The 72,089-nt window shown below is 40.2% G+C and overlaps 1 protein-coding gene and 1 long non-coding RNA gene across 2 annotated transcripts; one reads left to right on the top strand and one right to left on the bottom strand.

Moving 5' to 3' along the window:
• Positions 1–27,199: 27,199 nt before the first annotated feature.
• LOC105946836 lies at positions 27,200–68,185 on the bottom strand. The gene is made up of 2 exons (XR_001170321.3): positions 67,960–68,185; positions 27,200–27,486 (listed from the first exon to the last, which is right to left on the bottom strand). It is a non-coding gene; the product is annotated as an uncharacterized LOC105946836 (long non-coding RNA).
• LOC100489151 (G-protein coupled receptor 61) lies at positions 60,520–64,958 on the top strand. Its single transcript, XM_031898952.1, has 3 exons — positions 60,520–60,670; positions 62,733–62,806; positions 63,136–64,958. Exon 3 carries the CDS (start codon positions 63,262–63,264, stop codon positions 64,585–64,587), a length of 1,326 nt encoding a protein of 441 aa, XP_031754812.1. The 5' UTR covers positions 60,520–60,670; positions 62,733–62,806; positions 63,136–63,261; the 3' UTR covers positions 64,588–64,958.
• Positions 68,186–72,089: the final 3,904 nt, after the last annotated feature.

The following is a 72,089-nucleotide window of genomic DNA, read 5'->3' as shown; positions in this document are numbered from 1 at the left end:
GCCAAGGCCCACATACATGCTAGGCCCCATCAGCCAATTAATGTACAGAGTTCTGCCTTTTGCTTCCACACTACTTCCTGTTACAGTTAGAGCTGCATTATTTCTGGTCATGTGATCTCTTAAGTAAGTGCACAGCCCATCACTAAATGGTGGATAAAGGGAAAAGATGTAAAAGGGCAATATTTACTGATATATATTCCAGTTTGGCAAGATTCTTTAATAGGTCTCTTAACATAATATAAACTATCTGTTGGTTAGGTATTCATTCATTCATTTTTTAACAAAACGTTATCTTAAAAATATGATAGAAAGATATAAAATAAATCATCTCTTTACTGAATTGAATAAAGCTAATAGCCAGAGAAAGCCTGCACCATTTTCTTTCATCGGCTAGTTTAAATACATTACAAATTATTTGTGGAAGAACTCCAGACAAACTGTGCAAAGAGATAACATGGTTTTCTGGACAAAAGTACCTATAATACCTCTGGAGACCTGCAAGAAAGGCAATTCCAAATCTATTCAACAGAGTAAATTATACATGGCAGATATAAACTTACATTAGGAGCATTGTCTAATAAAACCAATGTTCTAGCTGTCTGTCTTGGTTTGCAATTTAGATTTTGCCATTACTTCCCAGCCTCCAGACGCAAAAGCACAGAAGACATTGTAAATTACTATCAACAGAACTAAATCTATATTATGTTACATTTTCCATTAGGGTTTAAATCAGCGTGGGTGGTCTTAAGTGCTATACAGGAAGGGCTATATCACTTTTTATTTATTTTGTCTGTTTTTATTTTCTTGTTGGGTGTATACTGTATTTTAACAACAGGGATATTTCACAACAATTTTTTTCCACTTCCTATTTCAGGGAGGTGAATGCTTTCTTGCTCACTGAGGCAAAAGCCAACAGGATGTGAGTGGCACTGTTCAGCACACAATGAGGCTCAATTATCAACACTGGGCAAATTTGCCCATGGGCATTAACCTATACCAACCAGTGTTGATAAATGACCCTCAATGTCTCCACTGCTCAAACAGGATATTATTGAATTAGAGAGGGTCCAGAGAATGGCAACTAAGCTGGTAAGGGGTATGGAAAGTCTCAGTTATGAAGAAAGACTGTCCAAGTTAGGGTTATTTACACTGGAGAAGAGGCGCTTAAGGGGTGATATGATAACTATGTTTAAATATATAAGGGGATCATATAATAACCTCTCTAATGCTTATTTACCACTAGGTCCTTCCTTGTTGTGGAATTCCCTCCCTGAATCAGTCGTACTAGCTGATACATTAGATAGCTTCAAGAAGGGGTTGAATGGCTTTTTAGGGAATACAGGGTTATGGGAGATAGCTCTCAGTACAAGTGAGGGAATACAGGGTTATGGGAAATAGCTCTTAGTACAAGTTGATCCAGGGACTGGTCTGATTGCCATCTTGAAGTCAGGAAATCATTTTTTCCCCTCTGCGGCAAATTAGAAAGGCTTCAGGTGTGGTTTTTTTTGCCTTCCTCTGGATCAACTAGAAGTTAGGCAGGTTATATATAGGCATAACAGATTGAACTTGATGGACATACAGTATGTCTTTTTTCAACTTCCTATGCTACTATGTTGTGCTTGCTGCATCACCATCTAATACCCATTTTTGTTAACTTTAAATGGAACAGAGGAATAGGAGATAAAATGGGCTTCTGATAGAGGCACTGATTGTGCAGAAGAATATTACAGATTATGGTGTGCAAGCTATTTTTCTGATTGAATTACCTTTAGTGGGCACAATCTTCTTGCCTCCTGTAAGCAATGATTCCTTCTCACACCAAATTGTGCTGTAGCTTGCCTGTGAACAAATACATTTGTGGCAGAGGGCAGACATACAAGATAAGAGACCAATGTGGGATATTACCATGAAACAGGACCATTATTCATTACTACACATATCTACATAGCCCTATTTCTCTCTCTTGCCACAAACATTGTAAAACAAAGGGTGGTTTGTTCCTTTTTTATTATGCAGGGGTGAACTAATGTGGTTGGGTACTAAACAATGAAGATGCATTGATCTTCAGCATGATGGGGATTACTTGTACATTTATTCCAGTACTGTCAAGGGTCACACATATTGGGTGACAATCGCTATTTCTAAGTTAAATCCAGGTCTCCTGCTTAGAGAGCAGAATGACACACAATCAAACAGCATGGCACCACTTTAATAGATCTGGAGTGAGGAGCCCACATCACTAGTCACAGTAGGGACAATAGTGAAGAGAGAGCAGGGTGGACATCAAAAGCAGCAGCCAGTTACAGAAGTGTCTCAAGGTCCAGGTTTGTTTGTGGCATACCTTGACTCTGGTAGTAGCACCCCTGCAGTAACCATAGACTTGAGTGTAAGGTATTGATTTATATATGGGACTGTAATGTAATAAACAACCCAAACTCCACTTTTTTCTAAATGTGTAGTTTTATAATAGACATTACTGACTATACCCTGTATGTAGGAATTAAGACTGCTGTCCAACCCATTATGCTTTACAAAGTCTGGCTTACCTTAACTTTGTAGCTATTTTTCTGATTTAATTATCTTTAGTGAGCAAAATCTACTTGCCTCCCATAAGTAATGATTCCTACTCACACCAAATGTGATGCTAACCTTTCAGGCAGAGTTGCATTGCAGATTGCTTTGACAGCATTGTTATTTCTGTAATAGCCCATACACAAAATTAAAAAACAATATTAACTCAGTCCCTGCAGCCCAAGTCAGCAACTTATTAGTCGGTGTATGCAACACACCAGCAAGCCTACCTGGCCAGGGTCTGGATCCGCATGTTTGGCAAATTTATCAAATGAGTGGTTTTGGATATATATGGTCAACTTAATTTCTGCTTTATGTATTATTATTGTGATTATTACTTTATTTTGCAGGCGCAACCAATATCTGGCCAGAAATGATCTGGATATAAATTGGGCAGGTTTGAAAATCCCATTGGACAAGGAGTGCATTGGTGCTTTGATATGGTCCTTGCCTCTGTAGGTTCCACGGGATGATCCAATCATTGGCTGTATAATAGAGAGATGCTTAGTTGGGCTTCACATGCAACATATATATTAGGGTTAGTTTCATTAGTAGCCAAGTAACCTTGCTGCATATTTTTGGAATCTGGGTGTACCTGAAGGAAATGCAAGGCTGCTCATTTTCAACTCCACTATCATCTCCTTAAGCACATTAAAGCGGTTGTTCACCAAGATGTAGCAACTTATACAGCTAAGGTATGTATTATCTGGAAAGCTCGAGACCTGGGATATTCCAGATTAAAGAATTTTCCATAATATGCAGCATTATGTCTTCAGGTTACAAAAACACTTTTACAAATCAAACACACAAATAGAAAAGATATGCCATTGACATGGATTTATGTTAGTTTACTTATCATCAAGGACAAGTTACAGTCTAAATCAGGGGTCACCAACCTTTTATATGCATGAGCCACATTCAAATGGAAAAAGTTTTGGGGAGCAACACAAGCATCACAATAGATCAGGGGGTTGTCAAATAAGAGCTATGATTGGCTATTTGGTAGCCTCCATGTGGACTGGCAGCCTACAGAAAGCTATTTACATTACTAATACACTAGGTTTTTATACAACCAAAACTTGCCTCCAAGCTAGGATTTAGAGCTTTAGATGCAAGTACCTAAAGAATGCCGTTTATTTTGGTCAATGACTGCAGACATTTTGCATGACCACAACTGCACATAGTAGTCATACATGAATCCTCTTGTTTAGATCTATTCAATAAGGGTCTGCAAACATGATGAAATTATTTGCAAATATGTGTCCCCAGGGATAAAGTTGATTGAAATTCATTGTTTTGATTGATAGTGATTAAAGTCAAACTTTGCTTATGCCATGCAGTACATAAAGATAAAGGGCAATGTGTTTTCCTGGCTTTTCTACTTAGTACGAATACATTTTGCCCTTTTCCTAGTGTTTTTAGTTACCTGGCAACCAGTACATTTGTTTCTCAGCAGGGTTTCTTTTGGGAATAGTTGCCATATTAGACATCATAGGAGAATACCATGTCGTTATGTACAAGTTAACCCACTGTATTATTCTTTCTGTGAATTGTATGACAATTGTGTATGAAGCATGTTTCTGTATTTTAACTTCTATCTAACTTAAAAAAATAATCTATTTTTTTATGCACAAATGGACGCAGTACAATATATTTGATATTAGACTATGTAATGCTATATAAAATGAACAAAAAAAATTTAGTCATGAAAAAAAAGCAAAAACTGTGATTTATCACAAGAAAAATACAACTTTTTAGACTGCATGTAAACTGCAACTTTTTTGTATTACTGCACAAAAGCCAGCATAAAGAAACTGAAAGTCTCTAAAACCATGAAGGTTTTAGCTGGTGTTTTTTTGTATTCTGAAGTCATGATTTTGTTGCATAAACACAACAAATTTGCATTGGTTTCAAGAAGCCAAAATGAAAAATCAAGCAATAGTAAATGCCCCCTTAATTGAACTTGGTGACGAGGTTTTGTTAGCATAGGAGACAGAGAGAAAGATCATTTAGTAAGGTAAGAAGAGAGCCTGGTTGCAGCCTGATTACAAATACCAAGTGCATGCAGAATTTGATTTAGAAGGAAGTAGTCAAAAGTATCAACAAAGATGACTGGTCTGAAGTAATTTAAAATACACAAAACAAAAATAGACAAAAAAAGTTGAGTTCACCCACAAGCAGATCTTCTAGACCAGCTCTTCTAACACAGTCCAAGGGTCCTTACACCTAGGTATAAAGTTATACATACATACATACATACATATTAATGCTTTTGATGCAGGTTTCACCGCACCTAAACACATCAGTTAATTGATTCCATTGTTTTCTGCCGTGGTTGTACTCATGAGTGTTCAAAGCTTTGTTTTATGGCATTCGTGTTTCATCAAATTTTTTTAGATGCCACATGTTGAATTTTGTTGCACTAGACGAGATAGAGGGTTGCCTTTGGAACAGACAAAAATGTATATATTGTGCGCTCAGCTCATAAAAAAAAGATGTTTCTGAATATCAAAGTTAACAGTCTTTTTTGTTCAAATGTCATGTAGGAAATTAAAAGTTATCAGCAAGAATGTATATGAAGTTTGCATAGGTGGTAATGAGATCTCATGATATACATGTACCTCTATGAAGTATAAATTCTGGACACACTTCTAGTCTGTTCATGATAAGTTATGAGAAGTGATATAAATCAGCTAGTCATACTAAATGAACTGCTTACAGCCAGACAAATAACTCTGTCATCAAGGCCAAGGTAGTAGTAACCAAGACTAGCTTAAGAACAGAATCCATCTGTGGGGGCAGTGAGTAAATCTGCACACACAAAATGTATTTCTTATCATTTGCTTCCCTGTACCCTGTTTATCCAATGCTGGCTTCCCTGCAGGTTGTTGATCCTGTGATGGTTTCCTTCTAGCTGCAGTCTAACCCTGCAACTCGTTCTGTCTCCCAGCTTATTAAGGTGGACCTGGGCCCGCCTAGGCAGGGGGTACTGTAAAGATGATAAAGCTCTGATGAAATCACTGAGTGAAGTGGCTTGGTGAAATCAGGAACATCATGCCAAAGACTTCTGTAGGCTAGGGCTCTGCAGGGGATTCCTGGCCTGACCCTGCTTGTATGCAGTCTGCCCAGACTCAATGGGGCTCATTTGCCAACGCATCGTAGCGCTATAATAGTCGCAGAGGCAAAACTTTTGCCCTGCGCATAAGCATATTTAACAGTATAGCGCGAGCACGGACGCTTAAAGTTTCATGCGCTAGTGTTGATGCAAACTGCTGCGCCATACAAACATGCACATATGATGTCGCAAAACTGCACATATGACAACGCAAAACTTGTCATAAATTATGTGCATAGATGGCGCAAGCTAATGCTCTAATAAACCCATACCAATTACATGCTTCCTAACTTAAAGGAACAGTAACGCCAAAAATGAAAGTGTATTAAAGTATTTAAAATATAATGTACTGTTGCCCTGCACAGGTAAAGTTGTGTATTTGCTAAAGTAACAGTACTATAGCTTATATAAATAAGCTGCTGTGTGGCCATGGGGGCAGCCATTCAACCTGGAAAAAAGGAGAAAAGGCACAGGTTACATAGCAGATAACAGATAAGCTCTGTAGAATATAATGGGGCTTTGTCTGTTCTCTGATATATGCCTGTGCCTTTTCTCCTTTGAATGGCTGCCCCCATGGCTACACAGCAGCTTTGCTTATATAAACTACAGTAGTCTTTCTGAGGCAAACACACCAGCTGTACCAGCACAGGGCAACAGTACATAATATCGTAATTATTTTTATACACTTTCATTTTTTGGTGTTACTGTTCCTTTAACAACCTAGTCAGTTGGTGTTTAAATGGAAAAAAAGATATGAAAGGCTCCATCACATTAACAAGGGAAACTGCTTTTATAGATAAGAACAAAGTTAAAAAAAAGGGTAAATGTTATTAAAACATTGTAAACAAATTAACAATTATATTTGTATAATAATGCTAATCAACATATCATAAATTAACATTAATATGGTTTTATTAATGACATACCTAAATTAGTTTATTGTAGCGCAAATCTGCGAATATACTAGCACAAATGTTGAAGAACGCGCAGTCAGAAATACACCACAAATGAACAGGCGTAAAGATTTCAATGCAGCCGTGCCTGTGCAAATCTGCCCCTATATACGCGCAAATAGCACATATATAGGCGCAAAGGGTGCACTAACGCCCCTAGCCACACCCCCAAAAAACATGTAGTTGTTTGCGACATTATTGCCCAGTATTTGCAACATGGGCATAAAAAGAAATGGCGGAAAAATAAATGAACCAACGCAATGTAACGCATTGTAATGCAATGGCGTGTGCCCACAAAATGGTGCATAATCATAATTGCATCGGTTTGTGTGCTGCGATGCATTGATAAATGAGCCCCAATGTCTGATTCTGAACTTTAAGACTGTTTGCCTGCCTGTTTACCCTCATCCTTACTCCTCAGTAAAGTCTCAGGTCCTTGGCTTGCTGGCCTACCTCTATCTATCCCCACCTACAGTAAGTAACCCAGAATCTGGCAAACCACTAGCTACACTCTTTGTATGTAGGGCTAATAACAGGCTCACCTTAGGAGCTTCTCTAAGGTAGCTTACTTTAGGACTTTACTTTATAACACTATTATAATTATTAGTTAAAGGAGACTGGGGCACAATACTGACTGACTTAAAGGGACCACCTCTTTCCAGAACCTTCTAATGGAGGTTTTCTGTCCCAAACTGCTCTCTAGTAACTGCAATAACAACCAATTAGTCATTGTAATAGCAAACAAATAGTAAAATAATATTTTACCCTCCTGCTTGTTTTCCAGTACAGCATTCTGCTTGGCCCTCACTCCAGACTATTAAAGGAGCAAGTGACCACTGGTGGTCTGTAATGAACCCAGTTCCCTGACAGGCACAAAAGTCCCTTTCTGTGCCACAGTGTTCAAGATAAAGAGGTAAACCTAAAATTTATACTTAACACTGTAGTTGAACCTTTTCCCTGCTGAAAATCTAACGGATTTATTCCTGCATAATTCACTATATCATGGTTTTTTCAAACATGTCCTCAGGTCTTGCCTGCAGCACGTTTTCTGATTATTCATTCAACAACAAGTGTGAAATATACTTTGTACAAATACAACCCAACTATGAATTTCTGTTTAAAGCTACCCTGACTGTCTCTGGTCTTAACTTGAAAAATTTGTGTGCTCCTAGATATCTGCCCTACTTGTGAGTAAAAAAGAAGCACCTTCCTGCAGGATGTATGCTTTCATACTGTAAAACTGATGAGGATATTTACAGTAGCTAGCCAGGCTAAATTATGTATATTTAGTCTGGAAGTGTCAAGTTTCCCATAGGAAAAGCAGCAGCATTTGACCCCCCTCAAGGCTATAGAAGACAGGGAAGAAATGGTGATTGTACATGTTTAGAACCTCAAGTAGCTTAAAACAAAGAAAGAAATTAACCAGTACCACTACAGGGCTAAATGTACTCCTCTGTCATAAAAATGTAATCTTAGGAACAAATACAAGGCTCATATAAAGCACCAGTGGCAAAGCTTTATTCAGCCAGGTCCCCACTAATAAAAAATAAATTCCGAGCCCCCACTCCGTACCTCCCACAACAAGGACAGCAAGGAGCAGGGAATGTTAATTCATGAAGCAGACCCCACAGCCTCTGAAGCCCCTGTCTCCCCTAAGCCCCCATGGCAGTGAGGTCTGCTGTATGGCAGTTACGTTACTGATAAACACCCTCTAATATGTGTATATAAGGGTGATGTCTTTATTAATCTGTAACAAACCGGACACTTGAGATAAATCATCCAGACGGAACTGATCATTGCACTTTAATATGCCACTTTCTCTCTTCCTCATTTGACAACTTTTGCTATAAATGTCACCAAGATGAGCTTCATTATGAATCTCCTCACCAGTAACATCATACTCCCTGTCATGTCTTTTCAACCACGACAAACATATGAAGCCTATTTTTAGATAACATGACATTCATGCAGGTTCAAAGGATCATTGGCAACATTTAAGAGTATTTTAAGTGGGCTTTTATTAGTGATTATCTTCATCTTTAATGAAAAACTGTATTTTGCAATATTCTCCTTCATGCCATCAAAGTGCATTCAGTATCAGCATAAACTTGCAAGCAGAGAATAATCAGCCAGCCACTATTTAAAGTTATTTTTTCGATTTTCCTTTTGATGTGCTATCTGCCACTGTTAAAATAAACCTACCATTGAAATGATACTGTTCTGAGACTTTTCATTTCTTTGTCATTGGACAAACTTACAAAATCAGTGAGGGGTCAAATAATTATTTCCTCCACTGTATATATCTTTTATGGTTTTTTCTCTTTATTTCAATAATCTTTTTTTTATATAGCGCCAGTCCCTAAAGTCAGTGGGTGGGGCATTATATTAATAGATAATATCCAAGAGCTTGGCAACAGCAAGATCAAAAGTTTGATTCTGTATTTGAATGTGCTAAATTTACATTTGGCAAGAAGATAATATGCTGGAATACATAGAAGAGAAATTCATTTAGACTACAGATCTGAATTGGTTGGATAGAGTCCCGCATCATTAAAATCAGGTTTATCCAAATTACAAAATTTTGCATAACTGAGTAGAATGACATTTTCATGGCAAAATGTAAATTAAAAAAATAGTGGACAACATGTAAATCACATCCTACTGACTGTAACTGGATGCATATCTGATATCCAGCCACCTCTATCAAGACACCTGTGGCTAAAATATTCAGTCTCTGATCAGACCAAGGTTTCAATAGCAGCAAATCCTTCCAGCACTCTCAATCTCATCATATAAAATTGCATGGTGCTATAATTTCACAAGTTGAAGTGATCCATTAAAAATGGAGCAAGAGCAAACAACCCCAGACAGCCTGCTCATCGCTGTGATATATCTGCTGTAGCTTTGGGCTATACTGTATGACCTATGTATTTAGTTAACCTTTAAACTGTTCTGATGCAATTTTAAATCCAGATAAGTGCACACATTTATTTCAATTTATAGGTTCATGATTCTATGAGAAGAAAAAGAACATAGTTATAGGTAAAATCTTATATACTGTTTACATAAGGAATCTATTTTTTTTTTTACAAAGAAAAAAAAGTGCTAAATAACGACTTTCATTATAATACCTCAATTTCAAAGAGAACAAAAGAAAGTGAAGGAGAAGCTATACTGAAAGGCAAAGATAAAAAAAACTAACCCAGCTGTAAAGCCAGCAAATGGCTAAAATTAATGGAGTGGAGAGAAAGGCAATATTCAGAGATACAGCCTCTACCAACACAAAGCAATACTGAGATAAATGCTGATATGTTCAGGCTGTCAAGCTGTGACACATTAAAGTCAACAAGACCAAAGGCGAAATTTCTCTGAACATGATTTTTGTAAAATCTGTTGATGGCTACATTTTTGCTATCTGGCTCCTAATATTTCTATCCCAGCAGTTACTGAATCTGCCTTTATGAAACAGTATAAATTGTTATAGAGCTACCCCCTAACTGCTTACTTGTGTATGAATATGTTTCAGTTTTTCCAGTCATTAATGTATGATTATAATGCCATCTAATACAATAATGTATTAGGAAACAAAAGGGCATAACAATAAAAAACTGCAGTCCTACTGCTATACATAAAGAGATGGCCCCTGCTTGTGCACACATACTAGTGCCTTGCATCAGTTTGCTCATTAGGCCCACCTTGGTGCTTAAAGTCACAAAGTACCTTACTTGACCAGTTGGTATGTACAGTACTCCTATATTAGCTATGGTACCTATAGTACTTTTGTAGTAGCTATGGTATGCACAGTATTCCTATAGTAGCTTTGAAATGTACAGTACTCTTATAGTGCTATGTCAGTTGAACTACATGAAATTGAATGCAGTGCACTTTAATATGTTTCCTACATTTGGCCACTTTACTCACAGGTGCAAGCAGCACACATATGTGTGCAATTTACTAACCAGCATATAGCATGTTACATGAAATTTGGAACATTATTATAAGAGATGCAATTAAACTTGAATTCTGGAAAATAATGTTGCATTGTGGGTAAACCACCTGGATAATTGCATGCATAGATGATTTCATGACCCTAAATAGGTAATTTAATGCCATCTGGGTCAATATCTACTGGTTTTTCATATCATTATCTCTTGAAAAATTGTATAAAAACCACCATTCTCACCTTTGGAGATATATAGTCGTAATCAATAAAATAGACCAATACCTTAGCCATAAAGAAACCTCTAGCTACCTTTTACAAACCGTGCTCTACTTACCCAAAGTAATAAAAAAACAAAGATAACCACCTACCAATTCATGTATATTGAACATATCAAAACATCAGATCTAATTTTAACATATCCTCTTAATATTTGATTTATTTACCATGGACAGGCAATAAAAGGATTCAGAAACTTGAATAAACTACCACAACATACAACTGAAAAACATATGGACTTGACAAACACCAAAAAAAATCAGACATTGGTTAAAAATTTCTTTCCACAACTACAAATCAAAACATTACCCATACATCCAAGGTCTAACAAATGCATTACACACAGACAAAGTTAAATAAAGGATAACAGTATATAATTTACCCTGTGTAGTGGTTTTTATACTCCTTTATAAAGATGTGCTCTTGTTTTATATGTGTTTGAACCACTTTTATTATCACAATTCAGGAAAGTACTAGCATCTTCCAATAATGAAGGCTGGCATTTTAAAGTGTGAGAATCACACACAGAAGAAAAATGAAGGAAACTGAACTGGCACTAACTCAGCATGAAGTCATTAATAAAACCCTGCATGTTGTAATGCTCTGGGATTCATTTCATTTCCACAAATAAAATACAAATGCAATGATAAAACAACTCATTTATCTGAAAGACATATATTCAGCTCTTGTGGCATTCATTTTTGCACGCATTCATAAAAAACAGATTAAGAGTAGATGCTCTATGGGGGGAAATTGCTGTTGCTTTGAGAGTTGTCAGAATGTTTTATGTCTTGTTAAAAGGTAAAATAATACCAAGATGCAAATAAATAAATAGGCTCATAGTTTTGCAAATCATTAACTCATAGAAAGGACATCTTTCTACTGGTTAAAATAATAAATGTTTTTTACATTCAGGATGCAATAGATGAGTACTTTTAAGTTTGTGTTAATGTATTAATAACCTAAATACTGTAACTTGTTGTTTTTGAGTTCTATCCTAAAATGCTGTCCCTAAATCCATTTCCTCTATCGTGCTGGTTCCCTGTCTAGTATTCTAATATAATTTGACCAAAAGGTATTGTAGGGGATCAGAGAACTCTTTCCCCTGTTTCTCAGTCTGTGACATCATCCAGCCCAGCTACAGACTGGGGCGATTGGCTGGATGTCCCAGTGCACTGCTGGGAGAGAGAAGGTGTGCCTAGGTTAGGAACCAAAAATCAGGGGCAGGCCCAGCAGTCTATAAAGGGAGCCCCTGTTGTTTTGCCAGAGTTGAGACAGAGAGACCATCCAGTAAGTAGTGACTGTGAAAGGCTGAGGAGAGCTCCAGTTCACAGTTGGAGTGCCAGCCTGTAGAGAGAGATCTGCTACACTGTGGTTAGTGGCCTTTACCCCCTGCGGATCCCCAGTGAGTGATCCATCTGAGGAAAAGGTATAGAGTCTCCATGTGTGTCCCCTGTATGAGGACAGGTGTTTCTCGTTGCCTGCTACGTGGGAGAAACTGCCTATTCCAAAGGGAGAGGTACTTTGGGAAAGGTAGCGCTATCTGGGGAAACTGAAAGAGCTCTGGGGAAGGGACTTTGCCACAACTGAACTGGGAAAGGGTATTTCCTCCAGGAATGGAGTGTAGAACTGTGTCCTCAGAGAGACTGAGGCAGTAGTGGCTAAAACCAAAGCAGGGTGTTTGCTTTCTTCATGTGTTTTTTCTTAAAAGATAAGATACTCCTACAGGGAGTTTGCCATTATAGAACTCATTAATTAAACAGCAACAAAATTGTGAAAATTACAATGTGAAGTTATTACGAAGAATGCAAAAAAATTCAAGTGTAAATTGTCACACAGTAGCCCTGGTCACTGACCCCTGCCAACCAGACACACTGGCAGAAACAGCAAAATAACAAGGACACAAACAAGAAATATTATAAATAAGCTTTTTTTTTTTGAATGCCATAAATAAACATTTTTCATGAAGCTGAAATGCTGCTTGGAAAAATAAATGTTACATGAAACAGCCTAAAAAAATGCTTTTATTATATGCATGTTATGTTAGCATGCTTCTGTTCAGGCATTAAAGGACTTTGGGTGCATTTATTCAGTAAAGTTTCACTACAGCACTTGCAGTATCAGCTACATTTGTCATTGTAGTCTGCATTGGGAACAGGTGATTAATCTGTTGAAGCAGAATGAAATACTGACCAAGTCTATAATAATACAGATTACAACAAAGATAAATGGGATGAATAGAGGTGTGGAAATGTTACTCATCTTTCATTTAGAAAGGAGAAAGTGTTGCTGGAAAATGGCTTTAGAAGCACTGAAGCCAAAAGGCACAGATGCAGCTAGTGGAACAAATGGTAACATAACATTTTCTTGTCATTCCAGGTAATTTCCCTGCTCCATACCACATGGTTTACAAGGACTTGCTGTAAAGATCAGATGGTTTGTAAAAACAATCTTTCAACTTTGATCTATTGCAACAATATTGTACACAGACATTTCCTCTCTTCCCATTAACAGTAAGAAACGGACACTAGGCTGGTTGTGTTAAAAAGGAGATTAAATAAAGAGAAATCCACTGTAGGAACACTACCACATTACATGTAAGAAATGCAATTATAATAATAATAACTATAATAATAATAATAATGATGTTGATTTCATGTGTTATAGTAACACTGCATTGTAACACTGTATTCTGCTTTCTCTTCCATGCCAAAAGGATTGCTCTCCCCACTTCTATGGAAGTGTTAATGACTCAGCTTATATTTTGTAGCCCTTTCAAGATGCCATTCTCGCTAAAGATGGCTAAGCACTAGCCTCTTTTTTGTCCAGAAAGGTTATGTTATGTTAAATAAGTGAGTGTGGGGCCAACCAAACAGATTATAGCAATCTATATATCACTACCAAAAAACTACAAGTACAAAGCATGATTTAGCAGGAAAATGTTAGGGTATACCAGCCCTTTAACATCATGTAACACCATATATACTTGAAAATAAATGGATGGTGACTGTGCATGAGCATGTATTCAGCCTAACTGACATCCCTATATAGACATATAGATAGAGCTGTATTCACCAGGTGATCATTATTTGAAGGAATGCATTTTATAGCTCATAACAGGACTATGGCCTTTGAGAACAAACCTTTTCTAAGGCTACAGTGACATGTAGTCATTTCTCAGCCTTTCTTTCATGTGTCTGCCTTAACAGCCACTGCATCGGCCTCTGTGCAAACTCATGGAGCAGAAAATGTGTATCCGTGTTGAAATTTGCTCTATGTGTCCGCACTTAGGCACTAAGCTGTGTGCACTTCTTACCTAGTGTGCAGGTTAGACTAAGCACAAAATTATGGGACCTATTTATTGTTTTTGGTTTTGCTCATTTTAGTGAAAGTTTTTTTGTTTGTAAAACCACAAAAATTAGAATGTTGATAAATAGGCCTCCCCATGTGTTCATACAAATTTTTTTGTGTGTACCACAATTTTATGTGTGCATTAGCCTTAAAATGTGTGTGCAATTGCATGAGTGCACTGCTTAGAGGGAACAGTGACCATGCCTGTTAATGCATGCAGAGGAGCGAGCGGTTCGGGACTGTTAAACACAGGCGGAGAAACAGCTACGTGTAACCAAAGCCATAACCTATTGAGAAAGAGACTATTTTGAATGTTGCATAGTGTGTAAAGTGTTGTAGAATATGTCACTTGTTTATAAATAAATAGATAAGAGAGGAAAATGGGTTCTAGAGTCTGGAACCCTTGGGACCTGGGGTTTTCTGGATAAGGATTTTTTTAGACCCCATTTGTTCAGGCTACTAAAAAACATTGAATAAACCAAACAAAATAGTTTTGCCACCAATATGGATTCATGCAGCTTAGTTAGGATCAAGTAAAAGGTACTGTTTTATTATTGCACAGGCAAAAGAAATACATTTCACAAATTTGAATTGTTTTCTTGATGATGGAGTCATACTAGTATATGCATGAGTAAAATACACTGGTTATTTCTGTATTTAAGCTTAGTAAAAGTACGAGATGATCACTTTTAAAAAAAACAAAATGAAAAAAACACAAGATGTCATTTTAATGTATTTTTTGCTGTTCCCTGTTCACTCAAGTGCAATTAGTGAACAGGGAAATGCAGTCATTTTTCTTAATTTTCCCATGAAACTTTTTGCAGTGTTAGAAACCAATCTGAACTGAATCATACCCCCATAATCAATTAAGTGCAGCTGCTTAGAGACGTTTTTGATGTACAACGTATGCCAGTTTTAGCCTGGAGTTGTTATTTCAGGCCACAAATGCCAAAATGGTATATCTAAGTTGGTACAGCCTTTTTACTTGCTATTTACTTATGTTTATTATTTTCTTACTCATCATACATCCCCTGGCCTTCTTACTGCAGTCTTGTTTGAAGAGATGCATTTCCTGATCTTCTATATAACATAAGCTATTGTTTGCTTTCCCTCCTCAAGCCTGCTCATATTTTTTTGAAGATTATTGCTTTTGAGGCAATGGCTAGTTTCCAATAATATTATATTAAATTATCCAGCACCATCCAAGAGAGATTAAATGAAATATTTGTACTGATAAATAGAAATATCATAAAAGAAATACACTTACAAAGGTAGATGCTTTTTCAGAGAGTACAAAATGGAAGCAATGAATTACTCTAAAGCTGCAACTGAAAGCAAAAAGAAATAGGTACGGTGCTGCCACCTACTGTTACAGAAGATTCACATTCAAAATATATTTTCAGACTTGTTTCAACGCAAAGAAAATACTCTCATTTTAGAACTTGGACTAATTATTTCACACACAAAATATTTATTGGGAGACCTAGTTTGTATAGCTACAGGAGTCACATGCTACCTTTAAAGGAACAGTAACACCAAAAAATGAAAGTGTATAAAAGTAACTAAAATATAATGTGCTGCTGCCCTGCACTGGTAAAAGTTGTGTGTTTACTTCAGAAAGTCTACTATAATTTATATAAATAAGCTGCTATGTAGCCATGGAGGCAGCCATTCAAAGGAGAAAAGGCACGGGCACATAGCAGATAACAGATAAAACACTATTGTATTCTACAGAACTTGTCTGTTATCTGCTATGTAACCTGTGCCTTTTCTCCTTTTTTCCAGCTTGAATGGCTGCCCCCGTGGCTACATAGCAGCTTATTATATAAATTATAGTAGTGTTACTGTAGCAAACACACCAGTTTTACCAGTGCAGGGCAACAGTGCATTATATTTTTATTACTTTAAAGCTCTTTCATTTTTTAGTGTTACTGTTCCTTTAAGGTATCCTTTAAGGTTATGGCTTAATAACACCTGAACAATAATTGGTGTGTGCAGCCTCTATTTTTATTAATCATGGTGGCTGAGACATGGGGGCAGATTTATCAAAAACGAATTTGAATCCCGAATGGGAAAAATTTGGATTGGAAACGAAAATTTCTGAAGATCGCAAATATCACGAAAATGCTTCCGAAAAAATCGTATTAGTCACGATAATATTGTATTGGCGATCCGAAAGTCACAAAATTTTCGTACCGAACAATTGTAAACAGCGGCTAAACCCATCTGATTTTTTCGCACTAAAAATACGAAAAAGTCGCGCAAGCATCGAAAAAGTCACGCAACGGACGAAAAAGTCGCAGAATATACGATTGGACCGATCGAGCGAACAGTCGGAACGTTCGTGGATAAGTAAATGTGCCTCATGAGGTGTCCAGGGAGCAGCACAAGCTAATGTGGAAAGTATGAAGCAGCCATATGCTATAGCAGTCAGTTTTTTTAGGGCATTTTTTGATCTTTGCTTTTGATGTAACAGACTCCCCCTTGGGTTATTTTTTGATAACTACAGTGTACTGTTGCCATTGTCTAACACCATAACACTTGTTGGGAGCCTCCTTGCTGCCTACATAGAGATGACCAGTTCCACCAATTCGCCCCATAGCTGAATGCTGTAAAGCCTTGGCTAAACAGATGAACCCACTAATGAGATTCACAAAACAGTGTGCAATTTTTTTCTGTCACACATCATTTTTTTTGTTGCATGGCAAATTTTTCCACAACCAATTTTTGCGCCTGTTTTGCAAAAAAAATCCACCAATTGAGAAAATTGCCGCAAATCCTTGTCTGGTGAAAAATTTCGCTCATCACTAGTGGCAAAGTTTCATGCAGATCCTTCTAAGACTCTTCATGTATTGGATTTCTTATGTTTAGAGAGCAGGTTCTTGCTGTAGATCATCCCAATAGACCACTGGTGGTAAACAGGATTCACTGAGCCCAAGTGAGAAACAAGTCTTTTGATTTCTTCCATCTGGATAATGGATTGGTGCTGTACCATCAAGCACCATGAGTAAAACAGATCAGGACACTGGAAGTTTCTATGGATGGAATTCAAAGTTTTATTGTGCTATTCTGTCAGTAAATTTGAACTAAACCAGACAAGAGCTGGAAGAGAAGGCAATGGGCTTATTCCGTAAGTTTATTTAAATTTTTGCTTTCTGTATTTCTCATTTCTTTTCTTTAAATTCACCTACAAACATCCAATTTCAGAGCTGCAAATTAAACATACTGAAGACATTTGTATTCTGCTTTCAGCTAACTACTCCTGGCTGGTTCCGCATTCATAAATAAAAACTTTAAATTCTGCAGCTGTCAAAAGCTAAATTGACATTACACACAATGGCATTTGACAGCTTTTTTCCATTTTACTTTATGCAAACTAGAATAATAATTTATTTCTCAATTTCCTAGTGCCTAGCATTTACTCGCTATAGATTTTTCTCAAAAATTGATAACGCGCTGTCACCTATGCATATTTAATTTGCCATTTCATGCTTTTTTCAGTCATCTGTTCTGTCTTTTATCCATTTTTTACACTAAACCAAAAGGATTATTTTTAAAAACCCGCACTGCCATATATACATTTTAACATTTTAACTTTTAAAGTTCATTCTCTGTCTTCTTACAAACAACTTTAAGGGTCATTTTTTACAACATATTTTGCATAGAAAACATTTTAAAAGAAAAAAAAACAAAAGGAAAACTCTAATAGAGAAATGTATCAAAAGTTGTAAAGGGAAAATCATTTCCACAAATTAGAAACTGAATTTTGCAAGGTAATATTCTTGACAGCTATCATAGCAAATGTTCTGGAGTACTAATCAAGTAATTTACATTAAAGGGAAAATAATGAAATGAATAATAAACAAGCGCTATGTAGTATGACCACATTATCTATGTAAAAGCTAAGGGTAGGGGCACACGGGGTATTTGATCTACTCATATCCACAGCTCCATGAAATTCTACAGACAGGCACTGGGTAAGCATATATGTTCTGATTGCCTGGATCATTTCCTTGGCAACTTGGCAATTGTTACATACAGATCATAGCTGTTTTCTATTTTTCAGTACTTTTTGTTCTTCTCCCCAACCCACACCTTAGATAAAATTTACAATGTACTTCAAGCTGCTTGATTGGATTTCACCCTTTACAGACTCCTGTGTGCTGGGGCTGATAAACAGTATCCTGCCTCTAATCATAGGTTTTTAGCACACAGGATTCTGTACCAGTAGCTGTCCTGCAAGAAGTCATCCAAGCACAAGGCCTGGTCAGGATTCCCCTAGAATATATCAGTTGTGGGTAGGTCCTGAGGCCAGGACAAAGATATAGATGGAAGTATCAGGATAGAAACATGGTAGCTAGGTTATGGGTGGGTTGGAGTTGAGAGATTTTAAAGGGAAAAATGTAGTGGAAAGGGGAGCTGGAATAGAGACAGAGGACAGATAGAGGGACACATGAACCATTTAAACATTGTGTTACGCACTCCAGGAGACTGACACATGTCCTTAAGTTGACGCACCTGGGATGTAAAAAATATGCAGGCACTTATACCCTTAATGGGACTGCACTAGGCAAATCCATAATGGAGAAGGACCTTGAAGTCCTTGTAGATAATAAACTTGGCTGTAGCAAGCAATGCCAGGCAGCAGCTGCAAGGGCAAACAAGGTTTCTAGTTGTACTAAAAGGGGTATAGATTCACGGGAGGAGGGGGTTATTCTTCCCCTTTACAGAGTGCTGGTAAGGCCCCATCTACAGTTCCTGCCTGAGCATTTCTTCTGGTCTGGATTTTCTGGATACTGACTGATTGTATGCCGCTTGCCCTGCGACTCTTTTTAACCCTTGTCTGTACAATATTTTGAATCACAGGATCTCCTTGTCAGTCCACAGCATAAACCTCCAGGTCCCCAAAAGGCTGGTGAAGGATGTTGAGCTCTCCTACTCACTAACGAGTCTGATCTTTAAAGCTGTCCACAGCGTTCCTGCTACTGAGATCATGACACATTGTCTTGAATAGTATTTTTAGTTACCCTTGGTGGTTTAGACCGCATGGTGGTTTAGAGGTGAAACAATCACTGGTAGTCTACATCACAGTTAATTTTTTAAACCAATATTTTTCCCTTTTGAGTTTTGGTATAGTTAGGATGATACTGAAGAAGACACCATGCCCCCCAAAGACCTAGATCCTTGGCTTCTGACAGAAAACCCACGGTTACATCCAAGGGGACATGTGATGAAACCAGGGATTGCAGTCTTCCAATGAAGCAATGACTCTTCAGTCTCAAGGTGAAAGCCAATATTGCATAATCACTGTAAACATTTAAAGGAGTTTTGCAAAATGGGACAGATTTGTTCATTGGTAGTATCTGCACAACGTTGGCTGACTCGTGACTGACTTGCCACTTGCATGTAAAAGATAATGCATTTGAGTGTATTTTTGTAAGCTCCACTTCCTGCTCAAGCATATAAAAGAGTTTCTGTATGGTGTCACAATGCAGATGGCATATCCTTACAATCTTTTTATTAGGCAGCTAGTTCATGTTGGGCATGTGTCTCCTAAACTGATGACCTGCCCTGATCCCAACAGGACCAAATACTTACTGTAAAAAGCCTGATGCATCTGTCTTTCCATCTTACTACTACACTTTTTCCTGTCGCCTTCTATAGAATAACACTTAGGGGCCCATTTACTTACTCACGAACGGGCCGAATGCGTCCGATTGCGTTTTTTTTCGTAATGATCGGTATTTTGCGATTTTTTCGGAAAATATCGCGACTTTTTCGTTACCAATACGATTTTTGCGGAAAAACGCGAGTTTTTCGTAGCCATTCCGAAAGTTGCGATTTTTTCGTAGCGTTAAAACTTGTGTGAAAAGTTGCGATTTTTTCGTAGCGTTAAAACTTAAAAGGCGCAACGTTTTGCGCCAGTTTTAACACTACGAAAAAATCGCAACTTTTCACACAAGTTTTAACGCTACGAAAAAATCGCAACTTTCGGAATGGCTACGAAAAACTCGCGTTTTTTCGCGCAAATCGTATTGGTAACGAAAAAGTCGCGATAATTTCCGAAAAGTCGTAAAGGCGCCGAAAAAATCGCAAAAAATACGAAAAAGTCGCAAAATGTTCGTTTTCCAATCGGAATTTTTCCAATTCGGATTCGAATTCGTGGGTTAGTAAATCAGCCCCTTAGTAATCTGTGGTGCTCTGCAAACAAATTATGTATACAAAACCAAAAAAGTCTGGTTTCAAATTAAGAAAAAAAAAAAAACCACCTAAAACTGAAATTTGATCAGTTAGTTTAAATCTATACAGTGACAGCCCCGTTTCCAGACACCTTTTCTGCTGCTTGAATTTTTCACATTGATGAAAAAGGAATGCCGTCAAATAATAGCATTAAATACAAGCTATCAGACAATGTAAAGTAAAATACACACCTATATAAATTCAACATTTATTTCACACTGCTTTTTAAGCTGTTTTTCAGTCATATATACTTGTACACGGCATGATAAATAGGCTAAATGTGCAGTCAGTAGGATCAGCTGGTCAATATAGATCACAACATAGTACAGCCTTGTCACTAACGCACTAACTTCAATAGAAATCCATGGCAGTAATGCACTGTACTTCTGAGCATTCAATTTACACTTCAGATAACTGTTTTGATTTTCTATTCCTGATTAATATGCAAAGGGAATATCAATACCAAGACCAGAACAAGTGCTGTACCATGGCACGGATGCATGGCACCTGAGTTTCACAAATTTGGAACTGTTTTGCAAATTTTTCCATAGTCTTGCAAATTTTACGGCGAAGCGAAACAGGACAGATTCACTCATCCCTAGTTTTCTGCCTTTTTTCACTGTGGCTTTAAATGCTTCATATAAGTCAGGACTCAATCTGAAACATTACTACCAAAATAACAGATTTACTGGTGTCTATAAACAATATTAAAAACATTTGTTTGTATATTTAATGTCTTAAAGCAGTGCTGTCCAACTGCCTGCCCTATGCTGCCAGTGTGTGCCATACGCTGCCTGTGTGTGCCATACTCTGCCTGCCCCATGCCGCCTGTGTGTGCCATACTCTGCCTGCCCTATGCTGCCTGTATGTGCCTTACTCTGCCTGCCCTACCCTGCCTGTGGGAGATGAACCTGAGTGCGTAATTATGTGCTGGGGCTTGCTGTGCTATCAATATTTCGAAATAGCAGCACTCCCATTTTGATATATTGAATTTTGAAGGTATGTGGAGGTGAACATATGATGCTGCCTGCACCCCGCTGATAAACTTCCCACAAGTGTGCTAGAAATCCATTGTAGCTTGCTAAGCTATCAACAGGGGAAGAGGAGGCATATGGATTTAAGTGTGTCTTAATATGACATAATATAATTCTTTCACACATGAATGAAGAGTGATATCCCTGTAATGAGTACCAACCATTTGTGTTTTTGCTGCGCTACCATCATTAATGTGGGTATGGTCCTAAAAGCTCTTGTGATAACATGGGTGTGGTTTAAAAAAGGAGAGTGGTCAAAACTGGCTTCTATTATCGGCCATCCACCATGTAGGTCCGAAAAAATCCCAGCCCTTGGTACCACAGATGTTGGACAGCACTGTCTTAAAAGATGTACTGTATAACTGTGTACTGCAAGGAAGAAAATGTAGTCAACTTGCCCTCACATGTATAAATATCCATTGGTCTACATATTGTATGGAGTGACATAAGGCCATAACTGAAAAATTACTTTTAATGATATCTCTAATGCAGCAGAGAGCATATGGGTAATCTAAAAGGGATATTCCACATTACAAAATAAAATGATCCACATGCTCAAATCAAGTCAAGATTATGGCTATAATTGTAATAGCTGCTGCACAGAGACATTAATATTTTATTGAGTGCTTTAGACTTGAATAACCTTGCTCGGTTTGTAGTGCTAAAGTGGGTCCTGCAAATTACAGTCCAAGCTAACAGCACAGCGTAATTATACTACAACATGATATTCTGGCAAGGACCCAAGTGAGATGTCCTTACCCAGTATTTGTATGGAAAAGAACATGTGCACCTTTTGCATCATTTCCAGTTGAAACCACAAAGATACAGATACACACAGGCACATATGTATATTTAAAGTGCATGCACTGGGCAAATGCTTTTATCAACAGGCATTTTGTGTTTGGAAAGCTTGACAAATCTGTTTCACCACCAAATTTTCATAAAGGCTTGACATAAATTTTCCTATGGTTTGACACATGCCTTGAGTTAAAATACTGTTAAATGCACTTTGCATACTCTCTTTTACTGCTATAGAACAATGTATAACAGTGTAAACTACACTGAATCAAGCTCTCACTGTGTGTTAAGTAAATTAATAGCTTAGTGACAGTTTGACTGAATGCCAAATATATCATTTCAACTTGAGCATTACCATAAAATAAATCATTGCTCTTATGTTCTTTTTCCTCCCCCCCCCCCCCCCTTGGAAACCAGGAGGGTGAAGCTGAATTATATATTACTATACTACTTACATGGTGATATTGACTAAAACTGTTTTTAAAGCATAACTTCTAAAAATGATGCATTTTTGTTCTTAAAAAATACAAATGGAAATGCTCAGAGAGTAGGAAAACAAAGAAAAGAGAATTATGTGGGTAATTTTTCCAACTCTTCTTTTTCTCATTTCTTTAAATGCATACACTGAGTTTAATTCGTCAAGGGGAACTTTGCATCCCACAGCTTTAAATAAAAGGTTTTCGTTTTTAAAGTGCGGCGTGCCAAATGCTGGTTGTTAACACTTCATGAACAATAGAAATCATTTTATGAAGTAAAGGATTGCATGAATATAAAAGAGGAGCAAAAGCTTTCATTTGCCCATTCAAGATTTAAAAATATATATTTTACAATCACTATATATAGTTTGCTTTAATTTATTAATTTTTGTACTTCTTCTGGGATAACGTGAGACTATGGGGCACATTCATGAAAACACAAGTTCGAATCCTGATTGGGATAAATTCAGATTGGATACAATAATTTCTTAAGATTGCAAATATCACGAATATGCTTACGAAAAAATCATATTAGTCATGATAATATCGTATTGGCGATCCGGAAGTCACAAAATTTTCGTACCGAACGATCGTAAAATGCAGGAAAACCTTTCCGACTTTGATCCTTCTGTGCATGATTTTGGAAGCCTCCCATAGGAATCAATGGCACTCTGCAGCTCCAACCTGGCCCAAGGAAAGTCATGATACCAAAGCTTGAATGAATCTGAAACTTTCGTACACGGTGCAACAATACGATTTTGTCTTGGAGCGTTCATGGATTAGTAAATGTCCCCCTATATATTTCCATTCTTTTTCTATGCTGCCCATTGTATGTTTCATGAAACAAGTATTACATTTAAGAAAAGAAACAGAAGAACAAATAAATGCAAAATGAGAATTTTTTTCAGTAAACTCTGTTACTTAGTAGCCAACTTAGTGGCCAATTCACTTAGCACAACTCAATTGCAGCTATTAATGCAACACATCAAATGAACCCTGGTAATTCTAGGGTTCCCTTGCTCAGGGTGTACACATCTCATCAGAGCTGGCTAAAGGGGCACACTGGCTTTCACCACAAGTTTAATAGGCCAAAAATACCTTTATGAGTGCATTCACTTTCACTACTGTATATACTGGAATTCTGGGGGAGGGGAAATGCAGCATTGTCAGGAAACCCCTAAAGGTTTATACAATGTGCTACTTTAATAAAGAAGGCTTTCAGAGTTCAGTAACTCTTGCTTATTAACTTACCAGAACCAGTATAAAAGACTGCAAATTAAAAAGGAATAGTAAAAATGGTGTAGAAATTAGTTCAAGCAGTCAAAACATTACTCCTTCTGATCTGATTATGGAATAGTATGTTTTCCTTTTACTATTCCAAGTACTGTTGGCTTTCAGGATCCTGACAGACATTTTAGCAATGGTAGAATGTGGCAAAACACTCATGCTTATGGAACACACTGTTGGTGACAGGCGGCTTCCATTCAGAAAAGGACAAACAGGGTTTTCTGATCTAAAGCCATCCATCACTGCCTGTGTGTATCTGCTATGACAATATGTAATGTTTTAGGCATGTGCCATAAGCCCAGGAAATGCACATTTTTTACATTTACGCGCTGATGCAGTTGCTGCATTGATTAAACATTTCCCAGACTATATATTCACTTAAGTGAGTCATGTTCTTCCTCTGCCCAATGCACAGTAGGGTAAGAGATCATCTAAAATAGTGTATTTGTGTTGCTAGGGACACCAATATTGCTCAAGAGATAAGCATTGCTGAAGCAACAACCACTCTCCTCCCATCTGTTTTAGGAAGAAGGGAATATAATCAGGAAGGTGAATATTGAAAGCTCAGAAGCCAGAGGGGAAATGATAGCCAATAAATTCACTCTTTGTAACAAACAACAATGACCCACTGGAAGCGAGCAGTGCTAGGTTTTAAACAAATTATATACTTGTATCACCATGATAAAGGAGTTATTAATTCCAGTGGTATAAGGACCCTAAGACCCAGTAAACAGAACCTTAAGGAAATATAGTTTAAAATTTCTCTACAATTTTGGGCCCAAAGAAGTTGGAAAGTCTGCTTCCCATATCATTACATATCATTATGCCTCTGTTTGGGTTGTTAAAACCCTTCTTAGTAACACTTTTAGTCCCCCTTAGTTTCTGGACATGCCTCAAATGGCACTGTCCATATCCAATACTACTGTACAACAGTCTGTACAAAAATACACCATAAAACTATACCAGTATATAGGAATTCCCCTGGACTAACCAAGATCTGCCGGACAATGTAAAAATATATTTATTTCTAAAGCTGTTGTGGATAATCTGAAAAACATCACAAGCACAGAAAAAGATGGAATGTCAGGATAGTACCATATCCTTAAAAGAAAAATTGTAGTAGTCTCCATCAAGTTTCAGATGACTAGAGATTAGTCAAGAAACAGTGTCAAAAGAGAAATGAGATGGACAGTTGTGCCATATTAGTCAAAGCAGACTGCAGCAGGTTAATAACCCAATAGAATGTAGTGTTGGATATCTTTGTTAACATAACTTTCGGTTCCCCTCTCTCCATATTGGGGTTAGTTGCCCATTTTTTGCAAGGTTCTGTGCCCTGAGTAAGTGCTAATGTGTCACCATGAACATCATTGATATTGGTCTTTTCTGTTGTGGAGTTTTCACCGTACCCCTTAGAGACAGAGACATTGATGATGGACCTATTTGCCTAATACTAGCCAAGGTTAAAATTATATACATTCTTTCTTAAACCCACGAGAGAGGCATGATTAGTCTCAGGAGCCTCATGGACAGCTAGTAAAACCTTGAAGGCCCGTATGTTTCATCAGTAAAAAGTAATTTTGTTGTTGGCTGCGCCGTATTTGTGGCTTCCTTTTGCAGCCACACAGGATTCACTGTTTCTTACAAGGTCAGCTTCATCTCATGTGTGTTTCAAAATAGGACAATTAAATATTTGAACCTTGAAGATCCAGTATAATAAACAGTACATGGATAAATAACTTATATAACTTATAACTTATAGCTATATCATTTGGACCTATATGATTTGGTCTCATCATTCCCAGTGGCATCCCTAGTGGCAGTCAGTTCCAGGTACAGGATATGCCCCAAGCCCCCCTCTGGACCTGTGCCCCCAGCCCTCTGGATATGTGCACTGTAAAAGCTCTCCTGCTTCACCTCCCACAATATGCCTTATTGCATCCAAGTCTGGCTTGTGACTCTTCCAGTTACATGAGCGAACATATGTTTGGAATTTTTAGTTAACCACTGTGCTGAAATCTGCTCCATGTGTATGATTACAGGCTGATGCCATATCTGTCTGTAAGATGTAAGCAGGTCTAAGCACATCGACTTTGCCTGTGTAGAAAACACTGGTAGAGAAAAGTCAGAGTTACTGTAAGCCCCTGCATTGTCACACCTTAGAGTCAGATGGTAAGCCATCCTTCAGGAAGACGAGAAACTGGCGCCAGAACCTGTGTGACATCAAGCGGAAATGACATAGTATGACATAGTCTTTCCAGGAGTGCAAAGTTTTGGGTGTTCATCGAGTGCATCGTGCAAACAATCGTCCGTGTTCATGCCAGAAAATCGTATTTTTGCCTTCAAATCTACGCTTTTGAATACAGGTGAGTGTGGTATTTGTAATCAGTATTTGTTTATATTGGTAGCGCAGTTAATAACACTGGACTTTGTGTATCCATGCCATTTTGTGTTTCCACAGTTTATACTTTATGAATGTGCTATTGTAACTATTTTTATGATAATATATATATATATATGTTTTTTTTCCCAGGATGTCCGAAAAATTCATGAATCCTGAATTCTTAAGAGAATTCATTGATGCCTATCATGAGCTACCTTGTTTGTGGAGGGTAAAGGCAGTGGATTATTCCAAAAGACAAAAAAAGAATGAACGCAAATGTAGATTTTGTTAAAAATAATAAATCAAACACCAGGACTGTCTTTTAAAAGGAGTTCAACAAAGTACAGTCATTAAAAGAATCTGGTGCCTCTACAGACGAGATATACACCCTGAGACTATGGTACTACGAGCTCCTTTCATTTACTGTGGACCAGAAGGTCCCACGAAATTCAATATCAAATTTTGGGGATCAGTTGCAAAATAGCATTGATTAGGCACGTGGTGCAACACAAGATGATGTGAATTGTGAGGAGGACATTCCTGTATTCTGTAGCACAGGAACAAGCCTTGCAGGTAAATATGCAGAGACACTGTAAAAGGTTACATGTTCCTTTCCTTGTTATATTTCCTTTAATAACCATATTATATTTTAATTATATGTTAAATTATAGTAATATGTTAAAGGTTTTCATTTGTTTTATAGTTTTGTCAAAACTTCTGATTGCACTTTTATAAACAAACACTTTTTTAAAAACAATACACTGCAATAAATGTTTCCAGTTTCAACAAACAAGTTGTTTATTTTGTACTTGGTATGTAATAACTGTATTATTCACAATACAGTAATATTTGCAAAAAGTTTAAAATCTTTAAATCATACGAAATTGCCAGTCTACTTTGCCAACACCACTGAGGTACTGTACATCATTTTCTCTGTTGGTTTAAGAATCAGTTGATGTATTTCTTGCTTGTGAACTTTGCAGCTGTAGAAGCATGTTGCTTTTGTTATGCCATTCAGCTGGTACAATGGTCCCTGTGTGAATATCCTCATGGTCCACCATGCTGTGAGGAACATAAGAACCATGATTGTTCTTGTGCAGTAAATTATGCAGAACACAACAGGAAAGAACAATAAATAAATAATAATAACATAAATTTATAGAGGTGTGGAAAATGCAAAAGCAATTTGCCTGTATTCCAAAAGCTATAATTAAAAATCTTTATTTCAGGTGTTAATACTTTCTCTGGAAACAGTTTCAAAAGGCTTTCATGTTGGCCAAAGGCCTGATCAGCAACCAAAACAAAATGTAGCCATTCCTTGGTCTCCTCATTTGTTGGCAAATGTAATTGTATGCTCTTTTCAATTAAATTGTGTGTGTTCAATAACTCCACCATCAGATAGTCTTCCATTCTTTCCAATATCAACTATAATGAGGAGGATGAGACCCAGCTACTGTTCAAATGGAGGAGGCTTCACAACTGGGTCAAGTTGTTATTATGGGGGACTTTAATTATCCAGAATTTGACTGGAGTAATGGGGTGGCTTAGTCAGAAAAAGCTAGTAGGTTTGTAAATATGCTAAATGACAACTTTTTATTTCAGGCGGTTCAAGAACCTACTAGGAATGACTCTATTTTGGACCTGGTGATATCTAATAATACTGAACTCATCTTTAACATTTGTGTGGGTGAGCATTTGGGGAACAGTGATCAACATGGTCTCCTTTGAGTTAATGCTGCAGAGACAGCTCTATAAGGGAGTAACTAAAATGCTCAATTTTAGACGTGCAGACTTTGCCAGTATAAGGGCATCTCTGCAATGTGTCACCTGGGAAAGGCTTTTCATAGGGTTAGACACAGAAGGAAAATGGAACATCTTTAAAACATTGCTTTGCAGGTATACACAACAGTATATTCCCCTTGTAAGCAAGGAGAGGCATCGCAAAGCAAAACTTTTATGGCTGAATAAAAGTGTTAGTGTCGAGGTTGGTAAGAAAAAACGTGCTTTTAAAGCATTCAACAAAGAATCCAAAATTATTTTTGAATAGTTAAAATATGAAGCAAGAAGGGGTGGGAACCTTATTATCACGGGGGGGCGGGGGGGGGGGTAAGTTGGTTGATGAGAATGGGGAAAAAGCAGAAATTTTGAACTCTCTGACTTATTTTTCATGTGCCAGCATGGTTTTATGCGTAACAGATCTTGCCAGACTAATTTAGTCGCCTTTTATGAGGAGGTGAGCAGGAACCTCGATGCTGGAATGGCAGTTGATGTCATCTACTTGGACTTTGCTAAAGCATTTGATACAGTACCTCACAGAAGGTTAATGATCAAATTGAGGAATATTGGCCTAGGACATAATATTTGTAATTGGATAGAGAACTGGCTGAAGGATAGAGTACAAAGAGTGGTGGTAAATGGAACATTTTCTAATTGGACCAGTGTGGTTAGTGGAGTACCGCAGGGGTCAGTCCTTGGGCCTTTGCTTTTTAACTTGTTTATTAATGACCTGGAGGTGGGCAAAGACAGTACTGTTTCTATTTTTGCTGATGATACAAAATTGTGCAAAACTATAAGTTCCATGCAGGATGCTGCCACTTTGCAGAGCGATTTGACAAAATTAGAAAACTGGGCAGCAAATTGGAAAATGAGGTTCAATGTTGATAAGTGCACAGTTATGCATTTTGGTAGAAATAATATAATGGCAAACTATCTACTGAATGGTAGTGTGTTGGGGGTTTCCTTAATGGAGAAGGATCTAGGGGTTTTTGTAGATAACAAGTTGTCTAATTCCAGGCAGTGTCATTCTGTGGCTACTAAAGCAAATAAAGTGCTGTCTTGTATAAAAAAGGGCATTGACTCAAGGGATGAAAACATAATTTTGCCTCTTTATAGGTCCCTGGTAAGGCCTCACCTTGAGTATGCGGTGCAGTTTTTGGCTCCAGTCCTTAAAGGAACAGTAACACCAAAAAAATTAAAGTTTTTTAATGTAATTAAAATATAATGTACTGTTGCCCTGCACTGGTAAAAGTTGTCTGTTTGCTACAGGAACACTACTATAGTTATATAAATAATCTGCTCTGTAGCCACGGGGGCAGCCATTCAAGATGGAGAAAAGGAGAAAAGGCACAGGTTACATAGCAGATAACAGATAAGCTTGGTAGAATACAATAGTATTTTATCTGTTACCTGCTATGTGCCTGTGCCTTTTCTCCTTTGAATGGCTGCCCCCATGGCTACACGGCTTTGTTTATATAAACATTCTGAGGCAAATACACCAGTTGTACCAGTGCAGGGCAGCAGTACATTATATTCTAATGACTTTTATACACTTTAATTTTTTGGTGTTACTGTTCCTTTAAGAAGGATTTTAATGAGCTGGAGAGAGTGCAGAGACTGGTTAAGGGGATGGAGATTTAAGCTATGAGGTTAGACTGTCGAGGCTGGGGTTGTTTTCTGTGGAAAAGAGGCGCTTGTGAGGGGACATGATTACTCTGTACAAGTACATTAGAGGGTATTATAGGCAGATGGGGGATGTTCTTTTTTCCCATAAAAACGATCAATGCAGGAATAAATAGAGGAACAGAGCTTCCATTTGAAGCAGCGTAGGTGGTTTTTCACGGTGAGGGCAGTGAGGTTGGGGAATGCCCTTCCTAGAGATGTGGTGATGGCAGATTCTGTTAATGCCTTTAAGAGGGGCCTGGATGAGTTCTTGAACAAGCAGAATATCCAAGGCTATTGTGATACTAATATCTACAGTTAGTATTACTGGTTGTATTTATAGTTTATGTATGTAAGTACCGTATATACTCGAGTATAAGCCGAGTTTTTCAGCCCTAATAATGTGCTCAAAAAGGCACCCTCGGCTTATACTCGGGTATATACGGTAGTTACGTTCTCCCGGCCGTGCGCTCGCTTGCGAGCGTTGACTTACTTTCCCGTTCTCCCTCTTTATGCAGCACCTGTTCTCCCTGTGTTCCATGTGCACTCCCTCAGTATGCCGACGCTCTCACGCTCTTCCGCTCTCCCTCTGTATGTAGACTTGACTCCATGCAAGCACCTCCTCCATGGACGTGTGATGTAAAATGCCCTTTCAGTTGACTCTATTTCATTGATCCAGCACCTCGCCAGCCATCGGGTGCGCAACTTACTCTAATTCATATCCAGCCCTGGGCATCTGTCGCAATCGCATGCACGTATCCAGCCCCCCCCCCTCATGCGCGTGACGTGTGTGGTGGATACGTGCAACGCGACCAATCGCTGGAAAGGTACGTGACGTGTGTGCGCAACAGATTCCCGGTTCTGGATATGAATTAGAGTAAGTTGCGCACCCGATGGCTGGCGAGGTGCTGGATCAATGAAATAGAGTCGGCATACTGAGGGAGTGTACATGGAACACAGGGAGAACAGGTGCTGCATAAAGAGGGAGAATGGGTGCTGCATAAATAGGGAGAATGGGTGCTGCATACAGAGGGAGAATGGGTGCTGCATAAAGAGGGAGAATGGGTGCTGCATAAAGAGGGAGAATGGGTGCTGCATACAGAGGGAGAATGGGTGCTGCATAAAGAGGGAGAATGGGTGCTGCATAAAGAGGGAGAATGGGTGCTGCATACAGAGGGAGAATGGGTGCTGCATAAAGAGGGAGAATGGGTGCTGCATACAGAGGGAGAATGGGTGCTGCATAAAGAGGGAGAATGGGTGCTGCATACAGAGGGAGAATGGGTGCTGCATACAGAGGGAGAATGGGTGCTGCATACAGAGGGAGAATGGGTGCTGCATAAAGAGGGAGAATAACCTGCTTTTGTCTGCTACTGTAGCATTTTTCTTTCCCTGAAGTTATCAGCAGTGCTGTAACTCTTAAAGGCAGGATGGTCAAAGGGTCCTCCATCCACCTTTCCCTTATCTGCAGCTGCCAACATGATATATTTATGAAGAGTTCTCAGGGGGTTACGCTGAGTGTCCTTTTATTATTTAGTAGCGGCTGCATTTCCCACCCTAGGCTTATACTCGAGTCAATAAGTTTTTCCAGTTTTCTTAGGTAAAATTAGGTACCTCGGCTTATATTCGGATCGGCTTATACTCGAGTATATATGGTAAGTAAGTAAGTAAGTAAGTTGAGTTTTATTGTCATCCCAACAATATACTTACAGTGGGACGAAATATCGTCCTCCTGAATCGAAAAAAGGTGCAATGCATAACTATAATTACTATAATAATTGAAAATAAAATTAAATTTTAAAAAAAATAAAAAATCACAGAACTGTGCAACACAAAATCAGTGCAGTGGTAAAGTAAAATGACTAAATTAATAAGCAGTGCAGTACAAAATAGGCAATATTATAATTATTGGAGAGGGGTAAGCAGCATTATAAACATTGTGTTTTTTCTTCCTCCTTTCAATTTTGCAATTTTGCAATGTGAGTGTATAGATAGGTAAGTATAGGTTGTATGTGCTGGGTTTACTTGGATGGGTTGAACTTGATGGACTCTGGTCTTTTTTCAACCCTATGTAACTATGTAACTGTAATGAATTCATAATTTGCATTCACAATTGCAAGCAATACAATACTAAAAAGCCTTTATAATTGAAAAAAATATGAACCAGAAGTTGGTGGTGGGTTTATACACAAGTGTTTCCCATCTATGTCACAGTTTGGGAAATTCCAATAATCATCGAACTGTTGAGCAATTGTTTGCCACTCTTCTGAAGTCTCAGGAAACTTTAAAAAGAAAAAAAGTATATATGTGTATATATCTATCTATCTATATATATATCTATATATATATATATATATATATATATATATATATATATATATATATGTATGTATGTATGTATGTATGTATGTATGTATGTTGCATAATTGTATGATACATTTACCATTATACATTCATTAACAATGTTCGCTCTGCATGAACATCTAAATATATTGTCTCAGAGGGCAGAACCAGAAGTGCACACAGAGAAAATAAACAATTAAATGGGCACTCCTTGTAGTGGAAATTATATACAGCTAGCTTTAACACCACTGCATGGAAGGTATGGTTGCACTCACTGTATCCTGTATATATGCACTGTATACTTAAATGATGCCTCAGTTTCTAATATATGTTCACTTGAATAGACATGTACAGCTTCATGGTTATTTCAAATATTGTTAATTGGTTATTTAAAATATTACAATACCTTTAAATATTCCCCCCTTCAGAGCTTCAACAATGGCATTGCACGTTTTGGGAATTTGAGATCTTCAAATGACCTTCCAGTAACTGTCGTATGATTGTTGTCTTTGAGTTTATGGTCAGAAAATCGTTTAAATTGTTGTTTTGCCAACTTTAATCCTGCAATTTATATCTGACTGTTTAGTTGAGATTGTTGCATTTAAAAGTACAATCGATATCTGGACGTTCGTCAGAACAAGACTAAAGTCTGTCCGTGTATGGCCACCTATACAGAGATGATACCTGCCAGGGAGTGGCAAATGAAGTTGCAGGTCATGACTTAAATGGATAGAGCTGTGATGTTACAGGCAGAGTCATGACACAGAGGGTGGATTGGGCCATCACATGTTGAATCTGGAAGGAATTTGGTGGGGTTTTTGAGCTATAAAAAGGGGAGAATGGGACAGATCAAGGTCTGCGCTGGCAATCTGTGTAAAATGTCATAGAAAGTCTCTACGTATTGTACTTGTGGGGCTGTTTGAGCCTCTGTGTACTTGAAATGCCAGAGCCTATTTTGAATGCCAGAGGTGGGCTGGGGTTGGACGAAGTAGTTATTACAAATTTACTTGCAATTTTTAATACCGGCCCCAGCCTTGGCTGATATTATACTGGGCAGATGGAAACCCTATCTACGACAGAGTGACTCTAAAGGATGGAAATGCTTAAAGGAACAGTAACACCAAAAAATTCAAGTGTGTAAAAGAAATTCCAATATAATGTACTGCTGTCCTGCACTGGTACAACTAGTGTGTTTGCCTCAGAAACACTGCTATGGTTTATATAAATAAGCTGCTATGTAGCCATGGGGGCAGCCTTTCAAAGGAGAAAAGGCACAGGCACATTGCAGATAACAGATAAAACACTATTGTATTCTACAGAGCTTATCCGTTATCTGCTATGTAACCTGTGCCTTTTCTCCTTTTTTCCAGCCTGAATGGCTGCCCCCGTGGCTACACAGCAGCTTATTATATATAAACTATAGTAGAGTTACTGTAGCAAACGCACAACTTTTACCAGTGCAGGGCAACAGTACATTATATTTCATTTACTTTAAAACTCTTTAATTTTTTGGTGTTACTGTTCCTTTAAGGTAATAAAAATATACGTAATAATATGTACTGTTTTCCTGCACTGGTAAAACTGGTGTGTTTACTACAGAAATGCTACTATAGTTTAAGTAAATAAGCTGCTGTGTAGCCATGGGCGCAGCCTTTCAAGCTGGAAAAAAGGAGAAAAGACACAGGTTACATAGAAGATAACAGATAAACTCTGTAGAATATAATGGGGGTTTATCTGTTATCTGCTATGTGCCTGTGCCGTTTCTCCTTTGAATGGCTGCCCCCATGGCAGACACACAGTTGTTCCAGTGCAGGGAAACAGTACATTATAATGTAATTTCTTTCATACACTTTAATTTTTTGGTGTTACTGTTCCTTTAAGGTGCGCATTCACCTATTGAAACCTGTATTACCACAGTAACTATGTTTATCCACATGACTATATGACCGCAGTCATTTATATATGTAACACATTGATATCGGTTAGAACTGTGACAGACTAGATAAATTTTGTTTGTTTGTTACTTTAGTCCAGTTTTATGAACACTCCTTTGCTCTTTGGTTACAATGTTGCAATTTGGCCTTTTAGTTGACACAATCGATACACTTGAGCACCTTTGTTTTGCCTGGATCTACAGAACACTGTTTACTGTTTTTGCTGTTTTGACCCATGACATCACTTGGGGATCTCCCACAGGCTTTTCCCACCATGTGGTGTATTTATGGGCTGGAGGCTACTGTTGTTTAGTTGCTCAAGTTGCTTTGATAAATGCTGGGAATCCAGCTAAAACATCAGCTGTGTCAATAAAATATTTTTAAGCATACATAAATGCTGATCTTGTTGCATAAGTCCTGTGAGCACTGATCTTTATGGGTGGGGGGGGGGGGTGATATATGTGTCAAAATTGAACTTTATTCTTCGACTTTAGCTGCACTGACTTCTAAACACAACACATTTTTATAATTTAAGCTTTTATGTGTTTGTGTTTTTTTTTTATTTGTCTTATACAGTGCTTGGTTTATGCCTTTGTTTGCACAGTGTTGTAATGGCCGCTGTTTTGGCACCATTTATTTCACTGGAGGCAGGTATTTAGGGGTTTGTGACACTGAACGTGACCAAAATGTTGGATTTCTTAGTAGTTTAGTAGTGGCAAAAAATGTACACATCTGAAGTTTAATAAATATACCTCTTGCTGTTTGTTTTTTTTGTGTATAAAAATGTACATAGATATATTTGGAATTTACCATGTGTTTTGCCCAATCGACCTTAGCTTGGTGCTCTTGATACCATTTTTACCCCTAGAAAACAACAATCTTCATTCTGCACTTGCTCCAACGGCTCATACTCCTGCAGGCTCCATGTTGGCAAAGAGACACAAAGAGGATTGGAAGGGAGTGAAGATGGCGCCTGCAATCTCCACTGTGTTGCACTGTTTTTATTTCAGTTGTTTAAATAGAGGCACTTTTCTATGAAACAGACTCTGCTCAGTTGAGTGTTTTTTTTCTTTTATTCAGGCACTTTTCTATGAAACAGACTCTGCTTAGTTGAGTGTTTTTTTCTTTTATTCAGGGGGGCTTAGTTCTCCTTTAAAAAGAGGTGTTGTGTAATTATTATTTTTTCTCATGATCTTGAATGGGTGGGGGGTGGGGACAGTTTCAATCCTTGCATCAGATAGATTCAGCATCTTATTTCCCCCATGTTCTTGGGAACAATGACAAAATATCATAAATATGTATACTCAGCATGCGTAGGACTACACAACTACAATTTTGCCAGTTATTCACAGACAAAAGCCGTATATTCAGAAACTCAACTTTCTGAAACTTTGGTTTTAGGTGCTGGTTTCTTATGGGCTGCTTGGGACAGAAGCGCACAGCAGGGGCCAACAAACCTGGGCACCACTGGAATTTTTTCCTTGTTTTCCAGTGGGCCAGTACAACCCTGTGTGCAACTAAGGCAGACTTTGAAAATATTCACCACAACTGTAGGAAATTTGTGATGAAGCACAAGCGCACTTGCTTCCATTTTGGTAAATTAAATGCAACTGCGGTAGCCACAGCGCAACTGTGTCAAGAAAATCGCTCATTTGCAATGATGCAGAAATCAAGGACAAAAATGGTGCATTGTGGGGAAAAACATTGTAATTGCACTCAAAATTGCAATTTGAACAATGCATCTCAAAAGTTTTGAGATTTCTTCAGTCACAGGGCAGAAGGAGCACAGAAAAGACTGGGTAGTGTGAAGAGAGATTAATAGCTAGGAGGATTTTGTTTGTGCCATGTTGTTTCTGGTGTTAGTTTTACTTCAAATTTCTCAGCTATTTGACTAATACGCATGGAGGGAGTTTGGAAAAGGAGAACAGTGAGTTAAAGCTATAGAAAAATTGTGCAGGTGTTTTAATGCATTATTGATTGCAGTAAAATAGGTTTGTTTGGTTAGGCAGAGGTTGTTATAGGGAAGTAGAGAAGACTTGTAGCTGTTAAAGTCTCTGAGCAGGTTTTGCACAAGCAGTACTCAAGTGTATATTGCCATCTTTGGAGAGCTATATGCCCAGTCTGGCGCTCTATGGGGCTCGTGGATTTTGGTTTAGCAGGAGCAAATTTATTAAGGGCAGTAGGGAAGGGAAGTAGATTGAGGTCGCCAAATTAGTATCAGAGTAAAGTAAAAAAAAGAGAAATGCGACATACATTCCTTACATACAAAGAATGCTACTGGAATCAGTTTAAGTGAAAATGGCACTTTGAAATCCCATTATTTATATTCTGATAATGCTGCCAGGCAACCTAGTGACATAAACTGTACACACTAGCACTTCAAATAATTAAGTTATTGAGTCACTATTATAGATTCTGTAGACAAAAACACTTTGTTCACAGTTAATGGGATATCCCCAGCAAAGTTATGACACATTATGTAACAATCGCATGTCAGTGCCCAGCTTTTAACAAAATCGGTATCAACAAAGGGATCAAAGGTTTAGAGACAACTTTCACTAGCCTTCAGCCCAGTAATATTTTTTTGCAGTATACCCATGTATTAGAACTGGCATATCTAGTTATATAGTACTAATTTAAAGAATATATCCAGTAGTTTCAGAGGCAGCAGCCTAGATGCTGCCGCCCCTTGCCCACTCTGCGCTTATCTCTTTGGTGTTAGAGAGGGTCAAGGTGGTGGCCACATCACCAGTGCAGAAAAGCAGAGATGAATTTTTCTTGAAATATAGAAACGAGGCTTTGAAGTAACAATAACAACTAGAAAGGGAAGTTTGAGAACAAACTTCATGTTGGGTTGAAAAACATGAAGTCACTGAATGTGCTCCGCCTACTTTCTCTGACCTTGGACCACAGTTATACAGTAAAAACCACTGTGCAAAGTTTGGGGGCCCTGGTTTTAATAGTGTCTGCATGGCAGCAACTTAAATTTCCCCACTGAAAGTCAACGACATCTGATTGGCGGTTGGTGGCTCCACCCCCTTTTTCTAACCTGGAACTGCAGTTACCCAGTGACTAACTCTGCGAAGTTTAGGGGCCCTAGGATTAATAGTTAAAGAACGGCAGCAATTACACCAATAAAAGTCAATAGGTGAATTGTGATTGGTGGTTCCGCCCACTTTTTCTAACCTTGAGTCGAGGTCACCCAGTGACAAACAGTGGGCACCCTGGCATAAATAGTGTGAGAATGGCAGCATTTTAAATTTAAACCAATAAAATTCAATGGATGAAATCTGATTGGCTGTTAGTGGCCCAACCTACTTTTCCTATTTTTGAACTGCAGTCCCCCAGTGACCAACTTTGCAAATTTTGGGGACTCAGGCATTCATTGTGAGGCTGACAGCATTTTACACTTCACCATTGAAAGTAAATAGGTGAAATGTTATTGGCTGTTGGTGGCTCCGCCCACTTTTTTCTAACTTTGAATGGCAAATACCCAGTGACTAACTCTGGAAACTTTAACAACCCTGGAATTAATATTTAAATAATGGCATCAGTTTAAATATAAACCAAGGAAATCTAATGGGTGGAAATGGATTGGCTGTTGGCGGCTCCTCCCACTTGTTTGGGAACCCTGACATAAATAGTGTGAGCAAAGCAACATTTTAAATATAAACCAAAAAAATTCAATAGGTGAATTCTGATTGGCTGTTAGTGGCTCCACCCACTTTTTAAAACCGAAAAATGCAGTTCCCTAGTGACCCTGGTGTTAATACTGTGAGAATGGCAGCAGGTTGAATTTCCCATTGAAAATCAATAGGTAAAATCTGATTGGCTGTTGTTGGCTCCACCCACTTTTTCTAACTCTGAACTGCAGTTACCAGGTGACTAGCTCTGCAAAGTTTGGAGACCTTAGTATTAATATTTAAAAAATGGCCGCAGTTTAAATTTAAACATATGAAGTCTATAGGTGAAATCTAATTGGTTGTTGTTGGCCCCACCCACTTTTCTAAACTTGGAACATAGTCACCAAGTGACAAACTGTGCAAAGTTTGGGGACCCTGACATTAAACATGTGAGAATGGCAGCAGTTAAAATTCTCCCACTGAAAACAATGAAAGAAATGTGATTGGCTTTTGGTGGCCCCGCCCACTTTTTCTAACCTTGGGTACAAAGTCACGCAGTGATTGACTGTGCAAAGTTTGCGAACTCTGGCATCAAACCAATAAAATTCAATAGGTGAAATCTGATTGGCTGTTGGTGGCCCCGCCCACTTTTTCAAAACTAAAACTGTAGTCCTCTAGTGACCAACTGTGAAAAGTTTGGGGACCCTGGTGTTAATACTGTCAGAATGGCAGCAGGTTGAATTTCCCCATTTAGAGTCAATAGGTAAACTCTGATTGGCTGTTGGTGGATCCACCCACTTTTCAAAACTAAAATTGCAGTCCCCTAGTGACCAACTGTGAAGAGTTTGAGGAGCCTGGTGTTAATTCTGTGAGAATGGCAGCAGATTGAATTTCCCCATTGAAAGTCAATAGGTAAACTTTGATTGGCTGTTGGTGGCTCCGCCCACTTTTTCTTACCTTGGGTACAAAGTCACGCAGTGATTGACTGTGCAAAGTTTGCGAACTCTGGCATCAAACCAATAAAAATTAATAGGTGAAATTTGATTGGCTGATGGTGGCTCCGCCCACTTTTTCTAACCTTGGGTACAAAGTCACGCAGTGATTGACTGTGCAAAGTTTGCGAACTCTGGCATCAAACCAATAAAATTCAATAGGTGAAATCTGATTGGCTGTTGGTGGCCCCGCCCACTTTTTCAAAACTAAAACTGTAGTCCTCTAGTGACCAACTGCGAAAAGTTTGGGGACCCTGGTGTTAATACTGTCAGAATGGCAGCAGGTTGAATTTCCCCATTTAGAGTCAATAGGTAAACTCTGATTGGCTGTTGGTGGATCACCCCACTTTTCAAAACTAAAATTGCAGTCCCCTAGTGACCAACTGTGAAGAGTTTGAGGAGCCTGGTGTTAATTCTGTGAGAATGGCAGCAGATTGAATTTCCCCATTGAAAGTCAATAGGTAAACTCTGATTGGCTGTTGGTGGCTCCGCCCACTTTTTCTTACCTTGAATGCGTAGTCACCCAGTGACTGACTGTGCAAAGTTTGGAAAATCTGGCATCAAACCAATAAAAATTAATAGGTGAAATTTGATTGGCTGTTGGTGGCTCTGCCCACTTTTTAAAACTAAAATTGCAGTCCCCTAGTGACCAACTGTGAAGAGTTTGGGGACCCTGGTGTTAATTCTGTGAGAATGGCAGCAGGTTGAATTTCCCCATTGAAAGTCAATAGGTAAACTCTGATTGGCTGTTGGTGGCTCTGCCCACTTTTTCTTACCTTGAATGTGTAGTCACCCAGTGACTGACTGTGCAAAGTTTGGAAAATCTGGCATCAAACTAATAAAAATCAATAGGTGAAATCTAATTGGTTGTTGTTGGCCCCACCCACTTGTCTAAACTTGGAACATAGTCACCTAGTGACAAACTGTGCAAAGTTTGGGGACTCTTAAACATGTGAGAATGGCAGCAGTTAAGATTTTCCCACTGAAAACAATGAAAGAAATGTGATTGGCTGTTGGTGGCCCCGCCCACTTTTTCAAAACTAAAACTGTAGTCCTCTAGTGACCAACTGTAAAAAGTTTGGGGACCCTGGGGTTAATACTGTGAGAATGGCAGCAGGTTGGATTTCCCCATTTAGAGTCAATAGGTAAAATCTTATTGGCTGTTGGTGGCTCCACCCACTTACAAAAAAAAAAAAATCTTAAATGCGTAGTCACCCAGTGTCTGACTATGCAAAGTTTGGAAAGCCTGGCAACAAACCAATAAAAATCAATAGGTGAAATCTGATTGGCTGTTGGTGGCTCCGCCCACTTTTCAAAACTAAAACTGCAGTCCCCTCGTGACCAACTGTGAAAAGTTTGGGGACCCTGGGGTTAATTCTGTGAGAATGGCAGCAGGTTGGATTTGCCCATTGAACGTCAAAAGGTAAACTCTGATTGGCTGTTGGTGGCTCCGCCTACTTTTTCTAACCTTGAATCACAGTTACCTGGTGCCTAACTCTGCAAAGTTTGGGGACCCCAGTGTTATTACTGTGAGAATGGTAGCAGGTTGGATTTCTGCCAAGTCAATAGGTAAAATCTGATTGGCTGTTCACATCTCCGCCCACTTTTGGGCATCCAATAATCATCATATTTTCATTCAGGCTGACCCCATGACGGTGTGATTCAAGTTTAGGGAGTGTAGCCTCAAAGCTGTAAGTTTGGCAGCAGTTTCAAGTTCCCCATAAAAGTCAATGGGTACAATATGATTGGCTGCTGTTGGCCCCTCCCACTTTGTGGGTTTTTTTTTTTTAAAAACTCTGAATGCGTAGTCACCCAGTGACTGACTGTGCAAAGTTGGGAAAATCTGGCATCAAACCAATAAAAATCAATAGGTGAAATTTGATTGGCTGTTGGTGGCTCCGCCCACTTTTCAAACCTTAAACTGCAGTCCCCTAGTGACCAAGTGTAAAAAGTTTGGGGACCCCGGCGTTATTACTGTGAGAATGGCAGCAGGTTGAATTTCCCGCTATAGGGCGAAGATGTGTGGGGAGTTTGGGTGTTGTACCCCTAAAACTGTAGGAGGAGTAGCGTTTAGAAAATAGGGGGCGCTAAGAATAATAATAACTAGAAAGGGAAGTTTGAGAACAAACTTCATGTTGGGTTGAAAAACGTTGTCACTGACGGTTTTCACTGAATTAAATCTGATCTGTTGTTGACTCTGCCCACTTTTTCTAACCTTGGATGACAGTTATATAGTAAAAACCACTGTGCAAAGTTTGGGGACCCTGGTTTTAATAGTGTCTGAATGGCAGCAATTTAAATTTCCCCACTGAAAGTCAATGAGTGACATCTGATTGGTGGTTGGTGGCTCCTCCCACTTTCCTAACATGGAACTGCAGTTACCCAGTGACTAACTCTGCAAAGTTTAGGGACACTAGACTAGGATTAACAGTTAAAGAACGGCAGCAGTTTAAATTTAAACCAATAAAAGTCAATAGGTAAATTGTGATTGGTGGTTGCTGGCTCTGCCCACTTTCTCTAACCTTGAGTCGAAGTCACCCAGTGACAAACAGTGGGCACCCTGGCATAAATAGTGTGAGAATGACAGCATTTTACATTTAAACCAATAAAATTCAATGTATGAAATTTGATTGGATGAAATTTAATGGGTGGAAATGGATTGGCTGTTGGTGGCTCTGCTTTGCAAAGTTTGGGGACCTTAGTATTAATATTTAAAGAATGGCAGCAGTTTAAATTTAAACATATGAAGTCTATAGGTGAAATCTGATTGGCTGTTGTTGGCCCTGCCCAATTTTCTAAACTTGAACATAGTCACCCAGTGACAAACAAAGTTTGGGGACCCTGACATCAAACCAATAAAATTCAATAGGTGAAATATGATTGGCTGTTGTTGGCTCCACCCACTTTTTCGAAACTAAACCTGCAGTCCCCTAGTGACCAACTGTGAAAAGTTTGGGGACCCTGGGGTTAATACTGTGAGAATGGCAGCAGTTAAAATTTCCCCACTGAAAACAATGAAAGAAATGTGATTGGCTCTTGGCAATTCAGTTCACTTTTTCTAACCTTGAGTATGTAGTCACCAAGCGACTGACTGTGCAAAGTTTGGGCACTCTGGCATCAAACCAATAAAATTCTATAGGGGATATCTGATTGGCTGTTGGTGGCTCCACCCACTTTTTTAAAACTAAAGCAGTCCCCTAGTGACTAACTGTGAAAAGTTTGGGGATCCTGGTGTTAATACTGTGGAGAATCACAGCAGGTTGACTTTTCTCCATTGAAAGTCAATAGGTAAAATCTGATTGGCTGTTGGTGGCTCCACCCACTTTTTCTAACCTTGAATCACAGTACCTGGTGCCTAACTCTGCAAAGTTTGGGGACCCCAGTGTTATTACTGTGAGAATGGCAGCAGGTTGGATTTCTGCCAAGTCAATAGGTACAATCTGATTGGCTGTTCACAGCTCCGCCCACTTTTGGGCATCCAACAATCATCATATTTTCATTCAGGCTGACCCCATGACTATGGGATTCAAGTTTGGGGAGTGTAGCCTGAAAGCTGTAAGATTGACAGCAGTTTCAATTTCCTCATAAAAGTCAATGGGTGAAATTTGATTGGCTGTTGTTGGGGTCATCCAACAAATTTCGCTGTTTCATTCGGGGTGACCCCATGATTCTGTTATTCAAGTTTGGGGGATGCAGCTTCAAAGCTGTAAGTGTGGCAGCAGTTTGAAAAATCTTGCCTGTCAAAGTTAATGGGAAAATTGGGGTGTTCAGAGCAGCACCACAAAAAGATGGGGGGGGGGGGCAGGATCACTTAGAAAAGCACAAGCAACCTGCTCTGCTATAGGGTGAAGAAGTGTGGAGAGTTTGGGTGTTGTACCCTTAAAACTGTAGGAGGAGTAGCGTTTAGAAAATGGGGGGCGCTAAGACAACGAAGAAGAAAAAGAGGAAGAATAAGCTGAAAAACAGTTGAAGAACGGTAGGTTGGCTGTTTCAACACAACATAATGATACGGTTTCATGACAGCCCCTATAACTAAAGATCGGACCTACCATTTTGGTGGACGGGGGGGTTGGACTATACCATTTTATTAGGGGGGGGGTCGGACCATACCATTTTTTTGAAGGGGAGGGGGGTCGGACCGTACCATTTTGGTGGATGGGGGGGTTGGACTGTACCATTTTCTTGGAGGGGGGGGGGGGTCGGACCGTACCATTTTTTTGGAGGGGGGGGGGTCGGACCATACCAATTTTTTGTACGGGGGGGGTTGGACCGTACCAATTTTTTTGGGGGGGGGTCGGAATGTACCATTTTATTGGAGGGGGGGTCGGACCGTACCATTTTTTTGGAGGGGGGGGGGTCGGACCATACCAATTTTTTTGTAGGGGGGGTTGGATCGTACCATTTTTTGGGGGAGGGTCGGAATGTACCATCTGGCATCAAACCAATAAAATTTTATAGGGGATATCTGATTGGCTGTTGGTGGCTCCACCCACTTTTTTAAAACTAAAACTGCAGTCCCCTAGTGACTAACTGTGAAAAGTTTGGGGATCCTGGTGTTAATACTGTGGAGAATCACAGCAGGTTGACTTTTCTCCATTGAAAGTCAATAGGTAAAATCTGATTGGCTGTTGGTGGCTCCACCCACTTTTTCTAACCTTGAATCCCAGTACCTGGTGCCTAACTCTGCAAAGTTTGGGGACCCCAGTGTTATTACTGTGAGAATGGCAGCAGGTTGGATTTCTGCCAAGTCAATAGGTACAATCTGATTGGCTGTTCACAGCTCCGCCCACTTTTGGGCATCCAACAATCATCATATTTTCATTCAGGCTGACCCCATGACTATGGGATTCAAGTTTGGGGAGTGTAGCCTCAAAGCTGTAAGATTGACAGCAGTTTCAATTTCCTCATAAAAGTCAATGGGTGAAATTTGATTGGCTGTTGTTGGGGTCATCCAACAAATTTCGCTGTTTCATTCGGGGTGACCCCATGATTCTGTTATTCAAGTTTGGGGGATGCAGCTTCAAAGCTGTAAGAGTGGCAGCAGTTTGAAAATCTTCCCTGTCAAAGTCAATGGGAAAATTGGGGTGTTCAGAGCAGCACCAAAAAAAGACGGGGGGGGGGGGGCAGGATCACTTAGAAAAGCACAAGCAACCTGCTCTGCTATAGGGTGAAGAAGTGTGGAGAGTTTGGGTGTTGTACCCTTAAAACTGTAGGAGGAGTAGCGTTTAGAAAATGGGGGGCGCTAAGACAACAAAGAAGAAAAAGAGGAAGAATAAGCTGAAAAACAGTTGAAGAACGGTAGGTTGGTTTTTTCAACACAACATAATGATACGGTTTCATGACAGCCCCTATAACTAAAGATTGGACCTACCATTTTTGTATGGGGGGGTTGGACCGTACCATTTTTTTTTTGGGGGGGGGGGGGTCGGAATGTACCATTTTATTGGAGGGGGGGTCGGACCGTACCATTTTTTTGGAGGGGGGGGGGGGGGTCGGACCATACCAATTTTTTTGTAGGGGGGGTTGGATCGTACCATTTTTTGGGGGAGGGTCGGAATGTACCATCTGGCATCAAACCAATAAAATTTTATAGGGGATATCTGATTGGCTGTTGGTGGCTCCACCCATTTTTTTAAAACTAAAACTGCAGTCCCCTAGTGACTAACTGTGAAAAGTTTGGGGATCCTGGTGTTAATACTGTGGAGAATCACAGCAGGTTGACTTTTCTCCATTGAAAGTCAATAGGTAAAATCTGATTGGCTGTTGGTGGCTCCACCCACTTTTTCTAACCTTGAATCACAGTTACCTGGTGCCTAACTCTGCAAAGTTTGGGGACCCCAGTGTTATTACTGTGAAAATGGCAGCAGGTTGGATTTCTGCCAAGTCAATAGGTACAATCTGATTGGCTGTTCACAGCTCCGCCCACTTTTGGGCATCCAACAATCATCATATTTTCATTCAGGCTGACCCCATGACTATGGGATTCAAGTTTGGGGAGTGTAGCCTCAAAGCTGTAAGATTGACAGCAGTTTCAATTTCCTCATAAAAGTCAATGGGTGAAATTTGATTGGCTGTTGTTGGGGTCATCCAACAAATTTCGCTGTTTCATTCGGGGTGACCCCATGATTCTGTTATTCAAGTTTGGGGGATGCAGCTTCAAAGCTGTAAGTGTGGCAGCAGTTTGAAAAATCTTCCCTGTCAAAGTCAATGGGAAAATTGGGGTGTTCAGAGCAGCACCACAAAAAGATGGGGGGGGCAGGATCACTTAGAAAGCACAAGCAACCTGCTCTGCTATAGGGCGAAGAAGTGTGGAGAGTTTGGGTGTTGTACCCTTAAAACTGTAGGAGGAGTAGCGTTTAGAAAATGGGGGGCGCTAAGACAACGAAGAAGAAAAAGAGGAAGAATAAGCTGAAAAATAGTTGAAGAACGGTAGGTTGGCTTTTTCAACACAACATAATGATATAGTTTCATGACAGCCCCTATAACTAAAGATCGGACCTACCATTTTGGTGGACGGGGGGGTTGGACTATACCATTTTATTAGGGGGGGGTCGGACCATACCATTTTTTTGAAGGGGAGGGGGGTCGGACCGTACCATTTTGGTGGATGGGGGGGGGGGGTTGGACTGTACCATTTCTTGGAGGGGGGTCGGACCGTACCATTTTTTTGGAGGGGGGGGGGGGTCGGACCATACCAAATTTTTGTACGGGGGGGGGGGGGTTGGACCGTACCATTTTTTTGGGGGGGGTCGGAATGTACCATTTTATTGGAGGGGGGGTTGGACTATACCATGTTATTGGAGGGGGGGTCGGACCGTACCATTTTTTTGGAGGGGGGGGGTCGGACCATACCAATTTTTTTGTAGGGGGGGTTGGATCGTACCATTTTTTGGGGGAGGGTCGGAATGTACCATCTGGCATCAAACCAATAAAATTCTATAGGGGATATCTGATTGGCTGTTGGTGGCTCCACACACTTTTTTAAAACTAAAACTGCAGTCCCCTAGTGACTAACTGTGAAAAGTTTGGGGATCCTGGTGTTAATACTGTGGAGAATCACAGCAGGTTGACTTTTCTCCATTGAAAGTCAATAGGTAAAATCTGATTGGCTGTTGGTGGCTCCACCCACTTTTTCTAACCTTGAATCACAGTTACCTGGTGCCTAACTCTGCAAAGTTTGGGGACCCCCAGTGTTATTACTGTGAGAATGGCAGCAGGTTGGATTTCTGCCAAGTCAATAGGTACAATCTGATTGGCTGTTCACAGCTCCGCCCACTTTTGGGCATCCAACAATCATCATATTTTCATTCAGGCTCACCCCATGACTATGGGATTCAAGTTTGGGGAGTGTAGCCTCAAAGCTGTAAGATTGACAGCAGTTTCAATTTCCTCATAAAAGTCAATGGGTGAAATTTGATTGGCTGTTGTTGGGGTCATCCAACAAATTTCGCTGTTTCATTCGGGGTGACCCCATGATTCTGTTATTCAAGTTTGGGGGATGCAGCTTCAAAGCTGTAAGTGTGGCAGCAGTTTGAAAAATCTTCCCTGTCAAAGTTAATGGGAAAATTGGGGTGTTCAGAGCAGCACCACAAAAAGATGGGGGGGGGCAGGATCACTTAGAAAGCACAAGCAACCTGCTCTGCTATAGGGCGAAGAAGTGTGGAGAGTTTGGGTTTTGTACCCTTAAAACTGTAGGAGGAATAGCGTTTAGAAAATGGGGGGCGCTAAGACAACGAAGAAGAAAAAGAGGAAGAATAAGCTGAAAAACAGTTGAAGAACGGTAGGTTGGCTGTTTCAACACAACATAATGATACGGTTTCATGACAGCCCCTATAACTAAAGATCGGACCTACCATTTTGGTGGACGGGGGGGTTGGACTATACCATTTTATTAGGGGGGGGGTCGGACCATACCATTTTTTTGAAGGGGAGGGGGGTCGGACCGTACCATTTTGGTGGATGGGGGGGTTGGACTGTACCATTTTCTTGGAGGGGGGGGTCGGACCGTACCATTTTTTTGGAGGGGGGGGGTCGGACCATACCAATTTTTTGTACGGGGGGGGTTGGACCGTACCAATGTTTTGGGGGGGGGGTCGGAATGTACCATTTTATTGGAGGGGGGGTCGGACCGTACCATTTTTTTGGAGGGGGGGGGGGTCGGACCATACCAATTTTTTTGTAGGGGGGGTTGGATCGTACCATTTTTTGGGGGAGGGTCGGAATGTACCATCTGGCATCAAACCAATAAAATTTTATAGGGGATATCTGATTGGCTGTTGGTGGCTCCACCCACTTTTTTAAAACTAAAACTGCAGTCCCCTAGTGACTAACTGTGAAAAGTTTGGGGATCCTGGTGTTAATACTGTGGAGAATCACAGCAGGTTGACTTTTCTCCATTGAAAGTCAATAGGTAAAATCTGATTGGCTGTTGGTGGCTCCACCCACTTTTTCTAACCTTGAATCACAGTACCTGGTGCCTAACTCTGCAAAGTTTGGGGACCCCAGTGTTATTACTGTGAGAATGGCAGCAGGTTGGATTTCTGCCAAGTCAATAGGTACAATCTGATTGGCTGTTCACAGCTCCGCCCACTTTTGGGCATCCAACAATCATCATATTTTCATTCAGGCTGACCCCATGACTATGGGATTCAAGTTTGGGGAGTGTAGCCTCAAAGCTGTAAGATTGACAGCAGTTTCAATTTCCTCATAAAAGTCAATGGGTGAAATTTGATTGGCTGTTGTTGGGGTCATCCAACAAATTTCGCTGTTTCATTCGGGGTGACCCCATGATTCTGTTATTCAAGTTTGGGGGATGCAGCTTCAAAGCTGTAAGTGTGGCAGCAGTTTGAAAAATCTTGCCTGTCAAAGTTAATGGGAAAATTGGGGTGTTCAGAGCAGCACCACAAAAAGATGGGGGGGGGGGGCAGGATCACTTAGAAAGCACAAGCAACCTGCTCTGCTATAGGGCGAAGAAGTGTGGAGAGTTTGGGTGTTGTACCCTTAAAACTGTAGGAGGAGTAGCGTTTAGAAATTGGGGGGCGCTAAGACAACGAAGAAGAAAAAGAGGAAGAATAAGCTGAAAAACAGTTGAAGAACGGTAGGTTGGCTTTTTCAACACAACATAATGATACGGTTTCATGACAGCCCCTATAACTAAAGATCGGACCTACCATTTTGGTGGACGGGGGGGTTGGACTATACCATACCATTTTATTAGGGGGAGGGTCGTACCATACCATTTTTTTGAAGGGGAGGGGGGTCGGACCGTACCATTTTGGTGGATGGGGGGGTTGGACTGTACCATTTTCTTGGAGGGGGGGTCGGACCGTACCATTTTTGGAGGGAAGGGGGGGGGTCGGACCATACCAATTTTTTGTACGGGGGGGGGGGTTGGACCGTACCATTTTTTTGGGGGGGGGTCAGAATGTACCATTTTATTGGAGGGGGGGTTGGACTATACCATTTTATTGGAGGGGGGGGGTCGGACCGTACCATTTTTTTGGAGGGGGGGGGTCGGACCATACCAATTTTTTTGTAGGGGGGTTGGATCGTACCATTTTTTGGGGGAGGGTCGGAATGTACCATCTGGCATCAAACCAATAAAATTCTATAGGGGATATCTGATTGGCTGTTGGTGGCTCCACCCACTTTTTTAAAACTAAAACTGCAGTCCCCTAGTGACTAACTGTGAAAAGTTTGGGGATCCTGGTGTTAATACTGTGGAGAATCACAGCAGGTTGACTTTTCTCCATTGAAAGTCAATAGGTAAAATCTGATTGGCTGTTGGTGGCTCCACCCACTTTTTCTAACCTTGAATCACAGTACCTGGTGCCTAACTCTGCAAAGTTTGGGGACCCCAGTGTTATTACTGTGAGAATGGCAGCAGGTTGGATTTCTGCCAAGTCAATAGGTACAATCTGATTGGCTGTTCACAGCTCCGCCCACTTTTGGGCATCCAACAATCATCATATTTTCATTCAGGCTGACCCCATGACTATGGGATTCAAGTTTGGGGAGTGTAGCCTGAAAGCTGTAAGATTGACAGCAGTTTCAATTTCCTCATAAAAGTCAATGGGTGAAATTTGATTGGCTGTTGTTGGGGTCATCCAACAAATTTCGCTGTTTCATTCGGGGTGACCCCATGATTCTGTTATTCAAGTTTGGGGGATGCAGCTTCAAAGCTGTAAGTGTGGCAGCAGTTTGAAAAATCTTGCCTGTCAAAGTTAATGGGAAAATTGGGGTGTTCAGAGCAGCACCACAAAAAGATGGGGGGGGGGGCAGGATCACTTAGAAAAGCACAAGCAACCTGCTCTGCTATAGGGTGAAGAAGTGTGGAGAGTTTGGGTGTTGTACCCTTAAAACTGTAGGAGGAGTAGCGTTTAGAAAATGGGGGGCGCTAAGACAACGAAGAAGAAAAAGAGGAAGAATAAGCTGAAAAACAGTTGAAGAACGGTAGGTTGGCTGTTTCAACACAACATAATGATACGGTTTCATGACAGCCCCTATAACTAAAGATCGGACCTACCATTTTGGTGGACGGGGGGGTTGGACTATACCATTTTATTAGGGGGGGGGTCGGACCATACCATTTTTTGAAGGGGAGGGGGGTCGGACCGTACCATTTTGGTGGATGGGGGGGTTGGACTGTACCATTTTCTTGGAGGGGGGGGGGGGTCGGACCGTACCATTTTTTTGGAGGGGGGGGGGTCGGACCATACCAATTTTTTGTACGGGGGGGGTTGGACCGTACCAATTTTTTTGGGGGGGGGTCGGAATGTACCATTTTATTGGAGGGGGGGTCGGACCGTACCATTTTTTTGGAGGGGGGGGGGTCGGACCATACCAATTTTTTTGTAGGGGGGGTTGGATCGTACCATTTTTTGGGGGAGGGTCGGAATGTACCATCTGGCATCAAACCAATAAAATTTTATAGGGGATATCTGATTGGCTGTTGGTGGCTCCACCCACTTTTTTAAAACTAAAACTGCAGTCCCCTAGTGACTAACTGTGAAAAGTTTGGGGATCCTGGTGTTAATACTGTGGAGAATCACAGCAGGTTGACTTTTCTCCATTGAAAGTCAATAGGTAAAATCTGATTGGCTGTTGGTGGCTCCACCCACTTTTTCTAACCTTGAATCCCAGTACCTGGTGCCTAACTCTGCAAAGTTTGGGGACCCCAGTGTTATTACTGTGAGAATGGCAGCAGGTTGGATTTCTGCCAAGTCAATAGGTACAATCTGATTGGCTGTTCACAGCTCCGCCCACTTTTGGGCATCCAACAATCATCATATTTTCATTCAGGCTGACCCCATGACTATGGGATTCAAGTTTGGGGAGTGTAGCCTCAAAGCTGTAAGATTGACAGCAGTTTCAATTTCCTCATAAAAGTCAATGGGTGAAATTTGATTGGCTGTTGTTGGGGTCATCCAACAAATTTCGCTGTTTCATTCGGGGTGACCCCATGATTCTGTTATTCAAGTTTGGGGGATGCAGCTTCAAAGCTGTAAGAGTGGCAGCAGTTTGAAAATCTTCCCTGTCAAAGTCAATGGGAAAATTGGGGTGTTCAGAGCAGCACCAAAAAAAGACGGGGGGGGGGGGGGCAGGATCACTTAGAAAAGCACAAGCAACCTGCTCTGCTATAGGGTGAAGAAGTGTGGAGAGTTTGGGTGTTGTACCCTTAAAACTGTAGGAGGAGTAGCGTTTAGAAAATGGGGGGCGCTAAGACAACAAAGAAGAAAAAGAGGAAGAATAAGCTGAAAAACAGTTGAAGAACGGTAGGTTGGTTTTTTCAACACAACATAATGATACGGTTTCATGACAGCCCCTATAACTAAAGATTGGACCTACCATTTTTGTATGGGGGGGTTGGACCGTACCATTTTTTTTTTGGGGGGGGGGGGGGGGTCGGAATGTACCATTTTATTGGAGGGGGGGTCGGACCGTACCATTTTTTTGGAGGGGGGGGGGGTCGGACCATACCAATTTTTTTGTAGGGGGGGTTGGATCGTACCATTTTTTGGGGGAGGGTCGGAATGTACCATCTGGCATCAAACCAATAAAATTTTATAGGGGATATCTGATTGGCTGTTGGTGGCTCCACCCATTTTTTTAAAACTAAAACTGCAGTCCCCTAGTGACTAACTGTGAAAAGTTTGGGGATCCTGGTGTTAATACTGTGGAGAATCACAGCAGGTTGACTTTTCTCCATTGAAAGTCAATAGGTAAAATCTGATTGGCTGTTGGTGGCTCCACCCACTTTTTCTAACCTTGAATCACAGTTACCTGGTGCCTAACTCTGCAAAGTTTGGGGACCCCAGTGTTATTACTGTGAAAATGGCAGCAGGTTGGATTTCTGCCAAGTCAATAGGTACAATCTGATTGGCTGTTCACAGCTCCGCCCACTTTTGGGCATCCAACAATCATCATATTTTCATTCAGGCTGACCCCATGACTATGGGATTCAAGTTTGGGGAGTGTAGCCTCAAAGCTGTAAGATTGACAGCAGTTTCAATTTCCTCATAAAAGTCAATGGGTGAAATTTGATTGGCTGTTGTTGGGGTCATCCAACAAATTTCGCTGTTTCATTCGGGGTGACCCCATGATTCTGTTATTCAAGTTTGGGGGATGCAGCTTCAAAGCTGTAAGTGTGGCAGCAGTTTGAAAAATCTTCCCTGTCAAAGTCAATGGGAAAATTGGGGTGTTCAGAGCAGCACCACAAAAAGATGGGGGGGGCAGGATCACTTAGAAAGCACAAGCAACCTGCTCTGCTATAGGGCGAAGAAGTGTGGAGAGTTTGGGTGTTGTACCCTTAAAACTGTAGGAGGAGTAGCGTTTAGAAAATGGGGGGCGCTAAGACAACGAAGAAGAAAAAGAGGAAGAATAAGCTGAAAAATAGTTGAAGAACGGTAGGTTGGCTTTTTCAACACAACATAATGATATAGTTTCATGACAGCCCCTATAACTAAAGATCGGACCTACCATTTTGGTGGACGGGGGGGTTGGACTATACCATTTTATTAGGGGGGGGGTCGGACCATACCATTTTTTTGAAGGGGAGGGGGGTCGGACCGTACCATTTTGGTGGATGGGGGGGGGGGTTGGACTGTACCATTTTCTTGGAGGGGGGTCGGACCGTACCATTTTTTTGGAGGGGGGGGGGGTCGGACCATACCAAATTTTTGTACGGGGGGGGGGGTTGGACCGTACCATTTTTTTGGGGGGGGTCGGAATGTACCATTTTATTGGAGGGGGGGTTGGACTATACCATGTTATTGGAGGGGGGGTCGGACCGTACCATTTTTTTGGAGGGGGGGGGTCGGACCATACCAATTTTTTTGTAGGGGGGGTTGGATCGTACCATTTTTTGGGGGAGGGTCGGAATGTACCATCTGGCATCAAACCAATAAAATTCTATAGGGGATATCTGATTGGCTGTTGGTGGCTCCACACACTTTTTTAAAACTAAAACTGCAGTCCCCTAGTGACTAACTGTGAAAAGTTTGGGGATCCTGGTGTTAATACTGTGGAGAATCACAGCAGGTTGACTTTTCTCCATTGAAAGTCAATAGGTAAAATCTGATTGGCTGTTGGTGGCTCCACCCACTTTTTCTAACCTTGAATCACAGTTACCTGGTGCCTAACTCTGCAAAGTTTGGGGACCCCAGTGTTATTACTGTGAGAATGGCAGCAGGTTGGATTTCTGCCAAGTCAATAGGTACAATCTGATTGGCTGTTCACAGCTCCGCCCACTTTTGGGCATCCAACAATCATCATATTTTCATTCAGGCTCACCCCATGACTATGGGATTCAAGTTTGGGGAGTGTAGCCTCAAAGCTGTAAGATTGACAGCAGTTTCAATTTCCTCATAAAAGTCAATGGGTGAAATTTGATTGGCTGTTGTTGGGGTCATCCAACAAATTTCGCTGTTTCATTCGGGGTGACCCCATGATTCTGTTATTCAAGTTTGGGGGATGCAGCTTCAAAGCTGTAAGTGTGGCAGCAGTTTGAAAAATCTTCCCTGTCAAAGTTAATGGGAAAATTGGGGTGTTCAGAGCAGCACCACAAAAAGATGGGGGGGGGGCAGGATCACTTAGAAAGCACAAGCAACCTGCTCTGCTATAGGGCGAAGAAGTGTGGAGAGTTTGGGTGTTGTACCCTTAAAACTGTAGGAGGAGTAGCGTTTAGAAAATGGGGGGCGCTAAGACAACGAAGAAGAAAAAGAGGAAGAATAAGCTGAAAAACAGTTGAAGAACGGTAGGTTGGCTGTTTCAACACAACATAATGATACGGTTTCATGACAGCCCCTATAACTAAAGATCGGACCTACCATTTTGGTGGACGGGGGGGTTGGACTATACCATTTTATTAGGGGGGGGGGTCGGACCATACCATTTTTTTGAAGGGGAGGGGGGTCGGACCGTACCATTTTGGTGGATGGGGGGGTTGGACTGTACCATTTTCTTGGAGGGGGGGGTCGGACCGTACCATTTTTTTGGAGGGGGGGGGTCGGACCATACCAATTTTTTGTACGGGGGGGGTTGGACCGTACCAATTTTTTGGGGGGGGGGTCGGAATGTACCATTTTATTGGAGGGGGGGTCGGACCGTACCATTTTTTTGGAGGGGGGGGGTCGGACCATACCAATTTTTTTGTAGGGGGGTTGGATCGTACCATTTTTTGGGGGAGGGTCGGAATGTACCATCTGGCATCAAACCAATAAAATTTTATAGGGGATATCTGATTGGCTGTTGGTGGCTCCACCCACTTTTTTAAAACTAAAACTGCAGTCCCCTAGTGACTAACTGTGAAAAGTTTGGGGATCCTGGTGTTAATACTGTGGAGAATCACAGCAGGTTGACTTTTCTCCATTGAAAGTCAATAGGTAAAATCTGATTGGCTGTTGGTGGCTCCACCCACTTTTTCTAACCTTGAATCACAGTACCTGGTGCCTAACTCTGCAAAGTTTGGGGACCCCAGTGTTATTACTGTGAGAATGGCAGCAGGTTGGATTTCTGCCAAGTCAATAGGTACAATCTGATTGGCTGTTCACAGCTCCGCCCACTTTTGGGCATCCAACAATCATCATATTTTCATTCAGGCTGACCCCATGACTATGGGATTCAAGTTTGGGGAGTGTAGCCTCAAAGCTGTAAGATTGACAGCAGTTTCAATTTCCTCATAAAAGTCAATGGGTGAAATTTGATTGGCTGTTGTTGGGGTCATCCAACAAATTTCGCTGTTTCATTCGGGGTGACCCCATGATTCTGTTATTCAAGTTTGGGGGATGCAGCTTCAAAGCTGTAAGTGTGGCAGCAGTTTGAAAAATCTTGCCTGTCAAAGTTAATGGGAAAATTGGGGTGTTCAGAGCAGCACCACAAAAAGATGGGGGGGGGGGCAGGATCACTTAGAAAGCACAAGCAACCTGCTCTGCTATAGGGCGAAGAAGTGTGGAGAGTTTGGGTGTTGTACCCTTAAAACTGTAGGAGGAGTAGCGTTTAGAAATTGGGGGGCGCTAAGACAACGAAGAAGAAAAAGAGGAAGAATAAGCTGAAAAACAGTTGAAGAACGGTAGGTTGGCTTTTTCAACACAACATAATGATACGGTTTCATGACAGCCCCTATAACTAAAGATCGGACCTACCATTTTGGTGGACGGGGGGGTTGGACTATACCATACCATTTTATTAGGGGGAGGGTCGTACCATACCATTTTTTTGAAGGGGAGGGGGGTCGGACCGTACCATTTTGGTGGATGGGGGGGTTGGACTGTACCATTTTCTTGGAGGGGGGGTCGGACCGTACCATTTTTTGGAGGGAAGGGGGGGGTCGGACCATACCAATTTTTGTACGGGGGGGGGGGTTGGACCGTACCATTTTTTTGGGGGGGGTCAGAATGTACCATTTTATTGGAGGGGGGGTTGGACTATACCATTTTATTGGAGGGGGGGGGTCGGACCGTACCATTTTTTTGGAGGGGGGGGGTCGGACCATACCAATTTTTTTGTAGGGGGGGTTGGATCGTACCATTTTTTGGGGGAGGGTCGGAATGTACCATCTGGCATCAAACCAATAAAATTCTATAGGGGATATCTGATTGGCTGTTGGTGGCTCCACCCACTTTTTTAAAACTAAAACTGCAGTCCCCTAGTGACTAACTGTGAAAAGTTTGGGGATCCTGGTGTTAATACTGTGGAGAATCACAGCAGGTTGACTTTTCTCCATTGAAAGTCAATAGGTAAAATCTGATTGGCTGTTGGTGGCTCCACCCACTTTTTCTAACCTTGAATCACAGTACCTGGTGCCTAACTCTGCAAAGTTTGGGGACCCCAGTGTTATTACTGTGAGAATGGCAGCAGGTTGGATTTCTGCCAAGTCAATAGGTACAATCTGATTGGCTGTTCACAGCTCCGCCCACTTTTGGGCATCCAACAATCATCATATTTTCATTCAGGCTGACCCCATGACTGTGGGATTCAAGTTTGGGGAGTGTAGCCTCAAAGCTGTAAGATTGACAGCAGTTTCAATTTCCTCATAAAAGTCAATGGGTGAAATTTGATTGGCTGTTGTTGGGGTCATCCAACAAATTTCGCTGTTTCATTCGGGGTGACCCCATGATTCTGTTATTCAAGTTTGGGGGATGCAGCTTCAAAGCTGTAAGTGTGGCAGCAGTTTGAAAAATCTTGCCTGTCAAAGTTAATGGGAAAATTGGGGTGTTCAGAGCAGCACCACAAAAAGATGGGGGGGGGGGGGCAGGATCACTTAGAAAGCACAAGCAACCTGCTCTGCTATAGGGCGAAGAAGTGTGGAGAGTTTGGGTGTTGTACCCTTAAAACTGTAGGAGGAGTAGCGTTTAGAAATTGGGGGGCGCTAAGACAACGAAGAAGAAAAAGAGGAAGAATAAGCTGAAAAACAGTTGAAGAACGGTAGGTTGGCTTTTTCAACACAACATAATGATACGGTTTCATGACAGCCCCTATAACTAAAGATCGGACCTACCATTTTGGTGGACGGGGGGGTTGGACTATACCATACCATTTTATTAGGGGGAGGGTCGTACCATACCATTTTTTTGAAGGGGAGGGGGGTCGGACCGTACCATTTTGGTGGATGGGGGGGTTGGACTGTACCATTTTCTTGGAGGGGGGGTCGGACCATACCAATTTTTTGTACGGGGGGGGGGGTTGGACCGTACCATTTTTTTGGGGGGGGGTCAGAATGTACCATTTTATTGGAGGGGGGGTTGGACTATACCATTTTATTGGAGGGGGGGGGTCGGACCGTACCATTTTTTTGGAGGGGGGGGGGTCGGACCATACCAATTTTTTTGTAGGGGGGGTTGGATCGTACCATTTTTTGGGGGAGGGTCGGAATGTACCATCTGGCATCAAACCAATAAAATTCTATAGGGGATATCTGATTGGCTGTTGGTGGCTCCACCCACTTTTTTAAAACTAAAACTGCAGTCCCCTAGTGACTAACTGTGAAAAGTTTGGGGATCCTGGTGTTAATACTGTGGAGAATCACAGCAGGTTGACTTTTCTCCATTGAAAGTCAATAGGTAAAATCTGATTGGCTGTTGGTGGCTCCACCCACTTTTTCTAACCTTGAATCACAGTACCTGGTGCCTAACTCTGCAAAGTTTGGGGACCCCAGTGTTATTACTGTGAGAATGGCAGCAGGTTGGATTTCTGCCAAGTCAATAGGTACAATCTGATTGGCTGTTCACAGCTCCGCCCACTTTTGGGCATCCAACAATCATCATATTTTCATTCAGGCTGACCCCATGACTGTGGGATTCAAGTTTGGGGAGTGTAGCCTCAAAGCTGTAAGATTGACAGCAGTTTCAATTTCCTCATAAAAGTCAATGGGTGAAATTTGATTGGCTGTTGTTGGGGTCATCCAACAAATTTCGCTGTTTCATTCGGGGTGACCCCATGATTTTGTTATTCAAGTTTGGGGGATGCAGCTTCAAAGCTGTAAGTGTGGCAGCAGTTTGAAAAATCTTCCCTGTCAAAGTTAATGGGAAAATTGGGGTGTTCAGAGCAGCACCACAAAAAGATGGGGGGGGGGGCAGGATCACTTAGAAAGCACAAGCAACCTGCTCTGCTATAGGGTGAAGAAGTGTGGAGAGTTTGGGTGTTGTACCCTTAAAACTGTAGGAGGAGTAGCGTTTAGAAAATGGGGGGCGCTAAGACAACGAAGAAGAAAAAGAGGAAGAATAAGCTGAAAAACAGTTGAAGAACAGTAGGTTGGTTTTTTCAACACAACATAATGATACGGTTTCATGACAGCCCCTATAACTATAGATTGGACCTACCATTTTGGTGGACGGGGGGGTTGGACTATACCATTTTATTAGGGGGGGGTCGGACCATACCATTTTTTTGGAGGGGAGGGGGGGTCGGACCGTACCATTTTGGTGAATGGGGGGGGTTGGACTGTACCATTTTCTTGGGGGGGGGGGGTCGGACCATACCAATTTTTTGTATGGGGGGGTTTGACCGTACCATTTTTTTTGGGGGGGGGGGTCGGAATGTACCATTTTATTGGAGGGGGGGTCGGACTGTACCATTTTTTTTGGAGGGGGGGGGGGGTCGGACCATACCAATTTTTTTGTAGGGGGGGTTGGATCGTACCATTTTTTGGGGGAGGGTCGGAATGTACCATCTGGCATCAAACCAATAAAATTCTATAGGGGATATCTGATTGGCTGTTGGTGGCTCCACCCATTTTTTTAAAACTAAAACTGCAGTCCCCTAGTGACTAACTGTGAAAAGTTTGGGGATCCTGGTGTTAATACTGTGGAGAATCACAGCAGGTTGACTTTTCTCCATTGAAAGTCAATAGGTAAAATCTGATTGGCTGTTGGTGGCTCCACCCACTTTTTCTAACCTTGAATCACAGTTACCTGGTGCCTAACTCTACAAAGTTTGGGGACCCCAGTGTTATTACTGTGAGAATGGCAGCAGGTTGGATTTCTGCCAAGTCAATAGGTACAATCTGATTGGCTGTTCACAGCTCCGCCCACTTTTGGGCATCCAACAATCATCATATTTTCATTCAGGCTGACCCCATGACTGTGGGATTCAAGTTTGGGGAGTGTAGCCTCAAAGCTGTAAGATTGACAGCAGTTTCAATTTCCTCATAAAAGTCAATGGGTGAAATTTGATTGGCTGTTGTTGGGGTCATCCAACAAATTTCGCTGTTTCATTCGGGGTGACCCCATGATTCTGTTATTCAAGTTTGGGGGATGCAGCTTCAAAGCTGTAAGTGTGGCAGCAGTTTGAAAAATCTTGCTTGTCAAAGTTAATGGGAAAATTGGGGTGTTCAGAGCAGCACCACAAAAAGATGGGGGGGGGGCAGGATCACTTAGAAAGCACAAGCAACCTGCTCTGCTATAGGGCGAAGAAGTGTGGAGAGTTTGGGTGTTGTACCCTTAAAACTGTAGGAGGAGTAGCGTCAATGGGTACAATATGATTGGCTGCTGTTGGCCCCTCCCACTTTGTGGGGTTTTAAAAAAAAAAAAAAAACCTGAATGTGCAAAGTTTGGAAAATCTGGCATCACCAATAAAAATCAATAGGTGAAATTTGACTGGGTGTTGGTGGCTCCGCCCACTTTTCAAAACTTAAACTGCAGTCCCCTAGTGACCAAGTGTAAAAAGTTTGGGGACCCCGACATTATTACTGTGAGAATGGCAGCAGGTTGGATTTGCACCAAATCAATAGGTAAAATCTGATTAGCGGTTCACAGCTCCGCCCACTTTTGGGCATCCAATAATCATGCTATTTTCATTCAGGCTGAGCCCATGACTATGTGATTCAAGTTTGGGGAGTGTAGCCTCAAAGCTGTAAGATTGGCAGCAGTTTCAATTTCCCCATTAAAGTCAATGATTAAAATTTGATTGGCTGTTGTTGGCCCCTCCCACTTTGGGGTCATCCAACAAATGTTGCTGGTTCATTCGGGGTGACCCCATGATTATGTTATTCAAGTTTGGGGGGTGTAGCTTCAAAGCTGTAAGTGTGGCAGCAGTTTGAAAATCTTCCCTGTCAAAGTCAATGGGAAAATTGGGGGGTTCGGAACGGCGCCACAAAAAGACATAAAAGCACAAGCAACCTGCTCTGCTATAGGGCGAAGAAGTGTGGGGAGTTTGGGTGTTGTACCCTTAAAACTGTAGGAGGAGTAGCGTTTAGAAAATAGGGGGCGCTAAGAATAAGAAGAAGAAAAAGAAGAAGAAGAAGCGGAAGAATAAGCTAAAGTCGAAGAACAGTATGTTGGGGTTTTCAACCCAACATAATAATAAGAAGCAGCGGAAGAATAAGCTAAAGTCAAAGAACAGTATGTTGGGGTTTTCAACCCAACATAATAAAATGGTAGCCTCACAGAACAATAGTTTTTTTGGCTGCCGGGGACAGTGACCCCATATGAAAGTTGGAAAGACACAGCAAAAAGAAGGGAAATAATTAAAAAGTAGAATATTGAAGAGCAATTGCAAAGTTGCTAGTAATAGGGCATTCTATAATATACTAAAAATTAACTTTTGGTTGAACCATCCCTTTAAAGCAGGTATCCCCAGCATTTCTTATGCGTGAGCAACAGTCAAATGTAAAAAGACTGGGAGAGCAACACAAGCATTATAAAAGTCATGGAGGTACCAAATAAGGGCTAAGATTGGCTATTAGGTAGCCTCTATGCTCACTATCAGCTTACAGGAGGCTTTATTTGGTAGTAAATCTTGTTTTTATTCAACCAAAACTTGCCCCCAAGTCAGGAATTCAAAAATAACTACCTGGTTTGGGGGCACTGAGAGCAACATCCAAGGGGTCGGTGAGCAACATGTTTGAGCCACTTATTTGGGATCACTGCTTTCACCATTCACCATTCCTCAAGGCTATTAAAATAGATTTACACTAGATTAGAAAAAAGCAGTAGCTACATTTTGCCACCAATATGGATTTGTGCAACTTCAAGTTATCATCAAGTACAAAGTACTGTTTTATTATTACAGAGAAAAAGGAAACCAGTAAAAAATGTTAAAAAAATAACAGAATGGTTTGTGTAAATAGGACTATAAAAAAATACATTCCAGTATGTTTGCATTTTTTGAATAATGGGTTCCAGATAATTGATCCCATACCTGCATATATTACTCTCTATACTGCTTTGGGAATTAACAGGATTTTCAGCAATATAATTAAATCAGTGTTTGCAAGTACACCATTAGTATAACAATCACACCCTGGATTATACATACCATCTTATTTGTTTAGCCAATAGCCCAAGAAAACACAATACTGCACAACACTGCAAATGGCGTATTTTCAAAGAGTATTTTCAAAAATACATTCTAAATTAGGATTACTATTTTTTTTTTTTGCATAGTGACATATTCTGCGGAGCTTTGCAGACATTTTAATCATTCGCATTAGGGCTTGCCATATTTGAGCTTACAACCAAATTTCCTTCTTAAATGTACACTAACACACACACAAGCCAGGGTTTATTACGTAAGAGCCAGCTAGCCTCCAGTCTAGTTAATATTAACATACAAACTACTAAAAGGGCACACTGGATCTGGAATACACCTGTGATGCATTCCATAGGGATAAGGCTGGAATGTGCTCTTCTCCTTAAACCAATATTGAATTTAAACAGCTTCTTACCAACTAATGTAAAATAAGGTGCTATAGGCAGTGTTATTGTTAGGTCTTGCATTCCATAAGGAGAGTGGGTCAGTTCCTGCCACCTGACGTCAGGTTTGATCAGATGGAAGCTTGCAGCCTCCTCCTCTGCCAGAGCCTGTGCTGAAAGGCCAGCACTAAGTATTTGCACTCCTGCACAGTGAAGATGCTGCGACGTTACTGGTACAGCTTTGCTAGCTAAAGGCTGAAGAGTATGATGTGCTAAGGGTCCAACATGAGGTGAGAAACGGACAGATAAACACTGTATTGCCCAATACCAGGGGCAGCATGTAGAGGAGTGGCTTAATACAAGGAAAGGAAGAGATTTACCAGTGTATTGCTCTGTAATCCAAAAATAATTTAAGGAAAGCTTATGAAGCAGGGCTGCTGGATGTGCACAATCTGCTCTGCTATTTCCTAAGCTGCAGAGGCTGTCAGGAGCAGCCATTTAAATGTTGCAATGCATATTCATAGAACAGACACAACACAGCTAAATATCCTTTAACTTGCTGTTGTTTCTTCCAGTGCTTCAATTCCAGCATAATATGTACAGCATAACTATATGTTTAGCTACTCTGCAGTTATGAACGGCTGTGGAACCTTCTAGTCCCATGCTACAAATACTGCCTACATGTTAACCCTTATAATACCATTTGCTAATATGCCTATCATTTATTCTCTGCACTGCAGTGCTATGAAATGCAAACCCTTCTTTGGACTCCCCAGTATCCTACAGTTTATCTCCTATTAATACTTTACCTGTATGCTTTATCTTTTGACAACATATATACTTTGTAGCAACTAATGAAGGAACAGTAAAGTATTAAAACAAGTATTTCTATTAAATTGCTTTCATATGAAACGTATTCTGTTACTGCCACAGCTATATAATAGCCTGTGGTCATATCTGTTTTCTATTTCTTTTTATAGGCTTTTTTCCCACAGGTAAAGATTCCTAAAAAGTTTCTATATTTCCAGATCTCTTCTGTAAGCCAGTTTTAAAACAGATCTGTAAATACTGAAATATATGTGTTTTTTTTTTTTTTTTAAATATGTTTGCCCTGAGTCGTTACTGAAGTAAAGTAATGGAATTCCTTCTCTAGACATGCACCGCCCATAACCAGGAGACATAACATTCTATTTATATTTGAACCTCTCCCTTCTACTAAGATAGTAAGACATACATTAATAGTACAATTGCGTGACATTTCTATTATAAGGGATTATACATTTTATCTGTTACTAGACAGACAATGGATACAGAAAGATTCTATAGAAGTTTTGAAATGCTACCTTAGGGCTCTGGCACACGGGGAATTTAGTCGCCCGCGACAAATCTCCCTGTTCACTGGCGACTAATCTCCCTGTTCACTGGCGACTAATCTCCCCGAATTGCCATCCCACTGGCGAAAATGTAAATCGCTGGTGGGATGGCATATGCGGCGGCGCGATTTCAGTGAAATCATGTAAGTTTCCTCTCAAGGCAAACAGGGAGCGGGCGACTAATCTCCCCGTGTGCCAGAGCCCTTATCCCTGGTCTGTAAGCAACTCATTACCTGATAAATGCTGAACAGTTAATTGTTCAGTAACTTTTAGCACTTCACACAGAAGTTTAACTATTCTGCGACTTTACATTTGTCCCCCTTAATATAATAGTGATCACAGTATGAAGAACAACTCTGTGCTAGACTATTTATTCCAGTGATCCCCAGCCAGTGGCTCGTGAGCAACATGTTGCCTGCCAACCCCTTGGATGTTGCTCCCAGTGGCCTTAAAAGAGGTGTTTATTTTAGAATTTCTGGTTAGGTGGCAAGCTTTGATTGTATAAAAAGCCAGTGTAATTGCCAAACAGAGCCTTCTGTAGGCTGCCAGTCAACATAGGGGCTATCAAATAGCCAATTGTAGCTCTCACTGGCACCTCCAGGAACAATTTTTATGCTTTTGTTTCTCCCCAAAACTTTTTCCATTTGAATGTGGCTCACGTGTATAAAAGGTTGGGGATCCCTGATTTATACCATCCCTCCTTATATCTCCACCTACATATCACCTTTATTCCATTGTCATTTTTTAAATACTTTCACTGACCTGTTCTTCAAGAAGACAGTATGAAGGAAGCACCGTTTATGCATAAAGCAATAAGTAGTTTAAAACAGTTTATAGTTACAGGGGCTATTCTCTGCATTTTGTTAACTAAACTAAGCCAGGATGTTATTTGGTAACTTGACAGGAAAGTTTAAATATGCCAAACTGGTATATTCAAAACAGTAATTTGTTTTAGTTCTTTAATGTTTTTTTCCCACAGCTCTACAATAAATGGATGTATGCTGGACAGTGGATATCACATACAAAAGTACAACTGATAACTAATACAAAAAGGTAAGGAGGGTCTTGATCTTTACATATGTGATGTGGGAAAGGAGACGGTTCCATAATAATCAGCATGTGTACCTAAGGTTAAATGAATATCATATGACTGGCACTATACTTTAATTAGTAACATTACTGCACAAGTAACTGCAATTTATTAAAAGTTTAACATTGCAATAAAATTATTTAATCATGTGCAACAATAAATTATTACAATCTAGTGGTTAATAGAACGACAACAGCATGAGAATTAAATGCACCAAATCAGGGAAATAAGTTGTCGTTGGTTGTACTGGGGTAAAGTCACTGTTCTTACAGATCCTTACTATGTATTTCAGGACCTTGTCTAGCATCTCTTGACAGCTTCATTTTTTGGGGGATTCAGCAAAACCAGACATGTTTATGGCATTTACAGAAGAGTGAAAAGCATTGAATTGCCCTTACCCCCTGTTACCAGGGTAGAAATGGAGGAGTTGTATTTACATATTCAACCTCTTAATAGCAGTGGAAACGTATCATCTCAGTCCTTCTCCCAGCTCAAAAACACACAAAGTGCACTGCTTCATAGCAGCACGCCCCAGTACATTGGGTTGTTTTTCATGCTTCTTCTGGATATGGTTGCATTGGCTGGAAATGTGGCAGTTGCTGTGGTGATTATTAAAACACCAAGACTTCGGAAATTTCTATTTGTTATACACCTTTGTGTTATAGATACACTGGCAGCCATTACAGTCATGCCGCTGGGGATTATGGCAAGTACACTAAGCATGGCATTTGAAGATTCCTTCTGTCAAACCTACATTTCATTGGAGGTCTGTTTTAATAGTGCATCCATTCTTACCATCTCTGCTATAAACATAGAACGCTATTACTACATAGTTCACCCAATGACATATGAAGTGAAGATGACTTTAGGTCTGGCAATCTCGGTCTTGGTGTTTATTTGGATTCAATCATCTTTGACATCTATAGTACCCTTTCTTGGATTTACACATTTGGATGGTAGCAATCCGAGCAATGCTAGCCTTGTGAATGTTACTCGCTGCTCTATGCAGAGGAATTTAGGACACTACAGGAAAACATTTGTGATATTCTTTCTTATAATGTATTTTATTCTGCCTCTTCTTATCATACTGACTGTTTATTGCAGTGTCTTTAAAGTTGCAAGAATTGCGGCTCTGCAGCAAGGACCATTTCCCTCATGGGCAGGAAGTCCACGCCAAAGATCCAACTCAAATGGAAGTCAAACTAATATTATGACAGGCATTCGATCACACCTAGTATCATCAAACAGAACTACGGGGGGTGCCAAGGCTGCCTTTACCCTAATAGTAACTGGGGGACAATTTATTATGTGTTGGTTGCCTTATTTTGCTTTTCATGTACACAGCGCTTTAAAGACTCATTATATGGTAGAAGACAAGTGGGAAAACATAGTAAGATGGTTTGCATACACAACATTCACTGTAAATCCTCTCTTTTATGGCTGTCTAAACAGACAAATTAGAGCTGAGCTCACTCAGATACCAAAGTGTTTCCTAAAACAGTCTCTTGATGAAGAGCTGGGACTTTCCAGCCGTGAGGGCTCAGTAGAGGAAAACTTCCTCCAATTTCTTCAGCGGACAAGTTGTGTGGTGGATAGAAGGAACAGTTTTCCTACTTCTTCAACTTCTAAATTACTTGTTAACCAAAGCACCCTTAGTTTCAGAATACCAGGGCAAATCCTGGAGGAAACACCAGAGCTATTAGAACAAGATTCTAAGGTAGAGTTCAAAAGCAGGCAAACATAAATAAATGAGTATACAGCCAACAACAGAGAAAGGGGAACCATTTTAGTTTTATATTATGCAGTGCCATGCCTGTGATTGGAATTTAATTGATGTATAAATGAAATGATTGATTATTTGTCACATTTGCTATTGTACAGAGAAGATTTTAGAAAAAAAATTGATATTACTTTTCCACATCTGTTCAGATTTGATGAAGATTAAAAATCCCTTTTTAATATTCAGGTATTGGCTATATTATCCAGAATACTTTGGTCCTTGGATTTCATGGATATAATTACCATAATAATGCAAATCACTATATCTTAAGTCTCCTAAAAAAAAACACATTACAGCAACCAATAGGATTGTTTAGCCACTAATATGGATTTGTGCAGCTTAGTTACAATTACTGTAAGTACAAGGTACTGTTTTATTATTACAGGAAAAAAGTAAATTTAAATCAATTAAAATGATTTGCTCAATAGGAACTCTGTGGGAGATGGCCTCCCATAATTCAGAGCTTTCTGGATATTGGGTTTCCAGATTAAGTGATCCCCATTAGGGATGCAACGAACCCAGTTTTTCGAGTTTGGCCGAATACCGAACCAAACCCTAATTAGCATATGATAATTAGGATACAGAAGGGTTAAACAACGCTGGATTATTTTAAACTTCCGTGTTCACGTGGCGACATTTAACCCTTTAGCATATGCTAATTGGGATTCGGTTCGGCCAGGACCAAGGATTCGGGCGAATCCGAACCCTGCCGAAAAAGGCCAAATCCTGGCTGAATACCGAACCGAATCCTGGATTCGGTGCATCCCTAACCCCCATACTGATTTTATACATTTTTAATATTCTATTTTACTGTTAAGTTTAAAACAAATTCTTTAAAATAAAGACTGACATGCACTTCTTTACAGCTCTTGCACTTTGTGACTTACAGAAATAAACCAGACAACTAGGTGGCCTAGCTCATGGGTCCTCAACCTTTGTTACCCATGAGTCACATTCAAATGTAAAAAGAGTTGGTGAGCAAGTCAAGCATGAAAAATGTACATGGAGGTATATCTAGTATAAATAAATCTAAAGCAACTGGACTTGTTAGGTAATCATTGAAGACATCTTCAATGATTACCTAGCAAGTCCAGTTGCTTTAGATTTATTTATACTAGATATACCATGACCTGGATGAATGAAAATCTTCATAGACGTACATGGAGGTACCAAATAATGGCTGTGATTGGTTATTTGGTAACCCCTATGTGGACTGGAAACCAAAACTTGCCTCCAAGCCAGAAATTAAAAAATAAGCACCTTCTTTGGGGCCACTGGGAGCAACATCAAAGGGGTTGGTTAAGCAATGTGTTGGGAACCACTGGTCTAACTCTTCAAGTGAAATTCCATATACAGTGCAGTCAGAACAAAAGTGTCAGTAGTTCATTTTAATGCTTATAATCTGTAAAATGTGACCTTATTTTAATAAAGATGGAAGAGAATCTAAAATGTTGTTCATTGAATATATCATATGTTATGCTTATTTTCAAGTCATCTGCAATTACCTTTATACCACAAAAAGGATGATATTTTCTTGCTTTCTGCTGCAACGCAGTGGTCTTAATATGTTTCCAAACAGTCCTAATGAACTGCATGCCACCGCCTTTTAGTTAGCAGCTACTGGAGAGGATTTTCAAGGTTTCTGGCAGAAGAAATATATAGCTGTATATTTTAAAATCATATTTTATGACTAATTAATAAATACATTTTCTTTTTGGTCTCAATCACCCTCTCGGGCACCCAAAATGTCTTGAGTATGTACCTAACAACCACGTTAAAAAGACAGCTAAAACTATTGTAACTCTAAGGGCTCTTAAACGCCCATTTTGGCAGGTTTTTAAAGACAACCCTCTATTGGCTTTTGAATTCTGATCAAGCAAAAGAAAATGTAGAATGTGGCATTAAAAAAAGGTACAATGCGAATGCTATTAAACGCCCTAATGCAATAGAACGCATGAGGGATCAACCGCAAGGGGGCGCAGGAACAAACGTCTGTGTGTAAAGGTCCTTAGAATTATTTTCTGGACAACAGTTCTCGCAACCGCTGCTCTCTTTCCACACTCACTTTGTGCTCTCAGCCACTTGCTAGCAGTCTGCCTATTAATCAGCCCCAAGGCAAAAACATCCAAGGGAATTAACCCTCTCAGTGCAAAAGCACATGAGGGGGCAGTAGGGAAAATGTGGTAAAATAGCTATCCCCTCAAACTCTTCCCCAGGTACCAGCTCCCGGTGAATACACACATACTTTTATAGCTAGTATCTGGCTTTATTGTTTTACAATGGAAGATGCATCTGAAATGCCAGTAAATATATATTTGTGTCACAAATGGTAACCATTCCTGCATTTCATTCAAATACACTTTTCTAAACTAAGGGAGGTTTACTCAGAATAACTCTTCAACATTAAGGCTCTCAGGTACCTAGATCACACAGCTTTTTAAAGAGATTATACTTAATTTGGATCAGTTCCTGCCCCACTGGAGTTTACAATCTAAGGCCCCTATCACATTCACACACAGCAGGGTCAATTTACTCTAAGCCAATTAACCAGCCTGTAAATGATGGAGGGAACCAGAATACCCCATGGAAATCCTTACATGCATGGTTGCAGATTTGGCCTGCCTTTTTGCTTAAATAAAAAATTACAAAAGCAGTAGGACAAATACTCCAAGGCTAATAAAATATAAGTAACATGCAATGAAATTATAAATGACCAAACTAAACTTCTACGCACACTCAGAACAAAAATGCAATGTTGATCAATGCACATTTCAAGGCTCTATTTTTTATTAGTAATTCCAGTGGATATATTTTTAAAAACAGCTTTTTAATGACAAGTTAATCAGTAACCCCTGTGTTTGCAGTTTTGGTCAGGCTAGTCTCACTTCTATTATAGTTTACCTATACCTTACTTAGCCTTGGTGTGCTTCCACAGGCCCATTTTTTATTTAATCACTACAAAAAAAAGACAATTTATAAAGTGAATACAAGATTCTTCTATCCCTACCCAGCCCAAACCATACATGGATACCGAGAGCGAAAACAGATTGCCAACAGTTCACCTAAAGCTGAAAGATCATAGCTGTTGCAGTGAATAAATTAAGTCATGGTGCAATATAAGTCTGAAATCACAGCAATAAAAGATTTCTTTTAAAAAGACATTTTAGTATCAAATGTCATTAACAAAGACAAATCTAAAGCTTACCAAACATGAACAATCACTATGAGTTACATTTGCTAGCAATCTGACTCATTCATTCGTATCATTTAAAAAACAATGCAGAATAAAAGTTAATATCATCCATAGTTAAAGGCAATAATGTAAACGTAACCAACCTTTCCTGTGTAGCATCTCCGAAACTGTTCCAAGGATGCATTTGCAGTTTCATGGGCGGAAAACAATCTTGTGTTTTATTAATTCTCACCATGGGCTGAACACACTGGACATCATTTTAACTGAATCTAGAGGAGCTCAGGGTTGATCATACACAATTACTCACTTCCTAGACTGCACATGCTCCCAATGCACAGAATAATGTGGGAATGACTGGTGCATTGGTCATGTATGTATGTATAATGTATAACTTTATTTATAAAGCACTACTTATGTACGCAGCGCTGTACAGTAGAATACATTAAAATAAACAGGGGTATTAAAATAGATAAATACAAAGTATAACAATAAGCACAAATAAATACAAGATACAGTTGCAATAAGTTAAGGTCATGTGTGAAGCCCCAGTGGGAAATAGCCCAGATAGTGGTCATGAACAGCATGCCACAAATAAAAGTAAATGTGCTTGTGGATCTTTCATTTTTTAATGGGTCATAAAAATGTAGCTCTTCGGGAGTTGTTGAATGTTGAGGTGACAGTTAAAGGGGCTGTCCACCTTTAAAGAAACTTTAATATGCTGTTGAGCATAATATTCCGAGAGAATTTGGAATCAGTCTTCATTTTTTATTATTTGTGGCTTTTGAATTATTTCACTTTTTGCTCAGCAGCTCTCCAATTTGGGATTTCAACAGCTATCTGGTTGCTAAGTTCTAAATTCCCATAGCAACCAGGCAGTGGTTTGAATGAGAGACAGGAATATAAATAGGACAGCCTGAGTACAGCCTACATGCAACTTGAATGGGGGAAAAGCTGTGGAGCAATAAAATAGTTATAAAAGGAATGGTCGCTGTGTCTCTGCTGAGGCCTTTTCTTTTATAGGTGTCAGAACTTCTTTAAAGGAGAAGGTTTGTGCTCCTATTAGCATAGGGGTATGTCTGAGTGAGCACCAGGAAGCGATCTTCCTAAATCTTCCTTCTTCAATAGGATATGGGCAGTTGAGTGAGACATTTTGCTTAAAGTTTGGCTTTTTACTCTACTGAATATTTAAACAAGAACGAAGAAGACCATGATTCTTGGGGGTGGTGCAGTTTTCTCCAAACAGGAACCCTGGTCCAGGGTATCAGGTAAGTGATTGTAATAAAACAGTACCTGGTACTTGATCCTAAGATATAATTAACTCTTATTGGGGGCAAACCATCCTGTTGGGCTTTTTTAACTTTTAAATAACTTTTTAGCAGACTTAAAGTATGCAGATTCAAATTACAGAAAGATCCCTTATCTGGAAAACCCCAGGCCCCAAACATTCTGAATAACAGGTCCCATACCTGTATAGGGTTTTGCAAGCATGTAAATCAATATGCACTGTTTTTATTTTGTGATCTCTAAATGCCACATCAATTTATAAACCTTATGCAAGTTGGGTAAAGTTTTCAAATATGGTGTTCATATTTATGATATTTTAGGATAGTTAGGGCCTAACATACAAGTTTAATATTTCCGAAATAATTTTTAAAAATGCTAAATTTAGCAAAGATTTACAGTTTGGATATTTAGAATAGAAATAAATTCAAGAATGAAGAAAACAGCAGCACTCCGGTTGTTTTGAAAAATGTGAATCTTTACTAAGTGCCAAAGGCAACGTTTCGGGCTTCACTCCAGCCCTTTATCAAGCTTTGAAAAAAGATTGAATAGATTTGCAATGTATATTTATTTTCTCAAAAATTCTGTTCAATAGAGTTAAATATGGATGAATTTCATGTCTACTTACCTAGCATTTTGTTTAGTAGCGATAAGAACCTGTGATGTACAAGTTTCAAGTTGATTTTTTGGAAATTTTTGCAAAAACTGATGACTTTTCAAAACATTTGCAGTTTGGAACAGAAAGACCTATTTTTCTAAAATACTGTATATGGCTTTGTGGGATCAATTTACCATGTTATGATTAGATTACTGTTTGTCTAATGCCACACAGGGGCTGATCTAAACCTTCAGAAAAGTGCAGGCCAAGAACCTGCCACAACGATGACATTGTCTTTCTTCAATGACATTGTCTTTCAATATATGAAAACTATAGGCCTGTTAGTCTGACATCAGTAGTAGGAAAACTTTTGGAAGGGGTAATAAGGGATAGGGTACTTGAATACATTGCAGTTCACAATACTATTAGTTTGTGCCAGCATGGTTTTATGCGTAACAGATCTTGCCAGACTAATTTAGTCGCCTTTTATGAGGAGGTGAGCAGGAACCTCGATGCTGGAATGGCAGTTGATGTCATCTACTTGGACTTTGCTAAAGCGTTTGATTCAGTACCTCACAGAAGGTTAATGATCAAATTAAGGAATATTGGCCTAGAACATAATATTTTTAATTGGATAGAGAACTGGCTGAAGGATAGAGTACAAAGAGTGGTTGTAAATGGAACATTTTCTAATTGGACCAGTGTGGTTAGTGGAGTACCGCAGGGGTCAGTCCTTGGGCCTTTGCTTTTTAACTTGTTTATTAATGACCTGGAGGTGGGCATAGACAGTACTGTTTCTATTTTTGCTGATGACACTAAATTGTGCAAAACTATAAGTTCCATGCAGGATGCTGCCGCTTTGCAGAGCGATTTGACAAAATTAGATAACTGGGCAGCAAACTGGAAAATGAGGTTCAATGTTGATAAGTGCAAAGTTATGCACTTTGGTAGAAATAATATAAACGCAAACTATCTACTGAATGGGAGTGTGTTGGGGGTTTCCTTAATGGAGAAGGATCTAGGGGTTTTTGTTGATAACAAGTTGTCTAATGCCAGGCAGTGTCATTCTGTGGCTACTAAAGCAAATAAAGTGCTGTCTTGTATAAAAAAGGGCATTGACTCAAGGGATGAGAACATAATTTTGCCCTTTTATAGGTCCCTGGTAAGGCCTCACCTTGAGTATGCAGTGCAGTTTTGGGCTCCAGTCCTTAAGAAGGATATTAATGAGCTGGAGAAAGTGCAGAGACGTGCAACTAAACTGGTTAAGGGGATGGAAGATTTAAACTATGAGGTGAGACTGTCGAGGTTGGGGTTGTTCTCTCTGGAAAAGAGGCGCTTGCGAGGGGACATGATTACTCTGTACAAGTACATTAGAGGGGATTATAGGCAGTTGGGGGATGTTCTTTTTTCCCATAAAAACAATCAGCGCACCAGAGGTCACCCCTTTAGATTAGAGGAAAGGAGCTTCCATTTGAAGCAGCGTAGGTGGTTTTTCACGGTGAGGGCAGTGAGGTTGTGGAATGCCCTTCCTAGTGATGTGGTAATGGCAGATTCTGTTAATGCCTTTAAGAGGGGCCTGGATGAGTTCTTGATCAATCAGAATATCCAAGGCTATTGTGATACTAATATCTACAGTTAGTACTAGTGGTTGTATATATAGTGTATGTATGTGAGTGTATAGATTGGTAGGTGTGGGTTAAGTGTGCTGGGTTTACTTGGATGGGTTGAACTTGATGGACACTGGTCTTTTTTCAACCCTATGTAACTATGTAACTATGTAATGTTAGCCTTGGTGCAAGCACACCAGATATCTGTTCAGTTGAGTGCCGATATCTGCCACTTGCACCAGCACCTGGAACAATTGTGTCTGAAGCAATTAGTGACCAGTAGCATGTTGCTTGGGTAATGCAGGCACCGGCTCGCTGATCCCTGACATTCTAGCTGGGAATGCAAAAAAAGTAGCCAAAGGTAGAAGCTGCCAATACTGCTGCACAGGCCTGGGGTGCTGCAGGGTAGGATTTGGGATGGGAAGGTGTCAGAGAAGCCTGAGCCTGAGTCTTAAGTTTCAAAAAACTGTGGGAGTATACCATTTAACTTATACATAAAATAACCTTTGGCATTCCAAGAACTAGCACTCTGCTTGCTAATTAAAAACAATAGATTCCACATGGAATGTTTCCATTTTGCAGAATAATTTGAAGAAAAAAACCCAAAAAACAATGAAACCATAATTGTGTGAGGCTGTAGAATACCCTGCCTGGTGATGTTGTGATGGCAGATTTCTTAATGTCTTTAGGAGGGGCTTAGATATGTTCCTGGACAGACAAAATACCCATAGCTACAGTTTAATTTTGGCTACTGTGTGCTACTGATGCTTGGGGATACACTGAATTG

Source organism: Xenopus tropicalis, chromosome 3, assembly GCF_000004195.4.
Source record: "Xenopus tropicalis strain Nigerian chromosome 3, UCB_Xtro_10.0, whole genome shotgun sequence".
Taxonomy (NCBI): Eukaryota; Metazoa; Chordata; class Amphibia; order Anura; family Pipidae; genus Xenopus; species Xenopus tropicalis.
The sequence above is the reverse complement of the archived record's forward strand: the minus strand, read 5'-3'. Positions and strand labels throughout refer to the sequence as shown.

Excerpts from the sequence above, each read along its gene's own strand:
- LOC100489151 (XM_031898952.1), top strand. The coding sequence starts at position 63,262 with ATGGAGGAGTTGTATTTACATATTCAACCTCTTAATAGCAGTGGAAAC.